Here is a 69,377-nt window from a genome sequence, read left to right as displayed (position 1 = left end):
CCCCCCCCCCGCTCCCTGTCCCCTGACTGCCCCCCGGGATCCCATGCCACTTCTCCAACTCCCCAGCCCCCACAACTATGAAAGCTAAAAACTTGCCCTTAAAAAAAAAAAAAAGCTGAGATTGTCACATAATCCCATAACTTCAGAAGCTGGGGACTTTGAGAAAACCACCAAACATAGCAAGACTGGCAATAAAGTTGTGATTAGTGGCAAAACTGCATTATCTGTGCTCTTATATGCTGCCAATCACAGTGCTCCTTCAGCTCCTTTATGCTAGAATTCATTCATTTGTAAAGCAAAGTCTAGGCTGGTGTTTTGCATTTATCACAGCACTTGTTCATTAGAGATAGATTGTGCCCTTAGGCATAGCTGTGAATAAGGGTCTTAGCATTAAAAAGCTGCACCATCCCAGGAACATCCCAGGGAGGAAGTGTGATTCAGAGAATCACAATTCCCCCACATGCATGCACTCCCCTCTTGCTCCAAGGGGAGGGGGGAAAGGGAGTGATTTACCTCACCTTTGCAAGGTTGTAGTTGACTTCCCCATGTACGTTCAGCTTAGAGCAGCGTGTCTGGCTCCGTGCCCCAGGGAGCACCCATTCCCGCCCGGCGCTGCCGGCAAGGCGATCTGAAGCTGCAGGGGAGGGGCTTTGGCTGCCGCTGCCAGCCCCACCCCCTCACAGAGCACGCAGCCCCCCCCCCCCCCAGAGCTGCCGGCGCAGCGATCTGAGGCTGCAGTGGAGGGGGAGAGCCAGGGAGGGGCTTTGGCTGCCGGAGAGCCCCCATCCGAGCAGCTCAGTCCGGCCCGGCCCCACTGTCAGCCACTTTTCGGTCTTTAAATAGCCGCCCGGGGGGAAATCCTGGACATTTTTAGATGTTTACAAATTCCCCCCGGACGGCTATTTAAAGACCAAAAAGCCGGACATGTCCGGAGAAATCCGGACGTATGGTAACCCTACTTCCTACTATGTACATTGTTCAGGGAAAATGTGCTTTTACATACCCATAGCTCATATATTCACAAAGAGAAAAAATCTTAAGGGATATCAAATTATGCTTTGAGAACATGGTTGGAAACCCTGGAAGCAAAACATTCGCTGTTGGCTCCTCAGATCCCTGGATAGGAGAATATTTTGACTGATTCCTGTATGTTGGTTGGGTTTTTGTTAGTTGAGAGGAGGCTGCATGTTGGGGTTGGGGGAGAGGGCCTTATTTTTTTTCTTTCAAGTTAAATCAGAATTATGTTTAACTAGTAGAGCTGTGGAGACAAGTTTAATATCCAGTCTCTTTAGACTGTTGTGGCCAAAACTTGATATTGATTATTTATATCTAATAGCCCAAACTATTAGAAGGGGAAGAGGGAAGTGTGGAAGGAGTAGATTGGGACAAGGATCCTGGGTGTGTGGGGAGACACAGGAAGACTGAGGCAGGGAGCCAGTGGGATAGATACAGGGTGGAGTGGGCAAGACCACCACTCAAAATGTTACATATTCTGAAAAATCAGGTCCTAGACATTTCAGACCAGGCACCTAAAATTAGTGAATACTTTAGACCTTTATCTCTGTGTGATTTAGCTCCCCATCTCTAAAATGGGTACAGTACCACCCCATCTCACAGGGGCATTGTGGAAATATTCATTAATGTCTGTGAAGCACTCAGATGCTATAGTAATAAGCACCACAGAAAAGCCACTTAGGAAATCGGTAATTCTATATTCAGAGTATTGGTTGGTTGGTTGTTTGTTTGTTTTCAATTACACATTGCAAGCTTGTATATAGTTGGCTTTTCACTATCACCTTGAGTTCTTTCTCAGCATTATTGGTTTCCCAGTTTCTTTCTCTCTCATTTGCCTATCTGTGTTTTGAGTTACTTCCCCACCAAGATCTACTAATCTGCATTTTTCCAAGATGAGTCTCATTTTCTTATATCCAGTCTCTGTAGGTCCCTTTCTATGACGCTGTCCATACTGGGATTTTTTTTAAAAGTTGACATTGTTCTTTTTAAATACTGATTTGAAAAACACTTGGCTATTGACAAGATTTGAGATGACAGATGAGAGAGGAGAAAAAACGCTGGGAATTCAGTTATATCCATGTACATAAACTAAAATGACTGTAGATGTTCTAAGCCTTCAGACATGCATGCGTGAGAGTTCTGCAGACATCTCTTAGGACAGAACTGGGCTCAGTATATCTCAGCATGGAGTGATCTAAATCACCAATTTTAATCATGCTTTAGATCAGGAAGAAAACTTTTTTATTTAAATTGATTTTAATTTTGTTTGGTATTTATACTTATTTCCCTAAAGAACTCATTGGTTAATAACTATTAAAATATGTTGGTTTGCACCTAAATGTAGCCTCTACACTAAAACTGGAACTACTTTTTACTAACTATACACTATATATCTATTTAAGCAATCAGCGGTTCTCAAACTGTGGGTTGGGACCCCATTTTAATGGGGTCACCAGGGTTGGCATTAGACTTGCTGGGGTCCAGAGCTAAAGCCCGAGGGCTTCAGCCCAGGATGGCAGGGCTTAGGTTACAGGCCCCCCATCTGGGGCTAAAGCCCTTGGGCTTTGGTCCCCCTGCCCAGGGTGACGGGACTGAGCTGGGCCAGGCTTCGGTCCCCCTTCTTGGGGTTGTGTAGTAATTTTTGTCAGAAGGGGGTCACAGTGAAATGAAGTTTGAGAACCACTTAACATACACTTATTCAGATTTTTAAGTTTTACATTTTTATTATCTTAAACAGTATTTAAAAATATAGTTAAATAAAGCTACTTTACATGGCTGGGTAGGAAAAAAAGTTTATCAAACCATGTTTTGCATTTAAAACTAAGGGAGTATTATCTGTAGTTAGGGAATTGAATTGATTGTTTGTTGTCACCATAGAATCATAGAATATTAGGGTTGGAAGGGACCTCAGGAGATCATCTAGTCCAACCCCCTGCTCAAAGCAGGATCAATCCCCAAATGGCCCCCTCAAGGATTGAGCTCACAACCCTGGGTTTAGCAGGCCAACGCTCAAACCACTGAGCTATCCCTCCCTCATATCCTTCAAGATTTTAGAACTAATAGATCTCATTCTCTCCTATTTCATTATTATTCATAGATTGGAAGAGGAAAGCAAGATTTCCTGCTTTTTCAACACCCAGTTTCTCAACTTTGAATTAACTAGTCATTGAACTGAACTAGTTGAATGAACTGAATGAGTTATTTGAAATATTCTCTTCACCTGCAGAAGAGGCTACTGCTGCAAAATCTGGTTTACCACTTCAACGAACACCAATTCTAGGTGCTTAGCTAATAACTTCCACCAGTTACGCAGTCTGATTTTCTTTAAAACTTTGGCAGCCAACATATACTGTTTGAATGTTGTTTTAAATTTAAATTATTTTAATAACTTATAGTGAGTTTAAGACTTAATAGAGGTTCTCATAATTTCAAACTTAATTTTTAAAAGGTTTCTTTTTAAAAGAAAAATGTATTAATCTACATTAAAGAAATCAAATGTAAATGTAAAAAATATCCATTTTTTATTTAAAAACATCACTGATCTTTATCCACTCTGATATATGTTGAAACAAACATACAGTGAAATCATGGAAAGTACAGGTTGACTCTGATAGAGCAATCAGTTAGACATTATATAGAGGTTCAGATATGGCATATATTCCTTTGTCCAACCAAATGCTAAAAGCTGATCCCACTGAAGTAAGTGAGGGTCTTGCTGTTACATTCTCTGACACTAGATATGCCACACATTTTTGAAGGATTGCCAGATTAAGTAAAAACATGTTACAAATAACATTTTATATTCTGTAGTCAAAGAACAAGTTAAAACTGTGAATACTGTTATGAGTGACCATAATGTTATAACTAACACCTTATGTCTATTCTTTGAGTTTGTTCTTATTTGCTTCTGTGGAATACTTTATTAAATGGTGTAATAGGTACTCCAAAGTATCTGAGACATAGATTAATCGTCTAGCCACATTAACACTAACCATGTTGGTTTGAAACTTGATGAAATAACAGAAATAGTCGCATTAATTCCTTAAAACCAGTGGAAAACCATAATTGCACCTAAGCACTATATTATTTTGATATACTTGCCAACCTTTTAAAGAGAGTAATAAATATATAATCTTCTTAATCAAAGAGACAAAGATAAAGCTGACATTTTTATGATGTAATGCCAGAGTACAAAATATGCCCTTTGTAGTTGAATCATAATTTCCAAATAAACTAACAGTGTACATTCCCAGTTATGTATTTGAGAAATTTGCAGAAGTGGAATAGTGGAACAGGAAGCCTACAAAGATCTAGAAATGACTAACCTAGCTAAAATCCGTTGGGTGTAATAATGATAATACAAACCACATAAAAATATTTAGAGGTGGGAGAAATATCCTTTCTGACTGGAAAGTATTTGAATATTTTGAGCCTTTAGTTTAGGGAAACAATTTACCTGATTTCTCATGCCACAATAAAACCCACTATGCACACTGCAAGTTATCAAGACTTATTTAATGTCTATGACACCAGTAAGTTAAGACTTAATCAAGACTTATAAGTGGTTTTCATTTCATATCCATTACTAGCAGTGTAGGCTGGATTCATTACTAGTCTTATCTGGTGCAGTCAGGTGAAAAATGGATGTGTTTTGAAAAATTTTACTTTCCAGTGCCAGTGAAACAGACCATCTTTATTTTGTTTCTTTAGTTCAGTATCTTCTGAAGTCCATTTTAAGTTTAATAAGTATGAGTTTGTTCAAACCATTACACTGAAGTAAAATATTTTTCTTTAAAACAAACAAGTTTTTAGAACCTACAGCATTACAAGACTCCTTCATATCAATAGCAAATATCAAAAGTTGTTAATTGAAGTTCCACAATTTTCAAAATTGTTCCAGAATTTAAAGATTTGTTTTTTTGAGAGACAGATCTGTAAGATTTCAATCCAGAGAGGGGATGAGCACTTTCTGTTAAGAACTGAAAACCCGTAACTTGCCCTGAAGTCAGCAGGAGTGGAGGACACTCATTCAGAACCTGAGAAGAGTCAACACTTTTCCCAATGGGGCTCTTTGTTAAGCACTTCCTGCAGCTGTATTTGAACATAGCCTTGACCAATCCAGACAGTCATATATGACAATTCCATGGTTTGTAGACCACTTCTTTGTCTTTTCTGGTGATGTGGCAGTGCTTGGGGGGAGCAAAGCCTGAAAGAAAAATATGTATGATTTCATTCTTTCCTTTGTTTTCATTTCACATTTGAGAGCAACAAAGACAAGGCACATTGACCTAGATCCAAAAAGGGACTTGGGGGCCTAACTCCAACATTTGAAATCTTCACTGATATCTTCAATCCTCCCTGCTCAACTGTCCCCTAGTCCTGTAGATGCCTATGTTTCAGTTGGTGAGCATGCACAAGACCATCCAAGCCCTGATACCACTGAGCTGCTCAGCACCCTAGCTCACACATTCAGCATTCCCTCACCTGCAGGACCAGATCCAGCAGGTGGTTTCTGAGCATGATTAACCTGCATAAAAGACAGCCAGATTGTTTTGGGGCTGGGTGGTGGTGATGGGGGTGTCCGTCCACCCATCCAGTTACCCAGTAGTTATAGTATTCATCATCTCTGCTCCAATGATTATTGAAGTCAGTGAGAGTCAGAGGCTCTAAAGAGCCCCAAAGAGCTTAGAATCTGTGGTACAGTATTTGTTTAGTCTGCAATGGACACAGTGTAGAAATAAACTCAGACACTTCAAACATTAACACAGTCCTCACAGAACAGAGGCACACTGAGCTAACACGTTTTACCATGATCAAATTAATAAACAACTCAAATAACTGATGCATCGTTCTGTTTTTTGCTTCTGCTAAATGAATAGCACGCTTAAAAAACAACTTTTTTTTCAAAAGCTGCTTTCTATAAAGAAAAAATAAATTGGAAAATAAGAACATATAAAAAAGGCCGTACCGGGTCAGACCAAAGGTCCATCTAGCCCAGTATCCTGTCTACCGACAGTGGCCAATGCCAGGTGCCCCAGAGGGAGTGGACCAACAGGCAATGATCAAGCGATCTCTCTCCTGCCATCCATCTCCATCCTCTGACAAATAGAGGCTAGGGACACCATTCCTTACCCACCCTGGCTAATAGCCATTAATGGACTTAACCACCATGAATTTATCCAGTTCTCTTTTAAACGCTGTTATAGTCAATACTTTTGTGCTGACAAAAAATCATAAACAATTTATACATTAAACTTGATTTGACTATATTAGCTAATGTCCCATAGCTAGACCCTGCTGCTAACACCATTGACACTTGACATGAAGTATTTTTAAATAAGTATTATAATATACCTTAATATTTTGGAACAATATAAGAATTTATGAACCAAGTCACAGTGAATACAGGAATAAGAGCCATTTAGAAGTAATAACTTAAGGCCAGGTCTTTCAAACACTTACTCACATGAATATGCCACTGAAGTCAATAGGACTAATAATGTACCTAAACACTAGTTATATAACTGCATCTTCCCAAGACGAGGACCTAATACTTGTAGCTCTCAGCTTATAAAATAGGCTTTAATACTCAGCATTGTGTGTGTCGGTTTGTACTACTGCTGAGGGTTTGTGTCTCTGCAATCGCTGCCCTAACAGCATCTTAACTCATCATTTAAAATTTCTTTGAATCTCTGTGAAAACTGCTAGCTATGTTTATACATAATGATCGCCTGTCCCTAAAAATTCTTCATTCACTGTGGCAACAATTCACATAGTAGTTTCATATCTTCCAAGAACAAAACTCAAAAATCATTTATCACTTACATTTTTCTTCAGCCCAAAACACCTTAACTAATGATTCTCCCCTCCATACCACAAACAGAGTTAGCAATACATAAAGTCAATTAACAGTCAGAAAGAAACTTAATCCAAAGGTTGATATAAAATGAGGAGAGAACAGTGGTCTTGGGCTCCTCCTCCCCCCCTGGAAAATTCTGAAATGCAGGTACAATTTAGAAGGTTTTAATGGTCCCAATGAGAGCCCTAAACACTTAATGGACTCTGCCAGTGCAGGGAAGAACCACCTGTAGCCGGACGCCCTTCCCCCCCCTCCCCTTTGCTCTTTCGAGTGCAGTCTGCAGAGTTTCCTGTTATGCTGTTACAAAGCCACAAGCAGCGGAAGCTCCCCACTGATGTTAGATGCTTGCTTAAAGCTGCATTGCTCTATATGATCAATTGTACTCATGCTTATGAATATGTAATCAATTAATGTAAGGAATGAGTGAGATAGTGTGAGTGAGTGACAGCTAATGGCAAAACAAAGAAGCAAATATCACCTTATATGGAACCATGGTATTATCTTGGTGAAGGTATAAACTTCAAGATGGGCAGTCAGGTCGGGTACCAACAAGGAAATTTAACAGCGCGCCCTCCAGCAGATCCGAAGGGACTTCAGGGGCTCTCGTTGCCCCGCAGCCAATCTGTGGGCAGCTGTTGCCTGGCCAGCCTCAGCCACCTACAAAATCAAAACCAACATCCGCGCCTGCAGCCTGCCAGCATGAATGAGTTGTGTGTGTGAGTATAATTGCGCAAATAAGGGAAGCAAAAAATCAAGCCTCAGTGCTGATCTAGTTCACCCTTTGTTTGTGGTTATTTCTTGGCTGGTTCCAAGAACAGGCATCAGAACCAGGGCCAGTGCATGGAAGTTTCGCGCGCTGGGCGAAATTTCCACCTTGTGCCCCCCCCCCGCCCTGCAGCCGCCCCCCCCCCCCCCCCCCCCTGAGGCGCCCCCCCTGCCCTGCGGCGCCCCCCCCCCGCGGCAGCTCTCCCCCCCGCCCTGAGGCACCCCCCCACAGCAGCTCCCCACCCCCCGGCCTGGGGATCCGTACGGCAGCTCTGACCCAGGGGTTCCCCTGGGCTGCCGGCAGCGCGCTGACCTAGGGGAACCCCTGGGCTGCCTGCCGGCGGCTCAGACTCCCTCTCCCTCCCAGCGCAGTGGCCGCTGTAAAAAAAAAAAAATGGGGGCGCTGCTTTTTGGCGCCCCCAAATCTTGGCACCCTAGGCAACCGCCTAGTTGGCCTAAATGGTAGCACCGGCCCTGATCAGAACCAGAACAATTAATAAGATTTGCTTAAATCTAAATTTTAATATTAAGGGGGCTCCTTGTGCCTTTTGAGTTTGGAACCTTTAAGGAGAGACTGACCACTCTTGATTTATCATTTCAGATTCAACATGCAACTTTAAATGCATACACAAATATGCAGGCCCTTCCACTGCCTTCTCATGTGGACTCCACTTACTCTTCCATCCCTGATATGTGGGAAGCTGACATGCTATCATTCTCCATCTCCCTCCCTGCCACATGCAGTCCCTCACCCCACTCAAATTCTCCATTCCTGCCTTACTTATAGCCTTCTGTTCCCCTATTTTGTCCCTGATATTTTCTTCTTGGTCTCCTACCCCATATATTCTCATTCCTTGTGCCCTTTTTATTTTGCACTCCCTCAGTTTCCTTCTGCACACCACATTCCCGTGTCCACCCCATCTCTCTCTTTCTGTCCTACATTCCCTATAGCCCCAAATCTCTCCTATGCCCCATGCTCCTGTCACCCAAAGTCTTTCTCCAGACCCGAAGAAGAGCTATGTGTAGTTCAAAAGCTTTTCTCTTTCACCAACAAAGCAGGTACAATAAAAGATATAACCTGACCCACCTTGTCTCTCCAGCTCCTCACTTTTCTGCACCTCAAAAATCTCCTTCCTGTCCCTCACGTTCCCCTAGATTCCTGCAGTCTCCTACCTACCTTACATGTTTCCATTCACTTCAAAATCTACCCCCCACCTACAACACTTCTCTGTCTCTTTACAGTTCCTAGCACAGCATAAGCAGTGGCATCTTCCCTGAGGACATCCCAGCTTTAGTCCCCCTTGAAACCATTGGAGACCACAGCCCAATTTACTAGTAGCAGCCTCGCTTTACAGCAATGCTAGTTGTCTTGAATGAAGGCAGTCTCTGATGTCAGTACCACTGAAGGTAATGGCAAAATTTACATTTGATAACAAAAATTGGGAGATCATGAGAAATCAGACTTGTGATTAAATTATAATTACTGGCAACTCTGTACTCTAAATCAAGGACTAGCACAAGCACTTTTGAGCTAAATAATGTAATCTGATAAGTCTTGTATAAATTCTTAATTTTTTTTTTTTTTTTGGTTTTGGACATACAAATAAAACCTCATTAGTTTTACCACAATCAACCATCCAAATCCTTTTAACATCCCACTCATTTCCCTGATGCCCACAAAAAAGAAGTATAAAAATAGCAGCTACCTGTATTTCTGGGCTTACCATTGCATCCCATCGCCTAAGAATCTATCTTTCAGTACTTGATCCTGCAAGCACTTATGCATTTGAGTAGCTTTACTCATGAGCTCCACTGAAGTTGATGGGCTTATTCACAATAACAAGCCTTATGGTCAGTAACAAGTGTTTGAAAGATTGGGCCCTTAGATTGCAAAATTGTTGGGGGCAGAGACCATCTTTGAGTTATACAGGGGGAAACACACTGTCAAGTTTAAACAAAAAAATGAAGCATCGTAGTAACAGCAAAGTTCAGGCTAGTACATTTTCATGACAACTTAGCAAAGATGAAACAGTTTTAATATGTTATGACTAACTTCATCTGTGTTATGCTTATACAAAGCACACGGGATCTTTATAGAGGAAGGTAAATACACATAGCATTTATTGAGAACACCACAGTTAGCATATGCTTTTTAGACACACACACACACACACACACACCCCTACCTACCTCTCTGCAGTGATGTTTATAGTTACGAGTCTGGATCAAGCTAGTGGCCAGCCAGATTGGTCGCAGAGGGGAGTGGGGTTCTATCGGTCACGATCCGATGCTCCTTGAGTGTGGCAAGACGAACCCAAAGTCCTATGGCAAAGCACCCTGTTCTTATAGGTTTTCTTCTCTGTTGAAGCCTATGGATTTTGCTGTGTCACTTTGTGACTGGTAACTTCTTAATTGGTGTAAACATTCCAATACACCTCTGAGAGGGTCATCCTGTCCTTTGTTCCCGATTTAATCAATTGTCTTTAGGGGTGCCAGCCTTTACCTCAGGGTCGTCAATCTGCCCTTCATTATGGATGCGCGTTGATGATTCTTTGATGTTCTTTAAGCTTCTTCACTCCTCCTTCCTTGACTTTGGCTATAACAATGGCCTTCACACCTTATCTTTTCCTGATGCATACATTCCTCATTCACACAAACAGATTGAGAATACAAACAGTAGTATTTTATATTGAGCAAAAGGGCATTGCAAATTAAACCTTGCTAAGTTTTACAATCAATAACCAAGACAATTTACATTGAGACCCAGGCCTTCAATGTTCCTCTAATCTACTTAACATAGACACAATAGAGAATCCTGTCTCTTACTTTCTAATTTGTAATACATATAGGAAACCATAGTAGCTTTATAACTTATTCTAAAACAAAAGGATGACCATAATTAGTCATAAGGATTGTTCTGGTCTGTCATTCCTTTCTGCTATTCAAAAAGGGTGGCTGACAAGATGAAATCAAATCATACATTAATTCTCATAGTACATTATAAAATCCAGCTCCTACATCTGTCTGGATGATGGGGATGACAATAATGCATGGAGAAGAACCCAAACTGAGTATTGCTGGATGCTGTCATATTTGCAGTGGCCCACTCCAACCAACCACATTAGAAACCTGCTTCAAGCCAGAGCTGTGTTTAAACACCCAGCTCCTTGTTTTGATGACCCAAGGGAGCATGGGTGTGATGTGGAGCAGAGAAGAGGAAAAGTAGGGATGGTTGTTTGTGACTGCATAAAATATAAATACATGTAGGGTGACCAGATGTCCCGACTTTATAGGGACAGTCCCCATATTTGGGGCTTTGTCCTCTATAGGCACCTATTACTCCCCCACCCCATCCTGATTTTTCACACTTTCTATCTGGTCACCCTATGTTCATGAACTAATTTGAATATAGTAGGCATAGAGGAAATTAAAATTTATAGGGGGATTTAGCACTCAACCTACTGGATTATCACCAAAAGGGTTCTCCCACAGAGTTAACGTGGGCCTAGCCTCAGAGCAGCGGTTCTCAGCCCGCAGCCCACATGTGGCCCAATTAGCATACAGCCAAGGCCCAGCACAGCTGTGTGCTAAAGGCGACGGGGACCGGGGCCTGGGCTGCCGCCGGCTCCGCAGCAGGCTCTGGGGTCCAGGCAACTGGCTGGCACCCCGCAGGCTCAGGGTCCGCGAAGGCTTTGCCGCCAGCTCCGCACAGCGGGCTCCAGGCGGGGGGGTATAAGGAAGGATATTGCTCCGTGTAAGAATGTGCTACCAGTAGCACTTTGCACGGCTGGCTCATGGGGCCAGACTGCTGCCCGGCCCCGCAGGCTCCGGGCTGCCAGTGTAGTGGCATGCTCAGTACAACCTACCTAGGAAATTCTGCCAGGGAGCAATTTGTGCCACTACACGCGGGGTGGCGGGGACTGAGGCTACACACGGAGCTGAGAGGAAGCGATTCTCCCCCAGCCGCTCACGGAGCAGCGCCTCGCGCCGGCACAGCAGCTGGGCCTAGAACAGCCATCGACACCTGTCCGGGACTGGCCGCAGTGCGGGGCGGGGCCTTCCGCTGCCCCGCCCCTCCGAACACTCAGCGGCCAGAGCTCCAGAACGGCCGCTGCTCAACTCGCGCGCTCCCGGCTCCGGAGATAGGGAAGGTGGCGCGCGCGCGCTCTAGTCACGTGCTAAAGGGAGCGGGGCCTGTTCATCACGTGACTGAGGGGACCCGGAGCTCGCGCCCCAGTACGGAAGGGAAGATGGCGGCGGAGAGGGAGCCCCCTCCGCTCGGGGAAGCCAGGCAGCCCGAGCTCGAGGAGCTGGAGGACGGCGAGGATTTGTTCACCAGCACTGTGTCCACCCTGGAGGTGAGAGGCGGGGCCCTGCTGCCGCGCGGCGCCCCTGTCACCCGGCCCCCGCCGCCTTTTTCGTGCCCTGCGGGGCAGAGCCGCGGCCGTCGGGCCCCGCGCGCCCAGTAGCCAGAGAGCGCCGACCCGCCCGAATGTCCGGGCTCCAGCGTCCCCACACCGGCCTCCGCCGCGCTCCGGTGACTAGTGACAGGAAGCCCCGCCCCCAACCTGCCCCGGTGCGTTGGCGTCCTCTGACCCCTTCCGAGCTACCTCTCCCCGCGCCGGCTAACGGTCTCCCCCATCCCTGCTGGGGTGTGCCTCCCCTGAGCGGGGCGGTCACTTCTCTGGAGCTGTCATCCCCTGCTAGAGCGCTCTCCCTCCAGTGTCCCGGGCTCCCTTCCCCGGGGAGCCTCCGCTCCGCTGCCGAGATGATCATGCTTTCGCCTGAGAAATAGCTACCTGTCTCTTCTTCTGCCAGATGTTCTTTCTTCCCCCATCTCTGTCTCCCTGCTGGAATAACATCTCATTCCCCTTTATAATGTTGCCTACCCCAGATCTCACTTTCTGCATCTCCCCAGCCCATGGTCTGAAAACATAACCCACTTCCTTCCAAGATAAAAATCCCTCTATCTTGCCTTGCTCAAGGAATCTATGTGATCACTCCTTAAAATGAGTTTGTTCCTTCCCTTTAACGCTGGCATTGAGCAGCTCCTGGGAGCTCGTCACTGTCTGAAGATTCTCATTTTGATGCAGTTCAGTGTCATCTGTCTCTCTTTAGGGATGGATGGTACTTATGGCTAGTTAGAGAGATGCATCCATGTGAGGGCTTTTGAAACCTACAATTACCATATTATTTTTCAGTAACTAGGTTTCTTAAAACTTTGTGCAGCTATTGAAAACTCTAGACCTGTCTTGCTTTTTGTAAGCAACCCATCTCCACCCCCCCGCCCATTAAATATAATTGAACATTTTTTTGAAATAAGCAGTGTCTGCATAGGTTAAAAAAAGTTTTATAAAGTGATAGCTTCCCTCTCCTCTGTAATTTGTCCTGGTTTTTGTTTTCAGTATGCAAAACTGTAATGCACAACATTACATGTCCTGTTCATGCAGACATCTATCTAATATGTGAAGTGTTCCTGTTTTTGTTGAAGGAAGCTTCCTGCCCCTGAACTTTACAGTAATGGGTCAGTGTGTTCAGTTCATATGTGGTCTATCTTTATCAGTGTTATCTTCCTGTAACAAAAATATAGTAAATTATGTTCTCAAACACATAATAAGGCACATAAATGTATTTTGAGGAGAATTCTCTCTTTACAAATAAAAGGCTAAATACTAAAACTTTAAATATGCAGTTTGCAGGCAATTTTTTTCCAGAAAAATAAATCTGCAAAGCATACAGTAGGCCCACTTATGTACATATATAAAATATTCAGTTTGTTTGACCAGATTGAAAAACTAATAGGGCTGTATATATTTTAGTACTTTCAGATGAACTGCATTAAAACACAAAAAGTAACTCTCTTACTTGCCTAGAATAAAACTACAAACTTAGAGAGAGGTGTGTTGGAATTTATGGCTAATCCATCTCCATACAACAACAACAACAAACATCTTTTTGTGTTTAAAAGTCCAGTCTTAAATGGATACAGTTAACTTCAAAATCATATTTCTGTATGGAAAGCTTGGTATCTCCGATGGTACAAATAACACTACAGATTAACTGAAAAACCGACGAAAGTTCAGTTTGTTTCCGTTGTGCATTTGACAGCACTCTGTGTACAGTGCCTTTGTTTCACTGTTTCTCTATGTAGTCAATTGGAAGAAAGTGATTAATTGAAAAGAGCCTTATAAACATGAGTAGAAGAAAAACCCTCAATATTTTTTAAAAAGTCGATACTTTTTTTAGAACTGTTTATCAAAAGAATTACTAACTCATTTGAATTGACTAATTTAAAAAAACAACAAGGAGTCCAGTGGCACCTTAAAGACCAGCAGATTTATTTGGGCATAAGCTTTCGTGGGTAAAAAACCTCTAAGTGAGGTTTTTTAAGGTGCCACCGGACTCCTTGTTGTTTTTGGTTACAGACTAACACGGCTACCCCCTGGTAATTTAAAAAAGTGTCCTTTTGAGGTTTCAGCAGAGAGTATGAAGTTACTCCTAATAACATTTTCTGGGAATTCTGATTTTTTCCCTCTCATGTATGAGTAAACACTGTTCCTCTTATAACCTTCCAATCACACATACCCAATGTTCATATGTAAAATATTTTGATATGTCAGAAAAAGACAGTTCATTTACATGCAGCAGGTTTTTTGAGCGGAGGGGGTACATGTGTGGGATAATGGCTTCAGTTATAATTTTGACAAAGTCCTGCCTAGTCTCAAACTAGATTTTAAACTCTTTAGGGCAGCAGCTCTGTCTCTCTTTCTGTATTCTAAGGTTCCTAACACACTTGTTTGCTGTAAAATAATAAATGGGTCACACTCTTGGCCTAACAATCTGATAACATTGCTTTACATTAGGCTGCTGTATTAAGAGATTATGAAACTTGTGCTTTTAAATTCTGTGGCTCTAACAACTTTCATATTGTACCTGCTTTGGTAATATTTCTTAGATTCTTTAGGAGTGTTATTTTTAATAAAAATAAAACAAAACCAACTTTGAGTGTCCTTCATAGTTGGTGATTAACGTTTACTGCACTCTTATCAGTCAGACACTGATATTGGGGAGAAGAGGGATGGAAGATGGTGGGTGGGAGGGCACAGTGAAGTCCAAGGATAACTCCAAAGAAGGTGAAAACATCCTCTTTCTTCATCGCTAATTGATGGGGATGGGGGAGATCCCAACTACCTGAGTGCTGACTATGGAGCCTACAGAGGTGGGGACTCCCTCTCTTGTTTTGACTCCTAGATGTCTGTTGAACGTGAAGCTTATCTCTTCACTCCTCCTCAGGCTGATCACAGGAGAGTCTTCCCACTTTTTATTTTTTCATCCCTTCCCTTTGTTTCTGGCTGGAAGAAGAGTAAACAAGAATTTCTTTCTGCTGATGTTTTTGTTGTTGTTAAAATTTGCTTTTCCCTCTCTTAGCATAGTTTATTGTTTCCCCTCACCTTTTGCATTTTGTTGCCATTCACATATCACAAGATCATGCCCTTCATTTTCTATTTTCTGTTTGGTGGAAGTAAAACCAAGAGAGTGAATGAAAACTCTTTATCAGATATTATGTTTCAAATTTAGATTTAAAATGTTTTATAACATCTATGTATTTATTTAGTTTTACCCTGCAAAACAAACATTGTTAACTTAAATATGTTTGCTCCAGTTAATAATATAAACCTTATACAAAGTGTAACACAAGAACATCACACTTAAAGAAAATTAAATGTAAGTACTGTGAAAACTACTAGCTCAGGAAATTTTGCCTTACCCATATTACACCTTGTACATCTTGGTAAACAGCAATATTGACATGTAAAAATTCACTGTACAGACTTCAATCAACCTCTATTGTCCCTCTACCCACTTTCAGTTTTTCTGTGTATATCACTGTATATTGCAGTATGTAAAGCATATTAAGAACATAAGAACGGCCATACTGGGTCAGACCAAAAGTCCATCTAGCCAAGTATCCTGTCTTCTGACAGTGGCCAATGCCAGGTGCCCCAGAGGGAATGAACAGAACAGGTAGTCATCAAGTGATCCATCCCCTGTCACCCATTCCCAGCTTCTGGAAAACAGAGGCTAGGGACACCATCCCTGCCAATCCTGGTGATAGCCTCTTGATGGACCTATCCTCCATGAATTTATTTAGTTCTTTTTGAATCCTATCGTTGTCTTGGCCTTCACTACATCCTCTGGCAAGGAGTTCCACTGTGCATTGTGTGAAAAAATACTTCCTTTTGTTTGTTTTAAACCAGCTGCCTATTAATTTCATTTGATGTCCCCTAGTTCTTGTGTTATGAGAAGGAGTAAATAACACTTCTTGTTTACTTTCTCCACATCAGCCATGATTTTATAGACCTCTATCATATCCCCCCTAGTTGTCTTTTTTTCTAAGCTGAAAAGTCCCAGACTTATTAATCTCCCCTCATATGGCAGATGCTCCATACCTCTAATAATTTTTGTTGCCCTTTTCTGCACCTTTTCCAATTCCAATATATCTCTTTTGAGATGGGGTGACCACATCTGCGCGCAGTATTCAAGATGTGGGTGTACCATGGATTTATATAGAGGCAATATGATATTTTCTGTCTTTTTATCTATCCCTTTCTTAATGATTCCCAACATTGTTTGCTTTTTTTGACTTCTGCTGCACACTGAGTGGATGTTTTCAGAGAACTATCTACAATGACTCCAAGATGTCCTTCTTGAGTGGTAATAATTAATTTAGACCCCGTCATTTTATATGTATAGTTGGAATGATATTTTCCAATGTGCATTACTTTGCATTTATCAACATTGAATTTTATCTGCCATTTTGTTGCCCAGTCACCCAGTTTTGAGAGATCTTTTTGTAGCTCTTTACAGTCTGCCTGGGACTTAACTATCTTGAGTAGTTTTGTATCATCTGAAAATGTTGCCACTTCACTGTTTATCCTTTTTTCCAGATCATTTATTGTGACATGTTGAAGGAATATGAGGGGTTAAAGGTTTTTGCATATTAACCTTATGATCTGTGTGCATAAAACCTTGTATATTGTTAAATTACAGGCTCTATATTCATGCTCTGTATCCAGAACATTTGGAGGTTTTTGAGGCTTGGTGAAAGGGCACTAAGCACTTTAGTTATTGGGGAGTGGGAGCTGAAGCACTCATATTTTAAGCATATATTTTATATGCTTGAAACTTCAAGCACCACATCACTGTTTAACTCTCTTAGTTATAAGTTTATTTGCTATAAGTATAAAATTTTAAGATGCCAAATAGAGTAGAGCAGAGATTCTCGAACTGTTTCAGAGTACTGGCTGCATCTTAATAAAAAAATGGATTGCTTATTTCCCCTCCCACTCATAGTCACAAACTATTCTTTTGGCAACTGCAGCAATTGCTTGCATGGAAAAGTAATACTAGGATTTTTGTTTTGTTAAGTTATTTATTGTAACAAGTGTTCTTTTTTTTTTTTAAAAAAAAGATAATTGCTATCTACCTCTGCTCTGTATTTCATCTCCCCTCACATCTTTTCTGTTCCCCTCCTCCTCGCTCCTTTGTAGGTGCTTCTCTGCCCCCAGGTCCCTTGGTTCTCTTCACCTCTTATTTTTATCTGTTGCCCTGTTCTTTCTCTTCCCTTGCACTTGGTTCCCTGCCCCTTATTTGTCTTATTCCCAGACATTCTTCTCTTGGTGGGTGACAGACATCTCCTGTCTCCTCTTCTACGTAGCAGGTGCCAGGGACAGACAGCTAGGCTGACTTCCTTATTTCCATCTGCTTTTACAGGTCTGTAGGCTCTTCATTACAATAGAAGAACCTATAGAAGCACCTGAAAGCAAGGCGAGTCAGCACTATAGGATCTAATAGTCCTTCATGGACCACAGTTTGGAAACATCTGAGGCAGCGAGCTATATTTAGTTCAGTGACCTGCAGTTACCGAGCTTGCAAAGGTCCCTAGGCTGTTTAGATCTACAGATTACTAAAGAATATTTTCTGTTGCCTTCCATGCCAGCATTTGTGATTGAATAATGCCAACTGTTTTTTTAACTAGTCTATTTTATGAATATCTGTTTGTGTGTCCTTCTACCTTAACTTTTGATTATGAAGAGAAATCCATTTTTAAGCTAAAGAATCTAGGAAACATTAGACTTCAGCCCTAACATTTCAAAAACTCCTCAGCTATTGAATGTTTTATTGTAACTTTACAGAAAACTAAATCTGTACCTTAAGACTAAGTGGTGCAGTTTTGATGACAATTCACACTTATTTTAATCCTGGATGAAAGAACTTAATCTGTGCTTTAATTGAAACCATGCAACCATAACTGGAGCCACTACAGATGCTTCTGTAATAAAAGTAATAAATGAGCAGATAAAATTCTTGATAGTGGAAAAATCTGCCTATATTTCCCTGAAACTGATTCACATTACAGTAGAGGAGAAATATATGCTTTCAAATGCAAATTTAGCTTGGAATGGGTGGGGGTAAGGGCAGAGTCTTATACTTAGAAATTTGTTTTAACTGTCTCTGATGCCAAAAGAACTGACACACTACTCTTCTAGCCTCCTGTTTTATATTTATTTCTTCTATCATAGGACAGATGACTGGATCCATACCTGTTGCTTTTGTCTCCTTGAATGCTTTTTTCCTGTCAGGAGATGTTTCAGTCTTTCCCTACATCTCATGTCTCTTTTCAGTTTTCTCCTTCCATTTTGTGTCTTTAACCTGTTTCCTCACTCTTGCTGTTTACTCAATGCATGTACATATGCCATTACTCCTGGGGGAATTCTGTGCCAAAAAATTAAAATTTCTGCATATTTTATTTGTCTAAATAACAGTATAATTACTCCAGTTTCAATTATTTTGATAATTTATTTAAAAATACCTGTCAAAAAGTATATCAACAATACAGAGAACAGCAAAAAAGATTTCCCCAGGAGTAGAGAGTTAAAGAAACCCCTACAATAACTCAGTTACAGTTGTGCGGTGCTGGAGGGAGCTGTTTGGGGCCTCCAGAGCTCAGATACCCACACCCCTTTTCCCCCCAGACCTCAGCCCCGTGGCACCCCCTGGCCCAGACACCAGCATCCCCCTCTCCCACCAGAGCCCAGCCACAGAGCACCCCCCAGCCCAGACACCCACACCACACCTCTCCCACCAGAGCCCAGCCACGGGACACCAGCCCCCCCTGCCCACAGAGCCCAGCTGCGGGGCAGCCCCCAGGCACCAGCACCCCCCTCCCAACAGAACCTAGCCATGGGGCAGCCCCCAGTCCAGCACCCCCTGTCCCCACGGATCCCAGCCGCAGGGCAGATCCTGGTTCAGACACCAGCACCCCCATAGCCTTTACTCAGTCCAACTTCTTTACTGTCTCGCCAGGGGACATGGTGTGCTGTGGTCTTGCCCTTCCTCACCCTTTGCCAGAGCTGGGTCTCCTAGGCCCTCTCTCGTCCCGGGAGAATGAGGATCAAAGAGCGTGCTGTCTCCAGGCTACCCGGGCTGGGCACTCTGCTTACTGCGAGCTGGGCTCTGCAGAGTTCAGCGACACTTAGGGACGGCCAGAAATTCTGTGGGGAAAATGGAATTCTGCAAATTCTGCATTCCACAGTGGTGCAGAATTTCCCCAGGAGTAATATGCACGTGTACATACACAACCCCCACTGAAGGTATTTTTGGGCCTTAGTCTTTCCCCCATGTAATCTTGCTCAGTTTTCTGATAATCTTCAAATCTCCCCTCTCCATGACCCTACTAGTAGTTTATACTACTCTGATACATCAGCTCTACTTTTCTTGGGTATTCCATCTGCTCTTCTTGATACTTACAGGAGCAAAATAAGCAAGAGATTGAACACTTTCTGGTCTCTGCTCAATCTAGACAGAATAAGGAGTGGAATAGAGCAGGAATAACTGAATATGCCGAATAATGGCTTATTAGTGAGGTTGAACAGTGTTGTGTCCCAGCTCCACTACATCCTTTCAGTATTTGTTGTTGATTCAGTGTTTTAGTCACTACTGTAGGTTCAGTTCAGAAAAGTTCAGTGACTTGGCCTTTTTACTACCTTCATAATTATCAGGAATAACACCTGTCTTTCTGAAGGCAGTACAATTCTAATTTGGGCTCATCTGTTTACAAAACTGCAATCTAATGTGTTTGAAAGCTTCGGAATAACTGTTTTAGCCTACAGACCTTTATTTAGAAGATTTAGTCCTCTGGTTAATAGGTATTTAATGTTTTCAAGCTTTTTTTTTTTTTTTAAACTGTTAAATTACTTACATATACTCTCAACTTGAACTCTAATTAGCAGTCTTTGGCTTGGAATTTATGTAATGTCTTTCAGACCAAAAGAACTCAAACAGCTTTACAGTTAGATACTACAGGAAATATATAGATCCTTAACCCATCTTAAATGCATCATCATCTGTGATGAACACGTCATCTGTCTAACAGTGTCTAATACACTGTCCAGCAGTTTATAGACCAGAAAAGGAATTCATTATACAACTGAAATGAGGGATTTTTTTGTAAACTGAATGTAATCAAATTGTTAATCCCTACTCGCTTTGTGAATAGAGCCATGGGATATTTAACCACAAGTGGCCAGTATCTCAGTTTTCTTTCTAGATACCATCTATGCAGGATTATCACGCCTGCGTCTTATGCCTCCAGCACAAGCTATGTGGGTAATTCATTTAGTTCTACTGGTTTTTGTCCTTCTGAGATGGCTGTAGGCTTGCTTGAGAACATCCCAAAAAGGCAGGCATGGCCCAGCCCCCACCCCCCCTCCCACCCCCCCTGCCCCTTGCCCCTGACTGCCCCCCCCACCCCCTCCACCACCCCCTCTCCTTCCTGACTGCCCCCCCGCCCCATCCAACCACCCCTTCTCCCTGTCCCTTGACTGCCCCCGGAACACCCACCCCTGATTGCCCCCCGCCGCCCCATCCAACCTCTCCTCTCATTACTGACTCCTTCCCGCCTCCCCCCGGACTCCTGCCCCATCCACACCCCCGGCCCCTGACCACCCCCCGAACTCCCCTGCCCTCTATCCAACCTCCCTTACCTGCTCCCTTCCCCCTTACTGTGCTGCCTGGAGCACTGGTGGCTGGCACCGCGGCTGCACCAGGACAGGCAGCCGCGCTGCCTGCTTGGAGCCAGCCACGCACTGCACAGCACAGAGCACCAGGTCAGGCCGGGCTCTGCAGCTGCGCTGCCCCAGGAGCTCGCAGCCCCGCCACCCAGAGCATTGCGCTGGTGGCGCAGTGAGCTGAGGCTGTGGGGGAACAGCAGGGGAGGGGCCGGGGGCTAGCCACCCAGGCCAGGAGCTCAGGGGCCGGGGAGAATGGTCCCGTGGGCTGTAGTTTGCCCACCTCAGCTGTAGAGACTGAATACAAATAGTGGAGTTTAGTAACTATATAGCATGTAACCATGTAGTAATCATGTTTATGTACATGTATTTTGGTAAAGGAAACCCATGGCATACATTTAAAAACAAAAGCATGGAAAATGAAGTAAAACCTGGGTAAAGCAGCAGCATTTGGTACTTTGACCCTACCAAACATAATTTGATCACAACTTTTAAATCCTCCATTCCACTTTCCTACTAGACAAATCCCGCCTTCAACAGCCTCACCCTTTCACTAACGCTCCTTTAAACAAGAAGAGTTACAAATCAGAGCTATTTAAACCTTGGGAAGCTGAGCACTTACACAGGAAGGGGCCCTTACAGAGGAAGTTCTGCCATCAGCTCCCCTACTTTTTATGAAGGAGAAATCAAGCTCAGGGTCTCTTCTGATTGCAAGAGTGGCAGCCGTGCCAGGGGAGACATGGTCTCCCATTTAGGCAAGTCGCAAGCAGTTTAAGAATAGGTCAAAACCATTACTACCTAAAATTCCACCCAGAAACCATAAGGTAGCCAGTGTGGCTCAATCTAGCACGCTGGATGAATCGCACTGCCATTTAAAGGCACTGTTTAACATGCTGGTATTTCATCTAATAGCCTGCTTAAATTTAGATAGATTTAAGATGTAGCCCTCAGAGCACACCTCATCACAGTCTTATATGGCTTGAGTTAGTCACGTTGCTCTCATCTATGCCACAATTTCCTCCAAACACCAAAAAGCAAGCCATCATGAAGGGAGACAGTATTGTCTCCCTCACGCTGAATGTACCCTATGTATGTTCCTTCAGTTGCAGGCTAGCCAGTGAAAGATGTGAATAGCTACAATGATATAGCCCACTAGCAACAGTGTTGCATAGGACACAGATGCCAAATGAAACCAGAAAGTGAAGTGAAGTGCATTGCCCAAGGACCTAATCCAGGTTGAGATCCCTTATCAGGACCATCCCACATTAAAACAAGAGAACAGAGGCTTTGTAAGATTGGGCATGTAGATGTGAAAAGAGGCTGGCATCGTGACAGGACTATTAATATGCTTATTGGTCACTTCCCTGTTACAGATGCCCATTAAAATTGCACCCGCCACATTATCCATGGAAAATGGGAATGTTATACATTAGATACTGAAGCCCAAAGTTTGGGTGCCTAAAATTAGGAATCTAAATATAAGTTGCCTGAAGTGCTAATCATACATAAGCCCAGTGAATCCAAACTGGAGCATTTTCTATGTCAGGGAAATCCGCTGGCGGGCCGGGCCGGTTTGTTTACCTGGAGTGTCTGCAGGTTTGGCTGATCGCAGCTCCCACTGGCTGCGGTTCACTGTTCTAGGCCAATGGGGACTGTGGGAAGCGGCATGGCCCAAGGGATAGGCTGGATGTTCTCAAGCGGGGCCTTTTTGGCCCTCCATACAGTTTCTGAAACCCGATACGGCTCTCAGGCCAAAAAGTTTGCCCGCCCCTGGTCTACAGCAATCTTGCTCTGATTTTTACAGATCTGAGTTTGCTTTTGAGTAATGGGAGTTCAAACTTTCTCCCCACTTACTTCAGTCTGTCCCTTAAGTTGTCAAATCAATTAACTGTTTCTGGTTCTTTGGCATTTGCCTTCATTTTATGCCTGTTTTAAAGTTAATTTTTTCCCCTTTGTTACATTCCTCTGAGTTGCTTACTCTCCAAGAGTAAAAATTCTGATTAGTGTCCTTTAAGAAGAGACAACTATTTGTTTATTCTGTTTCTCTGAATATACCTTGCAGGATTGTCACCAACCTACCTAACCATCTCTGATTTGGGGGGTTAAAATCTGTTATGCTGTGGGTACTCTGTTTCTTCACTGCGATGAAAGTAGTGCTTCTCTACATCTCTGATTCTCAACCAGGAGTACATGTACCCCTGGGGGGTACGCAGAGGTCTTCCAGGGGGCACATCAACTCATCTAGATATTTACCTAGTTTTACAACAGGCTACATAAAAAGCAGTAGTGAAGTCAGTACAAACTAAAATTTCATACAGACAGTGACTTGTTTATACTGCTGTATATACTATACACTGAAATTTAAGCAAAGTATTTATATTCCAATCTCTTTATTTTATAATTATATGGTAAAAATGAGAAAGTAAGCAATTTTTCAGTAATAGTGTGCTGTGACACTTCTGTATTTTTATGTCTGATTTTGTAAGCAAGAAGTTTTTAAGTGAGGTGAAACTGGGGAGTACGCAAGACAAATCAGTCTCCTGAAAGGGGTACATTAGCCTGGAGAGGTTGAGAGCCACTGCTCTACATTATTCCAGAGTTTGCCCTGGCCCCTTGAGAACTGTATAATTGGGAGGATTTCTACTCCCACCCTAAGCCCCATCTTCTGTGCTGTGCTGACTGGAGACTCAGCACAGAACCCCAACCTATGTGGGTTTTTCCTATATTCTTGGAGGTTAGGGGAGCTCTTGCTTCATGCTTGTAAGGAACTGGCTAGAATGTGTTTTGGTAGATGGGGCGGAGAAGGGTGTCTTTGAGGAACTCAAAGTTGAAATATACCCAACAGAGCAGTGTTCCTGAACCAGTTTAAGATTTGGCCCTCCAAGCCAAAGATAAGAGCTAGGGAATTTCCTGCATGACTTGTATTGGAGGCATGAGACCCGGTTGAGAATCCTTAATATCACTTAAGATGGGCAAGACTGTCTGCTTTGCTGCAAGGCTTTATTGTCCAAAGTCTTGGCTACTGGCATAAAGTCTTGCTATTTTGAGTCACATCCTGACATCAAATTATTTTTTCTTTATCAAAGAGCGTTGTGCCATAGATTCAGTATATGACTGTTTTTGTAGTAAAGGCACTGTATGCTCTATAGGATGTTTGTCCTAACTTCTACTAAAAAAAACCCTCATAAATACCATGGGATTCCCATGCAGCAAACTAAAAAATCGAGGTAGCTTTAGTTTAATTTGAAATGATGGACACATTTTATTGAGTTAAATGAGCATGCATATTAGTTACAATCAATATAGCATTTCTTGTTTGAATGTTATTTTAGCTGAAATGTCAAGCAAATCAGAATTGTGATGATTCAGAGTGATGTCAGCTATGAAGCTGCATGATTGCCTAAACACCCTTTGAAATGAGTGGGGACAATTTACACCATGCTTAAAGTCTGTTACTCAGGCTTTTTAAAATGAAGACTTGGATACTAGAGTACGGTTCTTCAGCAAAAGGTGAATTTTGTAGCTGTGGAAGAACTGGGGCCTGGTTACAGCACTGAAGCTGGATTTCTTTCTTGTTTGTCCCAGCTAACCTCTGAACACTAATCCTGTGAATTGTTTGATACTTTAGTATATGCCTCAGAATGAAAAATAAGTTAGATAGATAACAGCAGATTTAAAATGCTCCTTGTCTCTGTGAGGCCAGCTTAACTTCCATGACAACATGATTTGACACTTTACAGTTTGCAGAATAAAAATCCTAATGGAATTAACTCATTCCTTTACTCTTTGTAAAAACTGATTTGTGGACATATTTGTACATCTTGGACAACTGTTCAGAAAGGTTAAATTGCAGTTTGTTTTGAACATAAATTTACAAAAAGGAACTGAGTACAGCAATCTGAGAAACCAGACTCAAACATTTCAATGTTGAAGATGGTAGATAAACTTATTCTGGATTTGTCTACAGCAGCTCTTGGTTCTATCTTATTAACTATATAAAACATATTTATTAACTTATGGAAATGCATATCAAGAGGAGGAAAAGGTGAATTTTTTAATGTCCATAAAGAATAAGTGAAAAGAGTTGGTGACTAATTCATTTCCTTTGGTCATTGTTATCCTACTAGGAGTAGGAAATGGAAATAGCTGACACGGTTTCCTTTCCATGTTGTTGTTGCTTTCTCTGCTTGTGTTAAAAGACTATCGTGGCAATGCATGAAAATGATTATAACAGATTACGGTACCAGTTCTTTGCCTCCTAACTGTTTGTTCCTTTTAACAGTCAAGCCCATCGTCTCCGGAACCAGCCAGTCTTCCTACAGAAGACATCAGCACAAACTCTAATGGTCCAAAGCCTGCAGAAATCATACTAGATGATGACAGGGAAGACCTTTTTGCTGGTAATTTTCTCTTCTTTTCTCTTAAAGTATATAGTTCACATGGACACTTACACTTTTGAGTTTGGGGTATACTGTAATGGAAACTTTATTCCTTTTTCTTTCAAAAAGCTGCAGTTTTGTTAGATGTATAGTTGTGAGGAAAGATGAAGTAGTTAAACTTGTAATGCTGAACTTGAATTTAAAATGCATATGCCTTAATATGATAAAATGGACTTGTGGCTCTCTAAAACAATGATTCTCTCCCACTCCCCCTCAGCAAATGCTTTTTGAAGAAAAACTGCTTTTTTAACAGTTGGTCTACCCTTTTGATATTTGGATTCTCTTTGGCCACTGTTGTCAGTCGTTGTTTTGGTTACTCATCTACATTATTGAAATGCTGTGTGAACTTCTGGGGATACTGCTTTTTTAAGATTATTGATAACTGCAGTAAAAATCTCAATTTAGTAAAATTGTTTGGACTATGTCCTATTTAGTGCATTGCGATTACCTGATGACATTTTAATGTAAAATTTTATGTTGCTAAATATTGTACTCAGGCTCAAACTAAGCCTTCCTAATTAATTGTTTTAATGGTCGAATCATAGATTTAGTTTGTATATAACACACAATGTTGTCTACATATAAAACTAACAATGGATTGGAAACACTTTCTTCTCACATTTATCACCTAATTAATCATCTACTGTTGAACGAGTAAAATTGTCTCAAGTAACTATCAAATGGAAATGGCAACTTGATACTGTAGTGAAACTTGTGATAGCTACCATGGACATCTTTCCTTAGTACCTATACTGAAATTAGAATATTTTCACAAGGTTTATAATGTGGAGATATATTTCATATAATAAAGCAGAATTCCCAGGTTTCAAGTGAAATAGGAGTTGTCACATGGGATTAGAACAAGATGTTCTCCATCCATCATTCACAATATGTCACATGCTCCACAGCATCATACTCTGCACCAGAAGTGCATACCTAACTGTAATTATAATACGTCTACAAACTATGATAAACTTCTTCATTTATCTTATCAAATATCCATTGTCTATCCTCCAAAAATCAAATCAAATATACATTGTTCAGTGATCAGCATGCATTCACCAATCAAGACAATTACATGTTTGTTTGGCCATCTATACGTACAGCAGGCTGTATATCTTCAAATAAATACACTAACCTGTTCCTCCAGTTCAGTGCCATTTTTCTCATAGTCCTAGCTTAGACTGTATGTTTTGGTGTGGAATGTGATGCTCTGGATGTCATGATGTGTATGTTAGATGGAGTATAGCAATGTGCAGAAGTAAATTGGATGTAGATAAAATAGTTATTGCCTTATTGCTTGTTTCTTTGCCTTTTTGTATTGTGGTTCTCAGCTTTGCATAAAGAGCCCTTGTCCCTCCTTGAAACTTTTTTATAGGCTGGAAAATTGAGTGCTTAAACCTGGATTTAGGAGCTAAACCTTAAGTACCCAGACTCAAAAATGATGGCCTAAAAGCAAATTTAATTGCATCTCCTACTGTTAGCTGGAGTAGCAGACATGTAGCCACTTAACTACAGCTGCAGAAATGTAGCATTGGGCTGCCTGTAATAGATAGCATTAGGAATCCTGTCCTAACAATCCACAGATGATGCACGATTTGATGAAGCTTGTCACAATGCGCTTTCATTAGTGCTGATAGAGCGTCAATATATATTCAGATCTTTGGCTTATAACCACTGGATTTCTCACTTCCTGATGCTGAAAGCAGGGTGGTATTCTCTCTTCCCTCTCTTGGATACTGGTTCTGCTTTACTGCATATCGATAGGGGGGTTGGTGATTGGATCCTGTTAGCAATTTAAATCACTGACTCTAATCAGTAAGCAGAAAACCTTGATTGAAACTGGCAATTTTAATTATGTTTTGCATTTATACTTTTCAATTATTTTCCTAAAAAATGATTCTCATTGGTTGGTGACCATTAAAACATGTTGATTTACAACTAAATGTAACTTTCGCACCAAACAGCTATACACACATGTAGCAGTTAAATAGCTTACTTTACATTTGTTCAGACTCTTAGTTTTTACATTTTTGTTGTGGTAGAAAATTGTGAATGATGGAGTTCTTATTTGCTAGATTAACTTTTTACTTGCTATTTGTGTCAAGCTCTATTGGGATGAAAATTCAGTTTAAAATGCACAAAACCAGTATTTAAATTTTTTTCATTAAATAAAACTACTTTAAATGTGCCAGATAAATAAGGAAAAAAGTTTATCAAAACATGTTTTGAATTTAAAACTTATTTATTAAACAAAGGAAGTATCTGTAGGTAGTGAATTGAATCGATTGCTTCTTTGTTATCGCATCTTTCAAGATTTTACAATGATTAAATCTCATCCTCTTACACCAAGTTTTTTTTATTAGGGTGGAGGAGGGAAAAAAGCTTTCTTGCTTTCTCAACACCCAACTGGTTTCTTAACTTTAAATGAACTACTCATTGAGCTGGACTAGTTGAAGAAAATGAAATGGAAAATATATTCTCTCTGCACCTGCAGAAGAGGCTATTACTGTCAAAAGCTGGCTTAGCACTTCAGCAAACTTTGGCTCCAGGTGCTTCGCCAGTGACTCAAACCACTGAACTGGTGAAACTTGGCAGCTAACACCCACTGCTTAGTATTAATTTTAATTATTTTAACAGGTTGACAACTTCAAATAGCTTTTTTTTTTTAAAGAACACCTGTATTTAATTTAATTTAAAAATCAGTTTTCTTTATTTAAAAAAAAGTTGATTATTATCCACCTTGTGGAGTTCTGTTATTGGCACTTTATTTCTGAGATCCAGGTAGAATAAGTGGATTATCAGTTGTTTGTGGACTGCAAGAGCCACAGGGGAAGCTCTGATGAGCAGCATATAACTCAGGTTGATAGTGTCTCATTCTTGCTTTTGTTAACATAAAGTGCCTGATCACAAGGTGGCATGGCTATTAAATTACATCAGCAGTGTCTCAGTATGATTTTTAGAAGTTGAATATTCTGTGTTTCTTCTTGAACGAACAAAGAGTCATTTTAACGAAAGAGGCAGTTACCTTATGAAGCCAGAAGGAAGTCTCATTTATCAGAGGCTTACAAATACCTTCATGAGAATTATGTATCCCATTTGAAACAATCTTACTGGGGCTGTTTCTAGGCCATCATTTCTGTAATAAGGATAATAGTGCTCTTATTTCTGTTTTAAAAAGAACTATAACTGTAAACATTTCTGAATGTTTATCTTTGTGTATGTTTCTGTTCTTGGTCCTGGTGTAGAAGTGGCTATCTCAGAGAAAACTAGCAAATCTATGTCTTCATCCTAGTTAGATTTCAAATACTGTAAGCCCAATAGTATTTTAGATGCAGTCTGTTTAGCAAGTGTAATTTTTTTCAACCCTTCTTTAGACGCAGTGTCACACTGATGCCAATGCTTTATTCAGCTGGTTACCGTTACTAACACTTTTGTGTACCTCAGGTAACATTTTTCAAAAGCTACCAAGTCCCATTTTGAAAAGAGACTTATGCACTAGGAGCCCAAGTCTCACTGGCTTTCAATACACCTAGTGCATGAGTCTTTTTGGAAAATGGGACTGGTAACTTGGGTGCTTGTGGAAATGATCCCCTCCTGTTTTAAGATTTTCCTGACTATGGAGTGCAAATCTGTTCAGTGTTTATTAGAAGATCATTTTTGTAGGTATTGAGTGACTACTTAAGATGAGTTTCACTGTACTTCAAAAATATCATGTATAGTAGCTTTATTTGGCTCAATACTCTTAACATTAAAATATAAAATCTTTTGCACAATAAAAATGTATACTGTATAATGTACTTGCTGTAGTCTGACACATACATTAGAAAACTTGTGACTAAAGCACCTTAGATTATATTAAAGCAAAATTAAAATAATTTGCATTTTGCTGCTTATGCTGTTAAGCATTTTTCTTAGCTAGAACAATACTAGTCCATTTTACTTTCACGTTCACGAGCATACACAACAGAAGAAAGTTACTTTTGTATAAAAATCATTTCTCTGAGGTTTTAAAAATCAGTGTAAACACTTCTAGTGGTCTTAGATTTGTAAAATATTTTAAACATTTAAATTTGGATTAAATTGGTGAATTTCCTCCTTATGTGACTAAAATAACATGGCCCAAAGACTGGCTTAACATATGCTTTACGTTCGGGTCTGAAGTTTGCCAAACACATTTTCTGGTGAAACAGACAAGAAAAGAATTTTTCCAGTGGAAATATATCAAACAAAAATGTCATTTAAGTGATTTCTTAAGAACTGAAAGCAGAAGCATCTAGGAATCAAAAGCAGAAGTGTCCACGTTCATCTGAATTGCTATGACAATTTCTCAAGTATGTGGATCTCGGCACATGTATCACTTTATAGGTGATAACCGGCACTTTGTATTACACTTGATGGGGAGAAAATAGCTAACCAGTATGGATCTGAGGTTCTTAAACTAATTCAGTATAGCTAGTGTGGAGACACAACCAACCATTTGTTCTGAAACTGGTTCTGTCCAACTGATAACGTGTGGTATGGTTAGGTTCTCTATTGTAGTCAGAATTGGTGGTTCTGCTTGTGTTAGTTTCTCATCTGTTTTATAGATTTTTTTCATTCCAGTTGTATAGTCTTAACTGGACTACCTTTATTTCATGGTTTTGTACCAAGGCTTCTTGACGTTTGAAAGTATGGTGGCTGAGCACATGAGGTTAGCAAATTGACAGATAAATTACAGCGCCAAATACTGACAAATGTGCAGTAGATAATGGCACCAGAGGAAGAGCTCCAGTGGAATAGAAAATGATAAAACTGTACATTTTGCACTGAAAAATGGGTGAACGGTCAATCTTAACTTTTCTCATTTATCTGTGTGAAAGGGCACTAACTGCCAAAAGCAAAATGGAAACTTCTGCTAGGTCTCTGTGAGAGAGCCTAGCCACTTATACCCTGATTACGTGGGACAGATGTAACCGATTGGATGTAGTTGGACAATAAGGGTATGTCTACACTGCAACTAGACACCTGCAGCTGGCCCATGCCAGTTGACTCAGGCTCGCGGGGCTTGGGCGGCGGGGCTGTTCAATTGCAGTGTAGATGTTTAGGTTAGGCTACAGCCTGAACTCTGGAATCCTCCTACCTTACAGGATCCTAGAGCCTGGGCTCCAGCCCGAACCCAGATGTGTACGCCACACAGTTAAACAGCCCCACAATCTGAGCGCCGCAAGCCTCAGTCAGCTGGCATGGGCCAGCCATGGGTTTCTAATTGCAGCATAGACATACCCATAAGTATTAGAAGTGAACTGCAAAGCAAAAAGCGGTGCCTTTTACTGCCCTTTGAGAAATAAAGCAGTCTAAATACATACAGTAGTAACGGGTTGCCACTTTCTTTTTGCTGGATATCCTTAGTAAGCTCTTAGGAGGACTTTAATGGTGATTTCCCACACTTATCTAAAACCTAAGCTACAGCTTTCCCCAAGTGAGGTGGGACAGTGCTTATTCTCAGACTACATTTCTTTAGTTGGTTACTGTGAGAATCAGTATCCTCTCTACATATCTGAGGGCATGCAGGGCTGCAGTTTTGACATCACCATTTGGGTACTTCAAAGACAGCTAGCCAAATAGATGAATCTTATATTTCTGACTTTTTTTTTTCAAAAAAAGCTTTTTTGAGGGGGAAAAAAAACCTTCTCGGCGGTCACTATACATTACAAAATAGCAGTAAAGGGCATAAACTTTTACTTTTCAATTCACTTTTTGAAAATCATTGTGGAACTCTAGAGTCTGGAAATGCCCACACTAACAGAGCACTGGCTGATGTTTAGCGCAAACTGTGCATTGTACTTATGTGGCTCCCATAATTTAAGCAGTTCCTCAGATACTGTGGTTCAGTATGTAAGTAATGTTTGCCAGTGAGAATCTTTCCTCCTGTTAGAGGGCGTCCTGACTTGAGTGCTTCTAAGTGTCAAAATATGCCCAAATATCTTCATGATCTTCATGGTCCCTGGAGGTAAAATGGGGATGAGAGAATGGCAAGAAATTACATATGGAAGAATTGATCATTTTGCTACATGAATCAAGAGTTATGCATGAAGTAACAGGAGCTATAGAAACAGCGAATATAATGTTTCCATTTTGCTATGAAAAAATTAAACAATTGCATCTTGAATAGTACAATGAAGGCATATGAGTTTATATACTAAATATAAATACTAAATATACTTAGAATCTGGGTCCTTAATTACATTAAAAAAGGTGTGCAGTTATGTATGCAACATGTATAACTTTAAAGATTGTTAACCTCACAAAAGCAAGGCAGTTCAGTTTCCAGCTGAAAATATAAACTGTTGCTGCAGCCTTGAGCTGATGTGCTATTTGTAAAAATCAATAGACTTAGTGAACTGAATTCTTTTCCATTAGGTTGGTATAATTCAGAGTAACTCCAAAGTCAGTCATGTCCAAGTTACATTGGTATATGAATACAATTTGCCATGGGAAGTCCAGATTATAACCATTTTCTTGTTTATGTAATTCTAAAGTAATCAAAATAAAATTATATGAAAGCTGCTAAATGTTTACTAAACATTATCTACTATCAAAAGGCTATTGGTAAACAGAAATAAGTTTTTAAAGTGCATATCTTGTTAAGTAATAATTTGAGTAAAAATATCATTGAGTTATTTCAGAATATACAAAGCTCTGTTCTGGTTGAGATAAAGATTTATATAGACTGTGGCCAAATTCAGGTACTGGGGGAAGGAACGATAAACTTATAATTGACAAATATGTAGTATCTAGGTATTGGGAGTCATTTCTCTGGACTCCAGAGAGTACTTGGATTATGTCTTGAAATGTAATGGTTTGTATATATTATGCATTTTAATCCTATTTAGTGTAAGTATGAATATTTCTACTATTCATATAAATGCCTAATCTTTTTGAATTCTGCTAATCTCTTGCCTGGATATCTTACAGTAGTGAGTGTCTGAGGTGGTTTATGCATTGTGTTAAATTACCTTTATCGGTTTTAAATTTTGTGCATTCTTTAGCTTCATTGGTTGTCCTCATTCTTAAAACAGGAATTATCTGTATAGGCTATGAAGATGCTCAGTTATCAATTCAAAGCCTGCTTAATGGACAATTTAGCTTCTGGATTGTTGACCATATTGAACTTCATGAATTTATATAAATACTGCATATGTGCAGCAGATCTGTATGCTTAAAAATTTGTAGGAAATCTTCACTACCCTGCATGCAGGCTCTCCTAATTTAAGAGAATGACTATTGCCACTCTCACAATCTTAGAAACACACCCCTGTCTCCCCCCCCCCCCCCCCCAAAATACCCCCCTAAAGACTTCCACTGAAGGCTTCATCATCTGCTACAATATCTAAATACTTATTGGGTTTGAGTAGTGAATTCTAAAACTAACCACTTCATGCACTGTTTTTATTCTTGCCAAAGTCAGTTCTTCCTTGTGCCCCCAAATATCCCTTGATTTAATTGCTCTGTTCTGAACAGAGCCCTTGCTGACAAAGTTCACTTCAAAGTAAATTTTTACAGATAAATTTTACAACAAAACCCCCTGAAATTGGAGGAAGGCTGTAATGTAAACTATAATTAACAGTACCATGGAAACCCATATAAGCATTATCCATTAAACTATTAGTGCAATGTTTGCAATAATTCTCAATTTGAAGAATGAAGAGATATACAATAAGATGTACAATCAATTCCTATGAATGACAATAAACTTGTAGGTAGTGTGCTAGTGAAATATTTTATATCATGCATGTATGTTATGGGCATCTTGTGTAATATTTTGTACTAATTCATAAAATCTTTACCTAGAAGCTACAGAAGAGGTTTCTCTGGATAGTCCAGAAAGGGAACCAATACTGTCTCCAGATCCTACTCCTGCAATCACTCCTGTAACGCCCACTACACTAGTAACTCCCAGAATGGAATCAAAAAGTATAACAGCCCCTGTGATTTTTGATAGATCCAGGGAAGAGGTAACTGAATAATTTAGTATTTTAACACTTTGTTGCAAATACTATTGCTATGATATGTACAGATTTAAGTTATGGTACTTCATTTTTAAAACAGCATGAAAAATTGCAACTGAAGGTATTAACTATGTAGACTCTGAATCACAAGAACATTCATTGCCATGGGGGTGTGTGTGAAATTTATGCAAATATCTATTGCGTGTTTACTTTCTGCAAGATGTCCTTCTTAGAAAAGATCTTATGAATATTCATTTAGGGGATTCTGTTCACAACTCCCTGTATATTGAGATCAAGATTCAATCTATAGTCCATAACAATTATTTTCCTTGCTCCCATATGAACATCTAATACACTGATAATATAAAAGTTGCAAAATAAAAACATTACTTGAAATAGTCGTGGGCAAATACTGAAGAGATGCTGAGTACCTGAACTCCCACTGGCATGTTGTAGATCTAACTTTAGGCACTGCTTTAAAAATCACAAGTGGCATATGTATCAAGAAATCTTGCTACATGGCTGACGATCACCTGGATGATAAGAATTTTGGTGGTGCAATAAGATCACCAGTGATGGACAAACTGAATAAACTGCTGGACCACCTTAAGGATCTAATCGTAGGAGGCCATCAATATTACTTTGTTCAAGAGCAAAAATCTGGTGCTGAGCAAATCAGCGCCCATTCATAGCAATGGGAGTTGCAGGCACTCAGCGCATGAGAGTATTTGGCAGATGGAATATCAAATGTGAATACAAAGCATTGGTTTTATAATTGGCTTCATATGTAAATGTCCCAGTACTAAGTGAGATACTTCATCACCACACTAACCTTTGCACTTGCAATATAAGTACCAAATTTAATTATCTGCATTATAGGTATGTATATGTAGCTTACCTAGTTTTTTCTGACATCTGTTTAACTGCTTGCACATGTGAATAATGAGAAATAATGGAATTCAATATGTTGCTTGTCCAAATGGAATTGGTAAAAGTACTTTCTTTTTGTGCTGTATATATGGTTATAAAGAAGGCTAGGGAGTATGTAACTACTGTGTGATAAAGAGAAATGTATTCTGCTTCTGGTGGTGGTTGACAGTTATGTTTAAGTTATTAAAGATTGACTAAAAAGGGAAACACTTTATCTTGGAACAGAGATTGTTCACATTATTTTAACTCTACATGTCAGTAATTTCCAGGGTGGATAAAAATCAATGATTTTTTATTTATTTTTAAATCAAAAAAATCTGATTTTTTTTTTTAATTTAAATTGGATTTTTTGATAAATAGGTTTTTTCCTCAAAAAGCAATCTGAAGATAGTTTTAATAAAGATACATTATAGCTCAAAGATATCTCATCATGGAATAGGGATTATAAATTCTAATTCTATAGTATGAGACAATATATTCATGTAAAGTTTAAGAAAAGTTTTGTAAATGAGTTCCAATAGTTCATGGATTAGGGACCCAATCTTCTGGAGTTCCAGGGGCTTCTGTATAGATTATTTAGGTTAATCTTTCTATCTGCCCAGTGGGACTCAGTGCTCAGTCTAGAAGATACCATCAGAGATGCTTAGTTTTGCAGTTCTCAAACTGTGGATGTGTGTACACAGAGTCAATCCCTTACCTCTCTCTAAAAGTGCAAAGTTTCAAAAAGTTCAATGAATAGAAGATTGTTGGGGGCGGAATAGATCTGGACAAGGAGAAGAAGTCGGAAGATAAATGTGAGAAGGGGGGGACAGGCAGTAGAAACAAAAGTGAAACTGTTTGAGCAGCATATTCCAGAAGTCTTGAGGTCTTTCTGAGTGTAGCTTTCATTGATTTGAGAGCTACCATACCATTCTCTCACTAGAATGGAAAACCTATAATGGCAGCAGGCCTTAAAAGAGACCCAGTTTGGGAATATTTTAATAAAGTTCCTCTACCTGTGAAGAATATGTATTAAGGTTATAACAACCAACAAGAATGCACTTTTATGTAGAAATCCATGATTAAATCAAGTCTTCCTGACTAGTGATTTAAATCAATTTGATTTAAATCAAATCCACCCTGGTAATTTCCAATGTTTGTGTCCTTAAAGCAAAACATTAATTTAAAATTCCCAGACTTAAACATGTTTTGGGTTTTCCAAGAAGATTCATATTTCTTGAAGTAATAGATTCTTCCTTCGGGTTAATAGTTCCAACCCCCCAGTGTTTCAAAAATACATTTATCCAGAACTGTATTTTTTGACACTCTGCATTATCTGAATCCTTTACTTGTCCCCAACACAAGATACAGGCTGCAAAGGGCATGTATCTCATGCTGAGGGACAAGGAAAGGATTCAGATAATGTGGTGCTTCAGGTAACAGAGCAGAGACCCTCAGCCAGGACTGCGAGGAGGATGAGCCCCCGGATACAGAGGGGGCCAACCTGTTGCTAAATGGTTCTTACAGCAGCAAAGGGAGCCCTGTGCAGTCCCACTGTCATGGGAACAAGTGAGCAGGGCCATGACAGCAGACCTGCAGAGCCCCCTGTGCTGCTGCAGGGCTGGTGACACCCAATCCCTGCAGGCGCAAGGTACACAGGGGAGGCTGTAGTTCTGGTGGGGTAGAGCAGAGACTCCTGGCCAGGACTGCGGTAAGGAGACAGCCAAGCTCATGACTGCATGGGGAGCTGCCCACTTCTGAATGGCTCCTGCCCTCTGTTATCTGAACTCCTGATTATCTAGTTAAAATCCATGTTCCCTATGCTATTCTGTTTTTTATTTCAGAAGGTGGAGACACCTACCAAGGGAGAGGCTGTTCTAGATTTGATTTTGACAAATAGGGAGGAACTGGTTGAGAATTTGAAAGTGGAAAGCAGCTTGGGTGAAAGTGGTCATGAAATGATAGAGTTCATGATTCTAAGGAATGGTAGAAGGGAGAACAGCAAAATAAAGACAGTGGATTTCAAGAAGGCAGACTTTAGCAAACTCAGAAAGTTGGTAGGTAAGATCCCATAGGAAGCAAGTCTAAGGGGAAAAACTATAGAAGACAGTTGGCAGTTTTTTAAAGAGACATTATTAAGGGCACAAGAGGAAACTATCCCACTGCGTAGGAAAGATAGGAAGTATGGCAAGAGACCACCCTGGCTTAACCAGGAGATCTTCAATGATCTAAAAATCAAGAGTCCTACAAAAAGTGGAAACTAGGTCAAATTACAAAAGATGAATGTAAACAAATAACACAAGTATGTAGGGACAAAATTAGAAAGGCCAGGGCACGAAACGAGATCAAACTAGCTAAAGACATTAGAAGCAAAGGGAAGACCAAGGACAGGGTATCCCGTTACTCAATGGGGGAGGGGAGTGAAATAATAACAGAAAATGTGGAAATGGCAAAGGTGCTTAATGACTTCTTGGTGAAAACTGAAACAAAGAAGGTTGGTGGCGATTGGATGTGTAACATAGTGAATGCCAGTGAAGATGAAATAGGATCAGAAGAGGCTAAAATAGGGAAAGAACAAGTTAAAAATTACTTGGACAAGTTAGATGTCTTCAAGTCACCAGGGCCCGATGAAATGCATTCTAGAATACTCAAGGAACTGACTGAGGAGATATCCGAGCCATTGGCGATTATCTTTGAGAAGTCATGAAAGATGGGAGAGATTCCAGAAGACTGGAAAAGGGCAAATATAGTGCCTATCTATAAAAAGGGAAATAAGGACAACCCAGAGAATTACAGACTAGTCAGCTTAACTTCTGTACCCGGAAAGATAATGGAGCAAATAATTAAGCAATCAGTTTACAAACATCTAGAAGATAATAAGGTGATATGTAACAGTCAGCATGGATTTGTCAAAAACAAATTGTGTCAAACCAACCTGACATGGTAACAAGCCTCCTGGATGGGGGAAGCGGTAGACATGGTATATCTTGATTTTAGTAAAGCTTTTGATACTGTCCCACATGACCTCCTCATAAACTAGGGAAATGAAACCAAGATGGAGCTACTATAAAGTGGATGCAAAACTGGTTGGAAAACCATTCTCAGAGAGTAGTAATCAGTGGTTCACCGTCCTGCTGGAAGGGCATAACGAGTGGGGTTCCATGGGGATCAGTTCAATATCTTCTTCAATGATTTAGATAATGGCGCAGAGAGTACACTTATAAAGTTTGCGGATGATACCAAGCTGGGAGGGGTTGCAAGTGCTTTGGAGGATAGGATTAAAATTCAAAATTATTTGGACAAACTGGAGAAATGGTCTGAAGTAATGAAATTCAATAAGGAAAAATGCAAAGTACTCCATTTAGGAAGGAACAGTCAGTTACACACATACAAAATGGGAAACGACTGCCTAGGAAGGAGTACTGCGGAAAGGGATCTGGGGGTCATAGTGGACCACAAGCTAAATATGAGTCAACAGGTAATGCTGTTGCAAAAAAAGTGAACATCATTCTGGGATGTATTAGCAGGGATGTTGTAAGCAAAACATGAGAAGTAATTCTTATGCTCTACTCTGCTCTAATTAGGCCTCCACTGGACTATTGTGTCCAGTTCTGGGTGCCACATTTCAGGAAGGATGTGGACAAATTGGAGAGAGTCCAGAGAAGAGCAACAAAAATGATTAAAGGTCTAGAAAACATGACCTATGAGGGAAGATTGAAAAGATTGGGTTTGTTTAGTCTGGAAAAGAGAAGGCCGAGAGGTGGCATAACAGTTTTCAAGTATGTAAAAGGTTGTTACATGGAGGAGGGAAAAAAATTGTTCTTCTTAAACTCTGAGTATAGGACAAGAAGCAATGGGCTAAAATTGAAGCAAGGGATGTTTAAGTTGAACATTAGGGAAGACTTCCTAACTTTCAGGGTGGTTAAGCACAGGAATAAATTGCCTAAGGAGGTTGTGGAATCTCCATCATTGGAGACTTTTAAGAGCAGGTTAGACAAACAACTATCAGGAATGGCCTAGATAATTAGTCCTGCCTTGTGTGCAGGGGACTGGACTAGATGACCTCTCGAGGTCCTTTCCAGTTCTATGATTCTATAATTGGGAGTATACTGTATTCATTTGACAAGCATCTCTACAAAATTCGTTTGTGAGCTGTACAGCATGAATCTCTTCTTTCCTAGACTGTTTTCTTGTCTCCTTTGAACTGCTTCTTGCTAGACAGATCTCTCTGCTTTGCTGTGATTCTTGTTCCCCCACTCCAAACTGGCTTCCCTATTGTTGCCACTTCTCCTATGACAATGTGTGGATTTCATAAAGGATTTAATGGAAGGCCTGACAAAGTCTGCATCATGCCACATGGAGTTTAGGAAGTGCACATGAGTGGTCAGGACTTGAGCGGTGTCTAAAATATTTCAGTTCCCCTTACGTACAATAAAATGGAATTTAATTTTCCTCCCCATTCAATCTCCCCCCCCTCCTCAATTAAAGGCATCTGTAATAGCTAGAAAAAACTAATTTGATATTTCTAGACTAATTCTAGATAGTTTTCTCTTTATGATCCAGAAATTTAGGAAAATGTTTTAAATGAAAACATCTGAGTTTTGTTTTTAACCCCATTTCTTCTAAACATATGTCCAATTTGCTTCAAACTTCCTCTAGAAAAAATCTCCTTTGGAATAAAATGAGATCTGTAACATTTCAGGTGGATAAGGTTTCCCGACTAAAAGCCTTTGTCGGAGGGCTCAAAATGAAACTTTTGGGGAAAGCATTTTTCAACCTTTACTATGGTAAATACTAGTGTCTTCACATTTTCCACTAAAATGGGATGGAAGGGATCTCAGGCTTGGTCCACACTGGGGAGGGGGATCGATCTAGGAAACGCAACTTCAGCTACGAGAATAGCGTAGCTGAAGTCGATGTTTCCTAGATCGAATTAAGTTTACTTACTGCGGGTCCACGCGGCGCAGGCAAGCTCCTCCGTCGACCGCGCTTCCTCCTCTCGGCGAGCAGGAGTTCCGCAGTCGACGGGGGAGCGCTTCTGGGATCGATTTATCGCGTCCAGATGAGACACGATAAATCGATCCCAGAAGATCGATCTCTACCCGCCAAATCAGGCGGGTAGTGTGGACCTAGCCTCAGTTATGCTTTTTTAGGTTCCACACAAATTTACTGTTTTTTCTTGTATCCATAGATTTAGTTGGGGAGCTACCTTAATTATCCTTTGAAAGTTAACTCACTAGTATACTGTTAATGCCATACATTCTTCTCTGTAGATTGAAGAGGAAGCAAATGGAGACGTATTTGATATAGAAATCAATGTCTCAGACCCAGAGAAAGTTGGTGAGTTGGTATCTCAGACGCAGAGAAAGATGGCATTCTTTCAGCATTAAATTGTCTACTTGCTATTTGAAAAAAAAAACTTTGGTTTTAGCATAATTTTGCATTTATTTATAATTCCAGCATATATGTGATTCAGAAGACTTGCCCTTGGATTAAGTACCTTTCTTTTAACTGTGTATCTTCTTACAGGGGATGGCATGAATGCTTACATGGCATACAGAGTAACAACAAAGGTAACTATTGTCTGCAACTACTTTTCACCTTGAATATAAATATACAGAATATCAACTACAGTACACCTGAGTAGATGGAAAAAATAACTGAAAATTAAAATACAACTTTTCTGTGGATTTTTTTTTTTAGACATCCCTTTCTATGTTTCACAAAAATGAATTCTCTGTTAAAAGAAGATTCAGTGACTTTCTTGGTTTGCACAGCAAATTAGCAACAAAATACCTGCACATTGGTTACATTGTGCCTCCAGCTCCAGAAAAAAGTATTGTAGGTAAGCATGGTTTCTATAAGGATGAACATATACATCCAATCTTTGACTCGGCTTTATTTGTCTTGCATTAGCCCTCAAATATTATTTAAATGCAAATATTAAAATTGTAACACATGGTGTCTGAAAATAAAATGTATAGTTCATGTCAAAATATCATTTGAACAAAATATTTTGCATAGAATACTGCCAACTGCTTGGATCTCAGGATCTTGAAAATTAAAATGGGTTGTAAATTAAAATGCTTGTAAAAGAAGACTATTTTTAGTGCAAGTAGGGATTAAGGGTGAGAAGAGAATAGGAACAGTAACAAAAGCTAGTATTCAACAGTAAACTTCAGTTGAGAGAATATATATAACTACCCCCGTCCTGGAGCATATAAGAAGTGAGGTAGTATGAAAAGGAGATCTGACCTAATGCCTGGCCTCTTGTTTCTTGTCCATTTTCCTAGATTTTCAGCCTAGTCTCTTTGCTTTGAGACTTTTTCATTTAACTTATTTTGTGTTCATTACCAGTTGTTTGAAGTAGTATCCCCTGCATTCCCTGTTTAGTCCATGTCCTAACTTCTGTTCAGCTTTGAACCCCTTACTAGTATTTGTCAATAGATTTTTCAGCGCTTTTTGTAATTTTTGAAAACACCTGTTAATGTCCCCTTATTTGTCCTCATTTCTAATGAGAAAAAGCCTATCTCCCTTAAAGTGCGGTTCTGCTTTGAATAGTGACCCTGAATGACACCGGTGTCTCCATGAATGCTGTTTAGGATCAGATCCTCAGCTGGTATAAATCAGCATGGTCTGAGCACATAAATGCTGGAACTAGTGGTGCTGGGGATGCTGCCGCACCTCCCTGGCTTGAAGTGGTTTCTGTCATATACAGGGTTTACAGTTTGGTTCAGTGGCTCTCAGCACTCCTCACTGTACAAGTTGTTCCAGCACCCCTGGTTTAGCAAGGATCTACCTCCAGTGTGTTCTCTTAATAAAGATGATTTCTTGTTGCCAGTCCTTCAAGCTTAGTGTGGGCACTGGGAGTAGCAGTTTATCTTTCTGCATCACACATATTTAAAGGCTCTCAAGGCCAAATTAAGCCTTCAGTTATACCCATGCAAAGCCATTACATTCAATGGCTTTACATAGGTGTAACTGATTGGAGATTAATAAGCAATCTTATTCAATACACAAGGAGGAATAGAATCCATCTTCCTCTCCCATAACTGTAGTTGGTGTCTTAAGGTAACAGAAGTAAAAATTGTAAAACTTATTTTTGTCACTGAAATAAGTAAATATTGCTGAGTATGCACAGGAAGCAAATCTTTATGTAAAATGGTACCTTCTTACACAAGTCATTCTACAGTGTAGGACTGCATTTTAACTTGTCCTCATAACTTAAATATCTGGTCTCAATAATCTTCATTGGCCTCCTCTAAGGCACTGGTATAATGACCAATACTTTATACTATATTCCAGATGGGTGTCTGAAGTGTGCTGCACTAACAGTATGTAATCTCTTGTGATTCTGTTCCTCTACTGATATAATCTAGCTTCTTATTTGTCTTTTCTAACTGCAACTGTGAACTGAGCTGACTTTTAATTACTCTTCCACAGTAACCACTAAATCATTTCTGTAGCGTGCTATATGACTGTTCCGGTTTAGTATATACAGTACAGAAGAATCGTTTAATCTGCATTGGGATGATAGCCAGAGAATAGATTCACTGCAGTATATTTCAATAACTAAACAATGGGTAACTGATGCATCTAGTAATTTTGTTCTAAGTATTGACATGGCTGGAGGTGTTTAAATCTGTTTATTGCTCAGCGGTGTGAATTGGTGTTCATTTGTAAAGTTTTCACCAAAGCTGTTCATTCACTTGAGGTTGTCTGAGTGTTCTACTGAAATTAAATTAATGGATCTAATTTTTATCTGTAGTTTAAACTGTTAACAGAACAGGGAGGTAGTGATTTATTCAGTGTAAAAGTCAGCCAATTCTGATTTATTTTTTTTCCATCTTGCTGTATGTGATGCAATAGTCTTGTTAGATGCTCAAAACATGAATCCCTCATTACTTTTTGTCCTTCTCTCTTTTCTACTGATCTGATGGTTAAGAAGAGAGATCCTGGCAGCTCTGGCCCATTTGTACATCATGGGGAACACTTGTGGCATCAAGCTGTTTTCTCTCCTTGCTCTATCTACAGTGAACAGCTCCCATCAAATCCTCGGACTTGAAAAATATGTGGTGCCTGAAAGTGTCATGAAATTCTAGAGCCACAGTGTATCACTGCCCTAAAGTATCTCTCATACACAGGGTGAGAGGGGGTACTGGACTAGACTAGATGTACCATTGATCTGGTACTGTATGGCAGTTCTCACATCTCTGGAAAACCAATTTTGATTGTATGAATGAGTCCAGCTGAACTAGGCTGGGTTAGTATATGTGTGTGTGTGTGTGTGTGTGTGTGTGTGTGTGTGTGTGTGTGTGTCATTCACAATGAATGTTGATAAACCCTTTATCCCACAGAGTTTCCATAATCTACAGAAATTGTGGTAAAAAAATTTAGTTTATTGGGATTACTTTTATATTTTTATTCTTGCTTACTACGAGTCCACTTATAGAGGGTTTAGAGGGAGCTATAAAAGCTCTTAGAAAAAGCTGTTGGAAAAAATTAAACCCCAAAGTTGTGACTTCAGGGTCCTGTATTTTGGGACCCTGTAGGGCTAAAATTGAGTTGGGTCCAACCAAGACTGGGAATCTTCCCTTTGCAATGAATGGGATGAGATTCCTATTTCTAGCCCTGGACAGTTATGAGATACCTTTAAAAAGGGGAAGAAGGAGAATTCGGGGAACTACAGACAGGTCAGCCTCACCTCAGTCCCTGTAAAAATCATGGAGCAGGTCCTCAAGGAATACATTTTGAAGCATTTGGAGGAGAAGAAGGTGATCAGGAACAGTCAACGTGGATTCACCAAGGGCAAGTCATGCCTGATCAACCTGATTGCCTTCTATGATGAGATAACTGGCTCTGTGGATATGGGGAAAGTGATGGGCGTGATATACCTTGACTTCAGCAAATCTTTTGATGCGGTCCTCCACAGTATTCTTGCCAGCAAGTTAAAAAGTTGGCTATATTGTCGGGCTCAACAGGTAGTGATCAACAGCTCGATTTCTAATTGGCAGCCGGTATCAAGCAGAGTGCCCCAGAGGTTTTTTGTTCAACATCTTCATTAATGATCTGGATGATGGGATGGATGATGGGAACATCAGCAAGTTCGTGGATGACACTAAGCTGCGGAGAGAGAGAGAGAGATGCTAGAGGGTAAAGATAGGGCCCAGAGTGACCTAGACAAATTGGATTAGGCCAAAAGAAATCTGATGAGGTTCAATAAGGACAAGTGCAGAGTCCTGCACCTAGGATGGAAGAATCCCATGCACTGCTACAGGCTGGGGACCGACCGACTGGCTAAGCAGCAGTTCTGCAGAAAAAGAGCTGGGGATTACAGTGGACCAGAAGCTGGATATGAATCAACAGTGTGCCCTTGTTGCCAAGAAGGCTAATGGTATATTGGGCTGCATTAATAGGAGCACTGCCAGCAAATTGAGGGAAGTAATTATTCCCCTCTATTCGGCATTGGTGAGGCTACATCTAGAGCATTGCTTCCAGTTTTGGCCCCCCCACTACAGAATAGATGTGGATAACAGGGCATAGATCACTTGATGATAACCTATCTGTTCATTCCCTTTGGGGCCCCTGCCATTGTCCACTGTCAGAGGACAGGATACCAGGCTTGATGGACCTTTAGTCTGACCCAGTATGGCCATTCTTATGTTTTATTAAATTAAAAGTAATAGAATGAAAATGTTGGGTGTTTGACTGTATCATTATTATTAAAAATGCACTATAATATAAAGAGGTCTTCGCTAGGAGGCAGGTTAAGTAATATTTAGGAGCCAGTTGAAAAGAAGAACATTTCAATTTAAAAAGAGCTCAAGAAAAAATAAAACTAGAATAGGTGATGATAAAATAGTTTCATAAATACACAGGTTCAAAGATTGTATCAACAATTAACTGAAGGCCCTTGTATACAAAGCAGATTTTGTTATGAAAAAGGAAATAAGTGATAAACTATTGGCTCAAACGCTTAAAGGGATTCAAGAGCAATGTATTATTCCACCAATTAAAAACAATCTACAGAAGACAGTTACACACTCTAATGATATATGTGCTACTTTGGTTGTTTATTATGAAAACCTCTATGCCTCAGATACTCCAAGCTCCTGAAGTTATTCAGAAATATCTGGAAGTAGCAAAGTTGCCAAAGACAAACAAAATTGATAAAGAAATAACAGAAGAAATCTTAGAGGTTAGCAAGTAGGAAAAGTGTTAAAAATTCCAGGACCTGACAGCTTTCCAGCTGGATTTTATAAGTATTTAAAGAAGTATTAGTATGTCCCTTGAGAGGTACCTTCAATATTATTCCATTGGGGCGGGCTTCCATAACCTATGAAAGAAGCCACTGTTGTTATCCCTAAAGTTGGAAAAGGCCTTACCTTATGCAGCTCATATAGGCGCATATCATTGCTGAATCATGACAAAGATTTTAGCAAAAATAGTAGCTAGCCGATTGCAGTCTATGCTCTCAGTTTGTACGAATCCAGATTAAACTGGATTCACTAAAGATAGACATGTGAGACAATATTCTGATAGTGCTTGGAATCATCTATAATGCCAGATCAAAAAGAGATCCGCTTCTTTTGTTATCACTTGATGCAGAGAGAGCTTTTGATAGAATAGAGTCAAACTTTGTGTCAAGGCCTGTCCCATATAGATGCTGGCCCTCAGATCCTTAAATGGATAACTACTCTTTACACCAGCCCAAAAGTATCTGTGTGAGCTAGTGAGGTTAAATCTCCCCTGTTTGAATTACACAGAGGAACTTGGCAGGGATCTCCATCGTCTCCCTTTTTTTGCACTGGCCATGGAGATTTTGCACAGAGGATAAGGAACAGTGAATTTATCACTGGAATAGAACTTGCAGGGACACAGCAAAAATAGCTTTATGAACAGATGACATAATACAGTTTTTCTCTGAACCAAATATTTCCCTAAAATTAGTTTCTAAAGAAATCTATTACTGTAGGAAAGCATCTGGATTTCAGATTTGGCATAATTTACTTTAAATGCTAGCTGTAAATTTACCAGACTGAGATGTCATTCCTTCCAAAAATATTTAGGTACAGATGGGTAACAAATTCTGTAAGATACCTGGGAATTCAATTCTCAAGCTAGAAGAGCTCTATGATTTAAATAGCAAATCACTAGTACTACAAATGAAAAGATCTGGAGTGCTGTGGGAAGTATGCAATTTCTTATTTGGGAAGAATAGCCACAGTCAGAATGAACACAGGATTTCTTTTCTTGTTTAAAAATCTTTTTGTAATCCTTCTAGAAAAAACTCTAGCGGAAATGCAGAGGATGTTAGAATTTATATGGAGTGTGTGTGGGATGGTGGGGGAAAGAGTGAGCACCAGTGCTTTGTATAGGAAAGCCATTAAACAGGATGGATTACCTGTTTGAAATATTCTATGATATTGTCAAAACAGTTAGCTCAAAGCAGTTGTGGATTGGGGGACTCTGACACAGCCAAACTATTGAACAAGAAAATTGTGGCAGTGAAAATATCGCTATGTTACCAGGCATTAATAAAAAGTCACACCTTCCAGAAATGTATATACATCTTTTAGTGAAGACTACTCTGGATTTGGAATAGAACTAGAAATAAACTATTTTTCCTCTCCAGTGATGCCCATTGCAAATAATCCATTGTTAATCCAAATCACGAACCAGAGAGCTTTACAGATTGGGAGAGCCATGGAATCGCAGAATCATAGAACCATAGGGTTAGAAGGGACAGCAAGGGTCATCTAGTCTAACACCTGCCAAAATGCAGAATTACATATGGTTGGCCATCTATTCAGTAAAGAAACTTTTCTAACATACTTAGAAATCAAAACCAACTTTAACTGGCCCAGTCCCCCATTGTACCAGTACTTTCAAGTTAGACTTTGTTTCTCAACTTTATAGAAAAGCTGTTTTATACAGAAATCTCATTTGAATAGAAGCAATGGTGTCTGATCAATTAAGGAACAGAAAAATAACTAATTGATATTGGTTTTTGCAGACAATTTTCCTAACCAAAATAAAGTCCATATCTGACATGCTGGGAAAAGGATCTGGATAGACAAATTACCCTGGGTTTGAGCTTGAGATTGCTTGTCCTCTTTTCAGTCTGTAGCATGATAAAAGAACATTTCTTTACAATACCATTTCAGTGGTACCTCACAGCACGCAGGCCTTGGGGGAGGGCGCGGGGGTGAGATATTGGAGAAATCGTGGTGAAAGAGGAAATTTATATGCATATATAGCGGACATGTCCAGTCATTAGAGTATTGGGATGACATTCGTAACTAAATATTCAGCAATTTGTGATGTTTGTTACCAAAGGATCACTTCGTCATTTTCCTGGGGCTTCCAAGTGGAAATGGTCATACTAAGCTAGTGGTACCTTCTCATTTGAGAGAGAAAAATAGTCCATCTATACAGGAAGGTGGTGATTATGGAAAATTCACACACCAACTGCAAACCAAGCAAATTAGAGGACAGATACTTGGATATAAGGTTACCATGTAGTCAAAATTCAGACAGTGTACTCACCTGCGCGGGGGGGGTGGGGGTGGGGAAGACACCTGTCCAATTTTTTGAATGTTAACATTTGATAGATATGCCTGCTCTGTTAAATATATGTAATTGGAGCTCAGTGTAATAAAATCACTAGAAATAATTATCACTCAATCTAATAAAATCACTAGAAGTAACATAGGTGTAAGGATTGTCACTGTAATATAACACCCTACTAAAAAGAGAGATCTGATGCTAATATTATTGTATGTCTTTTTAAACAAAAACTCACTTTTGTAATGATTGTTTTGTTTCTGATATTTACATGGCAAGGATTTGTAAACATGTTTACTTCCAAATTAGTATTTAAAAAAAAAAAGGCAAGAAAATACACTATACAGTAGTCTATTCAATAAAGTGGCAAACTTTTTAGAAGTTGCAACTTAACTCTGTGGAGTGTGAGTTCCTAATAAGTTTCAAGTCATCTGACTTCTATTAGATCTTTTTTTTTTAATTAGGGATGTCAAACAATTAAAAAAATTAATTGTGATCAATCGCAGTTTTAATCGCACTTTAAACAATAATAGAATACCAACTGAAATTTATTATAAATATTTTTGGATATTTTTCTACATTTTCAAATATATTGACTGCAATTACAACACAGAATACAAAGTGTACAGTGCTCACTTTATATTAGTGTTGATTTACACTGTAAAAAACAAAAGAAATAGTATTTTTCAATTCACCTCAGACAAGTACTGTAGTGCGATCTCTTTATTGTGAAAGTGCAACTTATAAAGGTAGATTTTTTTTTTTTTACGTAACTGCACTCAGAAACAAAACAACATAAAACTTTAGAGAACTACACACCCACTAAATCCTACTTCTTGTTCAGCCAGTCACTAAGACAAACAAATTTGTTTACATTTATGGGAGCTAATGCTGCCCACTTCTTATTTACAATGTCACCTGAAAGTGAGAACAGGCGTTCACCTGGCACTTTTGTAGCTGGCTTTGCAAGGTATTTATGTGCCAGATATACTAAACATTTGTGTGCCCTTTCATGCTTCGGCCACCATTCCAGAGGACATGCTTCTATGAGGTGAATTGAAAAATACTGTTTCTTTTGTTTATCTTTTTTACAGTTCAAGTATTTGTAGTAAAAAAAAATATAAAGTGAGCACTGTACACTTTGTATTCTGCGTTGTAATTGCAATCAATATATTTGAAAAGGTAGGAAAACATCCAAAAATATATATAATACATTTCAATTGGTATTCTGTTAACAGTATGATTAAAACTGCGATTAATCACTATTAATTTTTTTAATCGTGATTTAAATTTTTTGAGTTGATTGCGATTGACGGCCCTACTTTTTATAATTGAAATTGTTTTAAATATCCAAAATTTTTATCAGCAGCAGTGTACTTGATTTCAGAAATTTGTCATTTGGGAATTTTTAGAAAAGCATACTGCATACAGTATCCATTATCTTTCTCTGTATGCCTTGGTGCTGATTTTCATGTAACTTTGACTTTAATGCATAACATTCAAGTGAGCTTTAATACCTTTATAGTTCTAAGCACATCAGTTATGTTCATGATTGCCTCATGGTAATGTAAAATCAATATCACATAATTTTCTTCAAAGGCATGACCAAGGTTAAAGTAGGCAAGGAAGATTCATCATCTACAGAATTTGTAGAAAAAAGAAGAGCTGCACTAGAAAGGTAATATGTGTATTTATATTTACTGCATTCCCCTGGTATATTCATGTACTAAGTAGGCTCTGTATGCCCAGTCTGATCCAGCAGCTTGTACAGTTCTTGAGCTGCTGGATCAGATCCACACAATCTGAATTTTCTGACTAAAGTCTGGTCAATTCATTTTACTTTTTAAATTCAGTTGCAACCTAAAAAAAAAAAAAGTAAATAACAAAAAAATTCTAAGTTGGATGCCATACTAAAGAGACTTGAACGAGAATTATACCTTAATGATTTCCTACCTTTTCAAATATATTGATTGTGGCAGGACCAAGCAAACCTAGATCATCCCTGACAGGTTTTGTCCAACCTGTTCTATAATATAGATGGCATTGTTCATTTATAACTACACTGCATGCTGTATAGTAGTACTGTTAAGTCAGAGCCAAACATGACCGGTCCTTGCCCTAAAGGGCTTACTAGGGCACTGGCAAAAAAAAAAAAAAAAGACCGTGGGACAAGACAGGACATATAGCATGAGACTGTTGTTCAAGCAGCAATAGATCTTTGTGTTCCAAGAAAAAGCAAAAAGTAAATTTCTCAAAAGAAAGCAAACATCAGAGCTGTAGATTCATTCATCAGTTACTGATAACTTCACTCATCAAGGGATGAATCTAAATTTGGTTGCCTTGTATTCCTTAGGTTTCTTGGCTTTTCTTTAGCATACCCATGTCTTCCCATTTTCAGTTGCTTTGGTTTTGTAACATTCTCTTCTTGGTATATGTAAACAAGACTTCTCATAGTGATTTTTCATAATAGTTGTTGGCACAGGCAGATAACCAAATGCTGGGTGTTTGATATCAGCTTAAGTTTTTTGGGGGTTGGAGGGGCAGGTAACATACACACAAACATGATTGTAAGTCACAGCAGAGAGGCAAAGGATTGAAGGGGCAGGGAGACTGAACTATCTTCTAACCCTTAGAGGTGATTCCTCCACAACAGGGGGCTTGAGCATATTGGCAGAATGATTAAGGGAAGCTTGCACGCTGCTTGCTCCGTGGATAAGGACATTTCCAGTGCTGTCAGGAGCACTAAATTGTTTTAAGTTATCTAATATTTTAATCTTTAAAATCATAGGTATCTACAACGAACAGTAAAACACCCAACCTTGTTACAGGATCCTGATTTAAGGCAGTTCTTGGAAAGTTCTGAGGTATTTACGTGTTTTTGTTTGTTTGTTTGTTTTTTGTTTTTTAAGTTCTCCTATTTGTTCTCTAGTTAATAATGGTACTTTATACAAAGTAATATATTCTCATCTTTAGATATGGAGACTTAGTCCCATAATTTCTTGTGCACTAAGATTAGATTATATCTTCAGTGGGATAAGATGTCTCAAGGTACAAAAACAATGAGCTACAGAGTCTCTTGCCTTTACCTCTTATTAAAATGTAGATTAGGTCAGTAGTGACTCTGAAGTTACCTGACTGCTCACTAGTTTATGGGAAATAAATTGTTCTTCCCAGCTCCAAATGGACAAATGTCCAAGTCACTAAAATACACATGGCACTGCTGTTGGCTGCTTTCAGCAGAGAGTTGAGGGTTTAAACTGTCATGGAAACAAAATTATCCTCTCACCTGTAACCCCTAGATGGGATTCCCCTGACGTCAAGGTTGAAGTTTGTTGGTGGGGGTAATATGGAGAAGTTTGCGCTGCTGTTGGCCATACTATATCTGTTCTGTGGATAGAGGACTTTGGTCACCAGTGCTATCAATCTAGCACATTTCACAAGCATTAAATACACTTAAAAAATCTGTATATATGACAACAGTCCGTTTTATGGATGCACATAATGTATCTGCTGTAATACTTACTTGTCTAATAAGCCCACGTCATTATCCTAGTCATGTTACCCCAACCATACCTAAAGAATCACATCACTGACATGTGCATCATTACTGGATAACTTAAATACTAATTCTCATGACATTCCTGTGAGAGGTAGGTTTCAAGACTCAACTTACATTTAGAAATTAATGTACACAAATACAGTGTGCTCATTTGTACACGACCAAGATACGATCTGAAAGATTTTCATAATGTACTGAAATATTATTATAGCATCTCAATGTATTTATCGTTTTATACTATATCTAAGCTTTTCTGTCTGTTTCTTTAGTAGCAGTTTGCTCTCTCTAGCATATAGGTGGCCAGTTAAGGCCTTTGGCTATTTCGTAACAACTTTTGACAAATAGGGTGTTTGTTCCATCTAAATGTAAAGGTACAGAAGAGAAGCAAATGGAAAGTCTATATTTTTAAGTTTTCCTCTGAGAATGTAAAAGTAGTAAATTTGAGAAATTAGGTTCTACTATATTGAAATATATGAGAGTGAAGAAAACACTACATCCTTTTCAGTCCCTCTTGTGCCCAGTTAAACCTCCAGCCTTTTAACCGGTTTGTTTGCCCTTATTTGTCATTCAATTCCAGCTGCCGAGAGCAGTTAACACCCAGGCTCTGAGTGGAGCAGGAATATTGAGGATGGTGAACAAGGCTGCCGACGCTGTCAACAAAATGACAATCAAGATGAATGAATCGGATGCAGTAAGAGCTGATTTTTCGACTTGAATAATGAGACAAATTAATGAGGCTCAACAATTGCATTTTAAGGCTGAAGGAGTAGAAAATGGGATATTAATTTACTTATTGGCTTGGGTTCTCAGCTGCATCAGTTGACCACCATGGTTGTACATAGTTAATTTGTTCCTTTAAAACAAGGAATGTAGTTTGTTATTGGTAACGTAATTTGTACTGCTTGTTTTTTTTATCTTTTGCCAGTGGTTTGAGGAAAAACAGCAACAATTTGAGAATCTGGATCAGCAACTTAGGAAACTTCATGCCAGTGTAGAAGCCTTGGTCTGCCACAGAAAAGGTAGGTTTTGTTTTAATGTGGGTGTTAATTTTAGTGCCCAGGAGTTAAAATATTTTATTAAAACAAACTATTTCATATCCATGTTAAATTGATTTTTACTATAGACTTGCAACTAATACAAGGTAAGTTAGCCAGAGACTCAGAGTATACTGTGGTTTAATACAAAACATACACTAACTTTCCAACTTAAAATTACCTTTATTATTTTATTTAAACTTATCAAACATTTTGGAACTTCTTTTGTATCCCTCAACTTACATTTTATTATCCCAAATGTATACAATTCCTGTTATACCCATTAAAAAGGGAATTTTTAAAGGTTGCTATATTGATTATAGCATTGGATTCTTTTCTCAAGAACACTTGTTTGATTAGTACAAGCTTTGCAAGAGTGAACTGTGCACTGATGGTACAAAACATGGGTGATACACAAGTTTATTCTACAGGTGATTACCAATTCTATTCCTAACAGTCATCCTTACAGGTACAGGTAAAGCTAAAGCAATTACAAAGGACATATTTGTTTTAGAACAAGGTTGAAGTTTTAACAGTTGATGCAAAATGACTGTGTAGGTAAGATAGGTCAAGAAATGCTTTGTTGTGCATCCTGTATGTCTTAAAATGTATAGTTTACAGTGTAAAAAGCAAGATTATGAATTTACACATTTAAACAAAATGAGAATAAAAATTATTACGTAAATATACGTGCAACATGATCAGATAAATGCCTCTGTTGAAACTAACCCTTGCATTAAGCCAACTGTACTGAGAATAAGTCATCATGGCATTTAATTTGTCTTTTAAAAGTAAAAATTGTCAGTAGCTGATTTTTTTTTTTTTATTTTTTTTTTTTGTCTTATCAAAGTGAATGGGATAGAGAAGGGCTAGCTTAAACCATTGCAGCTCTTTAGCCGGACAGGTTTTTTGTGTACTGGGTTTAATAGTGCTACAGAGTATCAGTTTTAGATTCAGCTACGTCTCCCTAACAGAAAGATAGAAACATAACTTTTTTAAGAAGTAAAATCTTAGTTTACAGCACATTGTAACATTTGAGAATGCAGCAAAACTCCAGATAGATGTGAAAACACAAAATACAGAATCTTTATCCCTGATTAACACACTGGAAAATCCTTTAATGATGTGTATTCTTCCTCATGCATACCATAACGCTGGCACTATGCCTGCCTAACCTGCTAAGAATAGACAGTGGTGTCAAACGGGAAAGGACTTTATTAAACTCAAGGCAAACATTAACAGAGTGTCTACAGACCATGCTAAGTGATTGAAAAATTGGTGGACTTCAGTTTCAAAACTTTTACCAAATGCACACTAGTCCTTGTGCCAAATTTCAAACTAGTCATTTTGCTGTAACCCTATATTAATATTTTTTCCACAATTGGAAGTGTGAAATTTTATCTTAAATGAAGACATTTTGCTCATGTTGAAAATTAAAAAAAAAAAAAAAAAAATTTAAGATGTTGATCTTCAGGCAGAGATGGCATTAAAACTTCAGCCCTAAAGATAAATATTTCAGGATGCTATGAACACATGAAAACGGAAACTTGCTTTGGTACTGTATAGGGAGTGTGATCAGTGGCTGCTAGAATTTCAAATAACTACCAAAGTTATTTTTTGAAAAAGCCATAGATACATGTATTTATTTAAATACCTGAAAAGAAGAAGGAAAACTTGAGTTTTAAAATTACAAACATTTGTTATCATCATTGGCCCTGTTTATGTGGTGCTGCTTTTTACAATCCATTGTTACCTTAGTTGTAAGTTTTGTCAAGTTTCCAAATGGATTACCTGTGACATAAGCTAACATGCACATAGGCAATTGTTTATCAAATCCTGTTTGTACGAATTAACTCGATACAGCATTATTATTTAAAATGATTTGCATAAAATTAAACATGAAAATTAAACATAAAAATGTGTAAGTATTTTTGAAGATAATGTTGTAATATAATAAACTTTTACTGGGTTCATATTATACTACAAGTAGGTCATCTTTCATATATTGATGTAGGTGCACCTAATTACAAAGGTGCCACCCATATGATTATGGCAGCCTTTTAAAACCGAAAACTGACTTGCCCGCCCTTTATCATGAGAAGATTATAATTGGGGGTGGAGGATGAGGAGGAGGCAACGTGTATTCTGCAGCAAGTACCCTTAAACTCAATGTCAGTGTTAATTTATTGTCTTATGAAATAACTTCATTCCTTTCCACCCTGTTTCCAAACACGTGCATCTGTGCTTCATAGCTGAACTTTCTTATTTATATAAAACTAGTAAAGACATATTTTCAGTTGAGCATTTTTGAGCATAAGTTTTTGCTTTACTCTCCAGGCAGCCTGGCTCCATTCACTGGGTCTTTGTTCTTGCAGTGTTGTCCAGTCAGCCTAGCTCAGAACTTCCTTCAGGGCTACCCGGGGGTGGGGGGCAAGTGGGGCAATTTGCCCAGGGCCCCGCAGGGGCCCCCACGAGAATATAGTATTCTATAGCATTGTAACTTTTCTTTTTTATAGAAGGGGCCCCCAAAATTGCTTTGCCCCAGGCTCCCTGAATCCTCTGGGCGGCCCTGACTTCCTTTCCCCTGTGTGTGCCAGGGAAGTGGGGAGCATAGCCACACTCAGCTACACATTTCCCTTGTTCCCAAGGCCTCAGGTGATGCACTGTTCTCCAGGCAGCTTATTTTATCAATCTAGATTTTTGGCTCCATCTGCTCCCTGGCTATAAGCTGGGCTCTGACCCCCTCAGTGCTCTATTGCCTGGCTCCATAGAACTGTGCAATGAGTGCACTGTAAGCCAGGTAATTGCCCTTTGTGGGAAAAGCTGGAGAGTGAGAGAAAGCTGCAGCCGGGTCAGGGAGATAGAGAGAAAAATGTGGCTCACTTGGCCTGAGCAGATAGTGACTTCTGTGGTCACAGAATCAGAGAGTCCGTGGGACCCTGAGTGAGGATGAAAGTTAATGCCTCTTAGAGCTATTGTTTTGGGCTGTCTACACACCCAGCAACAACAGTATATGGTTTTTAAACTCGGTTCACTATTTCAATATTTTTCTCAAAACCATGAAGACTAGAAACTTATTTTTCAATGAAAGCTGAGATTCTGTAGCATAGTTCTGCAGCAGAGGGTCAATTCCACAGAATACATCAGGACACAGATGATAATCAAAGATTTTTTTTTTTTACTCATAATTCAGGAGTAGAATTTTACAGAACAGGATTACAGGCTAGACACAAGGGCTGGTCTTCACAGGCCAATGCTTGGGCGTTTGAGCCTAATGTTTTTACCGTTATCTTGAATTTTGTTTTGAATTTTAAATTTGGAATTCTAGGATCCATAACTGTCTCAAAAAAATTAATGTTTTATCTTCATCCTGATTTGTTTGCTTAAGAGAAATATTTGAATGTATACAGTTTAGGCCAAAGCACAGAAATGGAAACCTTTTAGTTTCCTCACTTTCTCCAGCCCCAGTACTTAACGATTTCTTCCACTTAGAGTTATATACTTGATCCTGATACACCATACTCCTTGACATGAGTTTTGCTGCAGAGAAAGGGCAGTACTTAACCCCCTGTATATGGTTATTTCTCAGTGCCTTGTTTTTGTTCTCGCTATGTATGCTTTGTTTTCTCACAAGCTTTGAAAAGGGTAAGTTAAAAGTGTAGATATATTTTCAGAATTGTATTTAGATGGAAAATTGAATTATTTTAAACACAGGCCTATCTCTGGGGAACATGGGTGGTCTTGTCTCAAGAACCAGTCTTTGATAATCTATCCTTTCTAATGGGTAATTTGTAGCCTCATTATAAACTCTAGGAAGAAACCAGAATACTACTTACTTACTCCTTGGGGAATTCTGCACATAAAAATTCTGCACACAATATTTTAAAACTCTGCATATTTTATTTGTCAAAATAACACAATATAATCATGCCAGTTCCAATTATTTTGGTAATGTATTTCAAAATACCTGTCAACAAGCATGTCTGTAACAATACAGACAAAAAAAAAAAGATTCAGGAAATGTCTTTTGACAAATAGATTCTTTACTAGGCATATTAATACAGAACTTTGAGTAATTCATTTAAACTACAATACAGAAATGTATTTCCTGCACCCCTCAGAAGCAGTGCAAAGGCTTAGGGGAATCAGGTGTAATGGAGGAGCTGACGGAGAGGGAAGGAGCCTGGGAGTGAACCTGGAGGGTTGTTAGGTGTGGGTAGGAGAAGTATGGAACAGAGTTTATTTTTGTGGGGGGATTGTTAGGGAGTTGAGGAGCCTCCCTCATGCAGACCCTGGGGTTAACCCCTACCCTCTCCCATTTAGTCAGGCACATCTGCCCCCGTCCCCATGTGTCCCTGCAGCCCCCCTCCCATTCAGCCTCTGGCTTAGTGCTGTCTCCCCACTTGCTCCTGAGCCCAGTACCGGGTTTACAATGGCTCCGGTGGCACCAGGCCCATGCTTGGAAGGGGCCCACAAAGGGTTAATCCAGCCCTGGCCACAGAAGAGTCAGCAACTTCCCAGCAATGACTGAAACACTCAGCAGCCCAGGGAGTGAAGTGCTCAGGCGCAACAGGGACTGGCAGTTGCAGGATGTACTGAGAATTGTAGTTTGCACGCCGCTGTGTTCCGCTGGGGCCCTGGAACCTGCGTTGCCAGTTGCACTACTAGTCCCAGAATGCCCTGCGCCACGCTGCCAGCAAGGAAATGGTCTGGTTCAGGAAGAAGGTTCCTGGCGCTGATCCCTCTGCACCCTCCCTCTCCCATGGGGCACAGGATGGGGGCTCCTGGCTTGCTCCCCCACCCCTGTGTCTCCACCACTATCCTGGGGTGGTGGAGAGCAGAGGGTAGCTGTGATGCTGTGATTCCCAGCGTGCAGCCCCCTGGCAACCCTGATGCCTGGCTGTGAGCTCCTGGGCACTGACTCGATCCTGCAGCTTCATGGCGCGGGGATGGGGAGTGGTTGTCTGTGGTCCCCAGGAGCCAGAGGGGCGGTGACAGCTGGGCTGGGTAGTGCTGGCTGCCACACCCCCTGCCAGTGGGAATGCCCAGAAATGCGTTCCCCCCGCACTCTGGGGAGGGGCCCAGCACAGTTTTGGGGGGAAAGGGACAGTTGTGGGGCAAGTCCAGGTGCAATGGGGGAGTTGGCGGTGACTCTGTGAGGGGGGGGATAGAAGAAGCAGAGTGTGAAAGTGGGGGTTGATGGGGCAGAGGGCAAGGAGAGTCAGCGCTGAAGGTGGGGGTTGGGTGTGGGGGGGCAGAGGGAGGAGAGAGTCTGGGTTGAAGGTGGGAGGTTGGCTGCGGGGTGGCAGCAGAAAGGAGAGAGATGATAGCCCTGGGGTGAAAGTGTGTGGGGGCAGTAGCAGGGAGATTGAGGAAAGCCTTTGTGTGAAAGTGGGGGTTAGTTGGGTGGAGTGAGGACAGTAGGAGGGATGGGATAAGAGCCCAGATGTGAAGGTTTGGGTAGGTGTTTGAGGCTGGATTGTGGTAGCCTTTGTGGTAATGTGTGTGCATCTCTGTGGCCCTTTCTCCCTGCAGAAGATGGGCACCAGCAATTTTCCTCCCCAATAATTTTACTGTTTCACTTGAAGTCATGAGGGGTGGTGAGGCAAAGGGAGAAATAGGCTAAAGAAACTAGCTTTTTAAAAAGTTTTGTAAACATTATTGTATCAAAGTAGAAAATGCAGCTTTCAAAAAATGTATTTACGAAACATAACTTTGGGTGGAGAAGATGGTGGTGTGGAGATGCAGGTGCACCTCCACTGACTGCTACATTCGGGCTTAATATGGCTCATAAGTGTACTAATTAAGCACTTGTGTTCAGGGCCCCAAGCAGGCCCTGAGTGCTTAAACAAAAAAGACAAACTAACCCCCTCCCACACAAACCAAATTCAAGAGTATTCTGGGTATATGGATGCTAGCCCAGTTTATCTATGGGCCAAGTGGAGGTCTCAATCAAGTGTGGCTTCAAATATCTTGTTATGTTTTTGAATAAATGTTTTCATCCCCATCCTGGCAGTATCGCATTTACTATGGCACCAGTGGTGCTGTTGCGCCAGGCCCACACTGAGAAGGGACCCACAAATATATTTGGCACCGGGCTCAGAAAAGGTTAATCTGGCCCTGCCTGAATCCATGTCCCAGTCTGTCTATCTGCTCCTCCACACACACATATTAGCCTTTCTGAACCACAGTCTGAGACTACCCAGCAACCCCATGTGCCCTGCTCCATCCATCCCGTGCTTCCTCACCTGGTCCCGCTGTGAGGAATGCAGCCTCTTTGCCTCCCTCTCCACCAGCTGGCTGTCCTCTCTTCTGGCTCCACAGCAGACTTTGATGTGCAAAAGGTATAACTGCAGTGTCTCTCCAGCAGAATCTATATTCTTGGAGGGGGGGAAAAATCTGCAGGGGGACATGAATTATGCACAGTGGCTCAGACTTCCCCCCAGGAGTAACGTCTGAAAAACTTTCACACTGAATTTTGCTCTTGTCTTTCAGAGCTTTCAGCCAACACAGCTGCCTTCGCTAAAAGTGCTGCCATGTTAGGTAACTCTGAGGACCACACTGCTTTATCTAGAGCTTTGTCTCAGCTTGCAGAAGTTGAGGAGAAAATAGACCAGTTACATCAAGAACAAGCTTTTGCTGACTTCTATGTGTTCTCAGAACTGCTCGGTGACTACATTCGTCTTATTGCTGCAGTAAAAGTAAGCCCTGTTTTAAAAATGCAACCTGTTTATCTTGCTGGAAGACAGGATTTATGTTGAAAGTCGCAATTTCTTCACAGGCTAAGAATGCATGGGCAATAGAAGGGAAAGTAAATGCAGAACTGTTGCAAGGAGAGCTGTGACTTCAAGCTAGCATTGAAAATCGCTAGGGAGAAATCCGCCTCTTCCAGTATTGAGGCATCCCACTATATAAACTGTTGTGTAATGTGGATTAATCAAATTCGGGTTCTCCAACATCCCAAACATTGTATACACTTAAATGGAGAATTTATATATGTGAATGATAGTCCTAGGAAGTGTGTTTATTGTATAAGGACATTGTACTGTTCAGCATGGTGTGCTGCTTATATTCAGGTACATAAAATATTAACTTGTAGTGGAACACAAGAGTTACGGGTCTGTACTTTTGTCTTAAAGATTTTTTTATGTGCCTAGAGGCCTTAATGTGAGATGTCAGAGACAAAAAATATCAAATTTAGCTCTATTAGAACTTAAAAAGCATTGTAGGAGTGTTCAGTGAGGGTGTAAACTGTGCTATCTGGTACCAGTAGCTTTTGATTACTTGTTGGGGATGTAAGACAGTGTTTCAACACTAATTTATCTGGATGTATCTTTCAACATTTTATCAGAAGTTATGTTTTGGTTTAGAAATTACTTTAAGCTTATGAACACTTAAAACTTAATTCTTACTACTTTGATCTGTTTCCACCAAAACATATTACCAGACAGCTGAGTGGCCTATAAAAATGAAATCAGTGGCCTAAATGCAGATTCTAACAGATTAGTGTTAAAGACTAGCCCTCCTTAATTGGCAGCCTTGTCAACAGACTTGGGAGAGAGAGAAAGGACTGAATGGGTATGGAGACTAAACTGTATGTTCACAGGAGATGGCCCCTTGCATGTATGCCTTAGTCTGTGGATATATGGAGGACTTCATTCTGCAGTAGTCAGATACTTTTCATAATAACTGTATTAGAAAAATTAAGACAGTTGGATTGGGAGACGTTTGCAAGATATCTGATGCAGAGTAGGTCTTACTCAGTCATTATTTCCTGTTCTTTAATTTTGCAGCACATTGACATAGTTAACATGATACTTAAAAAAATTCTGTTGCATTATTACACTTACAGGGTGTGTTAGATCATCGAATGAAATGTTGGCAGAAATGGCAAGATGCTCAGGTCACTTTACAGAAAAAACGTGAGGCTGAAGCGAAGCTCCAACTTGCCAACAAACCTGATAAACTGCAGCAAGCTAAAGATGAGATAAAGGAGGTAATAATTAAGTTGAACGCCTGACTACCTATTTATATTCTGAAGGCCTAAATTTTCCATTGATTCATTCATCAGCATAATGCACTACTTTTATATGGATTTTTATTTATAAATCACTTATACATTTGCTATTTTCCATGTTTACTGAAATTGTTAAAAGGAATGATATTAATTAAATATAAAATGTGCACAATTGTTACACCAATATGAAATCTGTAAGGTGCTTTTGTTCTCTCTTACAGAATGGGGGGGGACGGACAAAAACATGGAAAAGTTTAAAAACATTCTTTACTGATTGAGTCAGTTTACTTATATGCAGTCAAATGACTGTCTTCTGGCTTCTAAAACTAAAATGTATCGCTACAGTCAATTTAAAAAGACTATTTCCATGTTTTCCTTATTGGTGCAACGTTTCTGCCTATATATATATATATATATATATATATGGTATAATTTCAGTAAAAGTACTTAAATATAACATGTTGAAGTTTGTCATAATTTATACACTTTTTCTGTCATGCTTCACCAAGGAAATTGAAGAGGTAGGACAATTTTTTTTAAAATTTGAATTAATACACATACTCTAAAAGAGTGTGTACCAGCTTTGTCATCCAATTGTGGGAAAACATCACTGCATAATAGAGCTTAAAATCTTCACAGTTGTTTTGTTTGGCTGCTTCATTGGTCACTAATCACAAGCTGCTTTGTCTTTTCTGCACTTTCACAGTGTTTTGCCTATTAGACTTGAGGAAGTTTACAAATAGAACTTGGCCTTCTCCACAAAATATTATACTACCCACTGGCTCTCGCATGTTGTTGACTTTTAGGAGAATTAGTGATTGTCCACAGTCATGTTCTCAATGGCTGCTGGACAGTTTGGTGATGTCACTGCCATGCACAAACTCAAAACAGTGAATTGTAACTAATTACCAAAAAGAGGAAACTCTCTATGCCAATTACACCAAAAAAGATTTTTAAAATATTCTATTGATTTTATACCAAAGGAGATGAAGGACAGGGCTGGCCTACTTGGCCCCAAAGCAGGATTCCTTTTTTCCTACTAGGAAGTATTTCTTCACAGGAGAAGGACTTGTTGCAGAAACCACAATTCCAAATATTGATGATTTAATTTTATTCAGATTATTGAGCCATACTCAAATAGCTAAAAACCACTCCAGAGTGTGCATTAATACTCCTTGTTAACTTCCCAGGCATGATGCTGAAGCCCATGAGGGGCAAGATCCTCACTTGTGTCTCAGCCCCTTTATACCAGGTAAAAGGGCTGGAGTGGCATATAGGGACCCTAAAAGCTCCATTTCCAACCAGGGAAGGATTCCCCTGGAACTGTAGAAGATGTCTGTAAGATTGACCTCCATTGACCCCTTCTCTTGCCCCTCTCCCCCCATAGAGGGCATGCTGAGCGCAGGGCTGGCAGTGGAAGATCTGTATTGGAACTGGGATACAGTACTGTTGAGATACTAGGCAGTGCTGCAGCCCATAGGTTAGCTCAGGGATGCTGCCATAACTTGACAGGTCCCCAGGCATGCCTAGGGGTTTGTCTGAAAAGCTAGTGTGTGGCAAGCTGGGGTAAATCTACAGCTCACTAGCATGCCACACACTTAACTGGTCATGTGGACCATGCTACCGCACACTAGAGTGCATTGACCTTACACAGCCAGTTACTGTGGGGCATGCTAGTGCACTATAGATTTACACTCCAGCTTCGTATGCACTAACTTCATCTAGGCAAGCCCTAAATTAATGCTGGGGATCTCTCCAGAGCAGCCCAGGAGAGGGATGGTGCAAAGGTGGCTCAAAGCCAAACACCGCACTCTAAGCTTTGAATTCTGTAGTGCACCACTTAGAGGCACAGCATAGAATCTCCCCTGAGGTGTACATCAATAGCCTACAGAAGCACGTTCTGTTGTGGCTTATTGCCTATTCCATGTCAGAATGGGCATCTGAACAGTAAAGATAAGGGAAATTGGAATAAATGTACTTAAATGTTAACTTTTTTTTTATTTTGCTGTATATCTCCAGTTATAAAACTGTTCAAGCATTGTTCCTTGATGCAAAATATATTGCAGTGCATCATTTGCTATGGTCTTTGTACTGAATATCACCTTTTTTATAGAATTATCTGGGGAGAGGGAATAGTATTTTCTTGTTGGCAACCTAATATAGATTGAACTTTCTAAATTTTTGGTATGTTTGACCTGTTGGTTGGTTTATAGGAAGATAATTGTACTAGGCAGCGGATCCCCATGCTTCAGTTACACCTCGAAACTAAATTTGTCAATCTCAACCTCTGAATGTTTCTCAAAACCTGAAGCCTTTTGTATGAAAGTGTAATAGGCTGCAAGCATTGAGAATTGCAAGCCTTTTTTTCTATCTTCTCAATTTACAATCAACAGCAGCTGTGCGCATCGTAGCTCAGTTTGTGCAGGCAAGAGAGCAGATTCTGAAAACTGACTACAGCAGTTATGGACAAGGTACCATATCTGGCAATGCTGTACGTTGAGTTCTTTGAAGGGGTCAACAAACGTGGACAAGGGGATCCAGTGGACATAGTGTACTTAGATTTCCAGAAAGCCTTTGACAAGGTCCCTCACCAACTGCTCTTATGTAAATTAAGTTGTCATGGGATAAAAGGGAAGATCCTTTCATGGATTGACAACTGGTTAAAAGACAAGGAACAAAGGGTAGGAATAAATTTTCAGAATGGAGGGGGGGTAACTAGTGGTGTTCCCCAAGGGTCAGTCCTAGGACCAATCCTATTCAACTTGTTCATAAATGATCTGGAGAAAGGGGTAAACAGTGAGGTGGCAAATTTTGCAGATGATACTAAACTGCTCAAGATAGTAAAGACCAAAGCAGACTGTGAAGAACTTCAAAAAGATCTCACAAAACTAAGTGATTGGGCAACAAAATCTCAAAAAATATATAGTGGCATTAGAAAAGGTTCAGAGAAGGGCAACTAAAATGATTAGGGGTTTGGAACGGGTTCCATATGAGGAGAGATTAGAGGCTAGGACTTTTCAGCTTGGAAAAGAGGAGATTAAGGGGGGATATGATAGAGGTATATAAAATCATGAGTGATGTGGAGAAAGTGAATAAGGAAAAGTTATTTACTTGTTCCTATAATATAAGAACTAGGGGCCACCAAACGAAATTAATGGGCAGCAGGTTTAAAACAAATAAAAGGAAGTTCTTCTTCACAGAGCGCACAGTCAACCTGTGGAACTCCTTGCCTGAGGAGGCTGTGAAGGCTAGGACTATAACAGGGTTTAAAAGAGAACTAGATAAATTCATGGGGGTTAAGTCCATTAATGGCTATTAGCCAGGATGGGTAAGGAATGGTGTCCCTAGCCTCTGTTTGTCAGAGGGTAGAGATGGATGGCAGGAGAGAGATCACTTGATCATTACCTGTTAGGTTCACTCCCTCTGGGGCACCTGGCATTGGCCACTGTCCGCAGACAGGATACTGGGCTGGATGGACCTTAGTTCTGACCCGGTATGGCCTTTCTTATGGAGCTTTCTCCGTAAGCTAGGGATAACTTGTGATCCTGAACCAGGCTGTATGTGGCAGTGAAATATTAATGGCATGCTACTAAGTGTATGACAACTTAAGGTTTTTAAAAAGTAACTTTTTAGGTAATTTAGTTTAATTGGATGCTCCTTTTACAGACAGTGCCATCAAAGGTTTCACTAAAGAATGTTTTAACTGATATAGGAAGAGTTTGCTGTGAATAATGGGCTCTTGCTAACAAAAATTTCAAGTCTGTATAATCGGCTCTAAAGGAGGAGATATTGTTAAATAACAGCATTTTTTGGCATTCCTCAGTGTAAAATATAGTTGGATTGACATGGCCACTACCTTGAGTTTCCCTAAAATGTTTCTTTGTCAAATTTAAATTAAATACTCTTACTTTTCAGCTTCAAGCAAATAGCATTTCGTTGAAATAAAATGCTTTCTCTCCTTAATTTATTAGTGCTGGTAGATTATAGCTAGAACTGTCTATTTATTCTAGATATGTGAATGAGTAACATAATGTCTTATCTATGCACGTTTTTCCTTTGCCAGTGGGAGACAAAAGTTCAGCAAGGGGAGAGAGACTTTGAACAGATCTCCAAAACCATACGCAAAGAAGTGGGAAGATTTGAGGCATGTATAACTGTTTTACAAATTCAGTGACATTCTCATTTGCTGTAAGGATATAATAGCTATATGGCATTTTAAAAAATCGGTTATTTATGTTAATCTACCAGAATTAATCTATTTCATTTATTAACAGAAGGAACGAGTGAAAGACTTTAAAACTGTTATTATCAAGTACTTAGAATCATTAGTGCAAACACAACAGCAGGTAAGCTAAACTTTGTGGAACTCATTCCAGGGGTTTTGTTACTAACCTAAAATGAAGCTCTGACTATGAGAATTTTTCAATTATAAATGGTATTAGTAAAATTTTGTAAAATTAAAAACTGACCGCATTCTAGGTTGGATTTGGAGGGGTGGGAAGGAGACAGAACTACACTTATATGAATATTGGTGCTGTCTTTCATCCATGTTACTACTGGTAACCCTTTTTTTTTTTTTTTTTTTTTTTTTTTTTTTAACTTCCCTCACTTCACTATATTTACAGGGGGAGAAAAATGCTCCTAGTCTTGTTTTTTCTATCACTGATTAACTGAAGTAATTTATTCACGTGTGGATGGGCTGTAGAAAGTTTGCTTTTTCTTGAAACAGCCACATTGGACTTGTATGCAAAAACTATAAGATAATATAGGTACTCTCACTCAAGACACTTGTATGCTTCATAATCTCAAAAGTAAAATTGGAAGCATGGAATTATTTTAGCCATAGAGTGAAGTCTTTATAAATTATTATGGAAGGGGTGTCTATTTTAGTTTTAGAAATTGAGTCTTTGGATTTTAGTTTATTCACCTGACAGATACAAATGCTGAATGTCAAACAACAGTAAAATTACGTTAAGAGTAGGTTCAGTTCCCATGTGAGTAATGTATAAATGCTATTTCAGATGGAAAACCTTCTTTCTCATTACATGTAACGTATCCTAATCCTCCATTTTACATCAATCCAAATTCTTTCAAAGTATCTCACCCCATCACATTTGCTAGAAGTGGAGAGGGAAATCTGCCTAGAGGAGAGCTACTTTTGTAAATATATGCATGTTTATTGTGTAAAGACAAATGACTGAAGTGTCAACTTTTAGAGATTACTCCATAGTAACGAATGGATTTATGTAAACATTACTACTAGGTGCTTTCCTGCAATTGCCACGTTGGCAGAAAATGTGCTTTTGGAAAATGCTGAACTTCTTTTTTTTTTTTCCTTCCTTTTCCTCAAGCTGATAAAATACTGGGAGGCATTCCTACCTGAAGCCAAAGCCATTGCCTAGAAAGGAGAATATTCCAAACCAGAAGACACTTTGGATGTTTGTCCCGGTTAAGCTAAATTCCACAGTGAAATCACTTTAAAATCGTTCAAATAAACCACTATATATTTTATGAATTACCATGTCTTTTTTTATATACTACAGCATTTTATTAACAAGCTGCATGTCCTGACCCTCTTTGAAGTGGACTGTGGCATGATATTCTGCAATATTTTGCTGAATTGAACACTATTGTGTCTTAATACTTGCACTAAAATGTGCACTGCAAGGCCAGAAAGTTACGATATTTTTGTTCTTTACAATACAATATGTTCTGTAGTATGTTTACCTGATCTTTATTAAACAAATTTAATTGCATTGATTAATGTTCACTTACACATTCCTGTACAAAATCATGATTTTGTGATTACAAAAATAAAGGGATGTACCTTGTGAAACATTAGTTATACATTATTTTTACCTTCATTTTTCTATAACGTTATTAATTTTCTAGATTACTTGGAAGTGGCATTTCTAGTAAACTGGAGATAGAATTTTAGAAACCACTGGCAGGAATTGTAGTTCTAAATTAACTATTTAAATGAAAAGTTGGCACAAGGAGTTAAGTTTCTGTACACTAGCTGCCATGGCAGAATTCAACTTAAATGTTAAAAGGTTATGAAAAATATTTTATTAGTATTCTTGGAAAAAACACTTTCTATTCTGATTCCTTTTAAATCCCATTCCTTTCTCTTTTAATTTTGAAACACCTATTTGCCAAGATGGTGGATTCTGAACTTCTTCTAAAACTAATATGATCAGTAGAATGGAGACTGTCTGATGGTGATAGGGGCAGGTTTAAATGAGACTCTATTTTCAGGAAAAAGATTCTCATCTTGCCAATATATGCTTCCCTCATCAGAGAAGATCACCTACCTGTTCAGGTACTACAACCACACTGTCCTGATGAAGTTAATCCAGATCAAATCTCGGTCTGAATATCATATAGCTTCTGAGACTGGTTACGAAGGGAAAATCTCTTGTTCACATTAATATTTTGATATTCACAGGGATGGGGCAGGGAACAGGAAAAAGCACATAAGTAGTTTAGTTTAATTGGGAGTGGACAGTAATAAGTTTAGTATGTTACTTAGTTTTTTAACAAGGCTATGATTTTTTTTATTAGAAAATTAGAGAATTATCTGCATGGAGGATAGATTTTATTTGTGCCGTCTGCATATCTATGCTTAAGTTTTAGTGTTTTGCCTATTTATGTTTGATGTAGGGGTTTAACTACTGACACAGAAGGCACACAAACTATTTTAGGTTGGTGGTTTTGATTCCGTTCAAGGGAAACATTATTTCACTAGTAATAGCATATAGAACTGCTTGCTCTTCGTTTCCAGAGTAGATATTTTAATGCTAAATAGTTATGTCAAACTATCATTAGAAAACCTTGTGCATTTCACTACCTCCTACTTACTAAACTCTGATTATAATAATAAGAATGCTAGAGACTGTGTATCAGGCCCACAAATTCACTTAGTCCATTCTTGGTTATAAACAAAAAGCAATATTTTTGTAGTTTGCATTCTTGAACAAAATGAATACAAACACTTAACTGATTTTTCTTCTCAGCTGATATTTCCTGAATCAAACACAACACACAGAAACTCTGTAGTTGAATTTTCATTAGTTGGGCAAATTCCATCACTTCATCTACCCTTATCTGAGCAGAGCCATCAGCATTATTGGGAGTTGAGGAGGAAATAAATAGGCCAAAAATGATGAGACTATGCTATTAAAAAAAAAAAAAGAAAGGTACCTTTTGTGGCCTTATGTTTGGCTTTTTTATAGTATTTTAAATCTAACCAAGTCAAGAAGAAATACTAAACTTTAAATCCTATCTCGTATAAGGTTAGAAAACCCACTTACATTGGGGAAAATCCAGAGAAGAACAACAAAATGGTTAAAGGTCTAGAAAACATGATCTATGAGGGAAGATTGAAAAAATTGGGTTTGTTTAATCTGGAGAAGAGAAGACTGAGAGGGGACATAAGTTTTCAAGTACATAAAAGGTTGTTACAAAGAGGAGGGAGAAAAATTGTTTTTCTTAACCTCTGAGGATAGGACAAGAAGCAATGGGCTTAAATTGCAGCAAGGGAGGTTTAGGTTGGACATGACGAAAAACTTCCTAACTGTCAGGGTGGTTAAGCACTGGAATAAATTGCTTAGGGAGGTTGTAGAATCTCTATCATTGGAGATTTTTAAGAACAGGTTAGACAAACACATGTCAGGGATGGTCTAGATAATACTTAGTCCTGCCATGAGTGGAGGGGACTGGACTAGATGACCTCTCAAGGTCCCTTCCGGTCCTATGATTCGATGATTATTTAGCCTACATAATATAATTAAGAGCTAACAGTGTCTCATGTAGTGCCAGTACATAAGATAACCTTTTCTCTGAAAGGCTTACAATCTAAAAATGGCAACATCATCAATTCTGCATATCTGAAGTAATACACCTGGACCGTCTCCCATGGTAGGGAGTTGCTCACTTGCCCACAAGTCTTCTGTAACTTTAACATCTAGGCTGAACTCCCTTCTATGTAGCTCTATAATAACTACCTTTTCACTAAACATTTTCCCTACTCCTCTCAGCATCTTTTAGTAGCTTCAGTCTTTGCATGCCTATTAATCCCAAGATTTGTACAATTTTTACTGCCCCTCTTGTGTTTTCAGGCTTTCTTTCATATACATATTGAACTTGAAGGTTTAGTTAGAGATACATCTGGTATCATTGTAACGTTCCAGGAGCCATCCGTCTGGCTATACAGTGTCATCTCCCTAGTTCAATGATCAATATTAGAGAAATATTTTTTCACACTAATATCATCCAAACTTCATATTTAGTCTACTAGCCATGTGTCAATTGTAGTTGTGCAACCTTCCCGGTTTGTTTCTGTGTACTGAATCGCCTCTCCTTGAACATGGCTGTCTGTTCTAAACTTTCCTGGTCATTTTGCATTAGTTGTCTTCTGTTGGCTATCCATCTGACATTTTGTTGTTGTTGCTTGTAAATTTTGATTTCTGTAGCATGCCTTGTTCTAATAATGATCCCGATGGACTATCACTAGATATAAGGCTCACTACTTGGAGGATTTATTATGGATTACTGTTCCAATTTATAATTCAGACTGTATTTTTTTTATCTAGTTATATCTCATTTGTCTTTTATATAGCATCATATCATGTTTGGTGGTGGTGTCCATGTAGTAATCTTCATCCTGATAATAGACTGCACTTACCTTGCACCACTGAATGATTCTCCTGTACTTTGCCCACTAATCTACCTTTCCCAGGATTGACACTAGAACTTTCTAAATGTATTGGTTGTATGCATTATTGGGCCGACATTGTCTTCCTTCTGTGTTTGTACAACACCCATCAGAATGGGGCCCCTGCCTTATTAAGGCATTTAGGCACTACCACATCATAAATATTTAATAATATAAAAGAGGTAGTATAAATTTTATTTAGCACTCACTTAGGATGACTTTGACTTTGCCACTCCTGAATAGTCTAGTCATTCCAAACAGAAGCTGATCAAGCCTTTATAACAAACTATTCATAATATTCTCATGTTACAGGAACGTGATAGAAAATAGTTTATTAAATTGATGACTGTATCAAGTTAATAGAACTGTTTAGTGTGCCAAACTTTTATTGTCAGATTAAATCCTTACTGTGTACTCTAATATCCTGCCTAGAATATTTTCCTTCCTCTTCTTTCCTGTGCTTTTTAAAAGCTCTCTGTTCCATCTGTATCTGCCTAGGCACTTGAGTAAAGTTCCTTTGTCTTCAGATGGAAATAAAATAATGAACTTCTTAGTGAAGTTACCCAATATGTAATTAATTTGATGGCTCACAAATATAGCAGTTTGTCTCCAGCTGTGACAGGAATCAGCTTCCTCATCTGCTAGCTGGGATAGAAGAACCTATTTCAAAGACTTGGACTATCCACTGCGCACAGCTGCTGTCCAGTTAACTGAGACATCTGCAACCCAAGTGTTCCTCCTTTCACGTAATACCTGATGTGGAGCTGGTTGAAAACTTTCCAACCAAACATTTTCCATTGGAAAATGCCGATTTGACAGAACCCGGGCTGGGGAATGGTGGGCTCCCCAGCTATATTTTTGTTTTATTATACCAATTTCAATAGGAAACTACCGGTTGCTAAAACAATTAGCATACCAATTACCAATTTTAATAGTAATGACCAATTATCAGAATACCAATCATCAATTTTATGTAACAAAATATGAAATAACTTAAAATAAGTCAGAATGCTTTGTCATGTCATAATATATTAGCTGAAATATTTCAACTTTATTGTAAACTGATATATAAAAACACAAGTCACATGGATAGTAAAAACTAAACTATTTTGATTTTACTGAAACAAAATATTTTGATAAGGCCAAATCAAAATGTCACTTTGACTTTTCTAAAACAAAACTAATTTAGTTCTCCAAGAAATTTTGTTGTTCTGATCCTGAAGAAGAAAAAAATTCAAGACTTCAGAATTTCCTGTAGAATAGGAATTCTAGTTTCCAGCCAGCTCTAGCCTGACATAATATGGATGATGATCCAATCTGGCATATGGAGTCTTGCTTTCACTGCACAGGATTGCATTAGAGTAGACCTCAGCCTACCACATGGACTCCCTGTGCTCCTGCTATAGGTAATCCAGTTGAAATTCTCTAAAGAAGGT

The 69,377-nt window shown here is 39.5% G+C and overlaps 1 protein-coding gene and 1 long non-coding RNA gene across 3 annotated transcripts; one reads left to right on the top strand and one right to left on the bottom strand.

Annotated features, from left to right (window-relative positions):
- Nucleotides 1-11,841: 11,841 nt before the first annotated feature.
- Nucleotides 11,842-64,736, top strand: SNX2 (sorting nexin 2). Of its 2 annotated transcripts, none has more exons than XM_024193390.2 (15): nt 11,842-11,997; nt 24,992-25,109; nt 32,985-33,145; nt 39,322-39,388; nt 39,578-39,621; nt 39,752-39,893; nt 48,215-48,293; nt 49,404-49,479; nt 50,752-50,865; nt 51,100-51,193; nt 57,704-57,909; nt 59,061-59,204; nt 63,289-63,369; nt 63,500-63,571; nt 64,577-64,736. In XM_024193390.2, the coding sequence occupies exons 1-15, from the start codon at nt 11,890-11,892 to the stop codon at nt 64,625-64,627; spliced, it is 1,557 nt and encodes a 518-aa protein (XP_024049158.1). In that variant the 5' UTR covers nt 11,842-11,889; the 3' UTR covers nt 64,628-64,736. The 2 variants fall into 2 exon arrangements, with proteins under 2 accessions (XP_024049158.1, XP_024049157.1); XM_024193389.2 differs by having other exon boundaries at nt 32,982-33,145.
- Nucleotides 30,776-57,697, bottom strand: LOC112102231. The gene is made up of 3 exons (XR_003899822.1): nt 57,457-57,697; nt 49,902-50,002; nt 30,776-31,134 (listed from the first exon to the last, which is right to left on the bottom strand). It is a non-coding gene; the product is annotated as an uncharacterized LOC112102231 (long non-coding RNA).
- Nucleotides 64,737-69,377: the final 4,641 nt, after the last annotated feature.

The sequence above is a fragment of the Terrapene carolina genome, unplaced genomic scaffold (genome assembly GCF_002925995.2).
Source record: "Terrapene carolina triunguis isolate 2854851 unplaced genomic scaffold, T_m_triunguis-2.0 Scaffold113, whole genome shotgun sequence".
NCBI lineage: Eukaryota > Metazoa > Chordata > Testudines > Emydidae > Terrapene > Terrapene triunguis.
Note: the sequence above shows the minus strand (reverse complement) of the source record. Positions and strands in the feature narration are given on the sequence as shown.

Bases quoted from the DNA above. Each gene is read 5' to 3' on its own strand.
- SNX2 (XM_024193389.2), top strand. From the start codon at position 11,890: ATGGCGGCGGAGAGGGAGCCCCCTCCGCTCGGGGAAGCCAGGCAGCCC. The intron at 48,294-49,403 runs GTAATATGTGTA...TTAAAATCATAG, and splicing joins AGAAGAGCTGCACTAGAAAG to GTATCTACAACGAACAGTAA. The intron at 49,480-50,751 runs GTATTTACGTGT...ATTCAATTCCAG, and splicing joins AGTTCTTGGAAAGTTCTGAG to CTGCCGAGAGCAGTTAACAC.